This window comes from Ptychodera flava, chromosome 1 (assembly GCF_041260155.1).
Source record: "Ptychodera flava strain L36383 chromosome 1, AS_Pfla_20210202, whole genome shotgun sequence".
Classification (NCBI taxonomy): Eukaryota; Metazoa; Hemichordata; class Enteropneusta; family Ptychoderidae; genus Ptychodera; species Ptychodera flava.
The window spans coordinates 50,253,598-50,307,148 of record NC_091928.1 but is presented as its reverse complement, the minus strand read 5'-3'; the positions used below and the strand labels follow the sequence as shown (position 1 = coordinate 50,307,148).

The window sequence follows — 53,551 nt, the reverse complement described above, 5'->3', positions numbered from 1 at the left end:
AAATCACCCGCTGCTGTTATAAGAAGTAGTCGTTTCAATGCTGAAACTCTGTGAAAGTCGGGCCGGGTTGAAATTCGGGTCCCGTTGGAAATCGCAACGGAATGTGCATTCTGTTTCCCAACTTCCTATATTTCTATTGCATACCACAGTGGCCATCACTATGTATCGAACCACAAAAGACTGGTTTGAATTCAGTAAATTTTCGATGGGATTCGAACTCACAACGCAACGTACGGCACCCAGTCACCTAGCGAAGACATAACAGTCGAGAAAGATCTGTCGGCCTTACCATAGCTCCTCGGCCAGTCAACAAACCCTGATTATGAGCTAGGCTAGAATCGTGTGAACCCTGCAAACTTCCGTAATATTCAGGCAAAGAAGATAATCGGAAGCTCCTGGTGTAACAGATAGTTTATGTTTCTCTGATAAGCCAACGACTAGGGCAGAGTTTAACCATCCCGCCCAGTGTTTGCCAACAACCAACGTCACTACGACGTTGCCTATTGTGCGACCATGGGTTGGACCTTGCTCTTTTACAGTGTCATGTTACCTTGACCTGATCACGGTTGGGGTAGACTAACAGTGTGGCCTGATCGATATGGAGGACGCTAAAACGCACGCTTCTCGTGATGATGAGCTGACATTTTTTTGTGAATGGAAGGAAGGTTGGTTTATGACACTGTCTTTCATTCTTTTGCCGTATAACGAGAAGAGGTGATCGCTACAGATAGCGTTGCTTTATCATCCAGTTTCACTTCCTGTAATGTAGCTGTGGAAACGCAGCTGTCTGTTGCCGGGACGGCTGCGTCATCGCCCGCGGAACCGGAAAACCCGGCCCGAGACGTGAGGACCCGAGACGACCGAGGCCCCTTGTGCTGACGATCGGAAAATCGCTCTCACATGTTCATAAAACATGCAGTAAAAGCATTTTAAGCCTATAGTTCTTTGAACTAGTATTGTATCAATACAACATAATATTTTCATAAGATTGTATCAAACAGACAGTGCACTTCAAAAGAGCTTAGTCTTACCAGGAAATATAAGCTAAGCTAATATAAGCTTATTATAGCTGAATTGTAGTCCACTGGCCGATCGCCGGTTATCGTGTTTTGTAGCGTGCGGGCCGGCTACAAAGCCAACATAACAGGAAAAGCCGCCGCACGGCCAGTGAGCTACAATTATTGCAGCTAACCTGCATTTATGCATAGAACTCTGGGCTAACTAGTCTCTGGTGTTATTGCATAGAACTAGGTGGTGGCGAGTTTGAATTCCACGCAAGTAGTAAATTTCAGCTGGCTCTTGTTCTAAGATCGTCCTGGTTCACATGACATTCCTTCAACATTTTGCTGTGAACAGTATTCCGCTTTGCTCTGACGACAGACTTGCTATCACAACAGGGTGCGGCACAGCATATGTCAAAATTGGACTTACAAATGTTGACGTAGGGGGACAGGTTGTCTGAAACTCTCTCAGGTCGACTCGGGTCGGGCCTGGTTTTTCGGTTAGCCCGCCAAGACAGCTGCGTGTCCTTGGCGCGGTTGATCTTTTGATGACCCATATAGACGCAGCTGATCCCGCTTGGGTCGGGACTTTGAACGGCAAAATAAACCAGAGTGCGCGTAATTCAGTAAGATGACCTATATACTGCTGAACTTTGATCATTGCTCATTCCTAACTCCTTTTGTGAATAAAACCTCGATACTCAAGATTTTCACTCGGGAGCTAAAAGTGACTTCCATTGATATGTTAATGAAACGTCACGCTTTTAAAATCAGCCAAAGATGAGGGTGTAAAGAGAAAATTATTGCTTTTTTATCAAGTATATGAGTAATCATAAATTTATTAACGCTACAACTATGTAAACTTGGCAAGGCAAGTGATAATCATTCAAGATTCGTGTGCAGAAGGGTATTTTTGTAAGTGTACAATAATGACAGAAGTATTTAATTTTTGCCAACAGTTTACATTCTTGCTATGACTGATAGCGCCTTATGGCCCTTTGCCCAAGTTTTGTCGTTGTAATTACCAATTTTGCCTACCAGACCAGACGGCCCGCAGCTGTCCTTGGCGGGGTTGACGTATTGATGACCCACATAGACGCAGTCGACCCCGATACAGAAAGCTGCATTTCCACAGCTACCTTTAATGTACATGGCCTATTTAAATTTGTACACAATATATTCATACATCTTGTACACCATCTAACAAGTTGACTAGTTCGCTACCTCGTTGGCATCACAAGCTGCGCTATACATAAATGAGCGCATTTAAAACATCAAGTGGGGCATGTCTACCGCCACGTGCATGTACGGCTAGTTTTCAAACGGGTTCGAACTCACAACATACGGCATCCAGTCGGCCAGCGGAGAGGCAACAGGCAGAATCGCTCGGCCAAATCCCCTCTCTCAGAAAAGAATTGTTCAATAACCGGGCTATTAGCATATTATCTGAATGTACTCCCTTTTATCACACTATCGACCACAGAGCGACCCTAGAGTTAGCTGGAACTACAAAATAGTGGAGCCTATGGAATTTATAGCTCACACCCGGTTATGTATACGTACCAAAGAGAGTCTGTATGTCTTTATGTATCAATATGTAAGTGTGTATATATGTTTGCGGCTGTCCGTCCACATCAAAAATTCAAAAACCGCAGCATCTACCACTCTTATATTTGGAATACAGTTGCACCTATTGGTGGAAATGTGAATTTGTTCAAATGAACATAGCAGTGCGAAAAATATGCAAATGAGGTGAAAAAAGGGAAAATCTTGCAAATTCCTAAAGCTCCGAAACCACATGCCTGATTTGGTTGAAACGTAGTATGCAGGGTCGTGAAGGCGACTTTATTAAATTTCTTCAATTTTGGTGAAATTTTCACTGTGGTATTCTAGGGCGAATTTTCACCGTTTTCGGTAAAATCATCGTTTTCTCTGAAACTGCTTTTTCCATTGCATTGTAACTTGGTACGAATGATCCTAGGGTTGACCTCTATTATATGTCTTCAAATGGAGGTGACATTTTCATAGTTGTATTTTGCGGCAATTTTTTTCCATTTTTGGTCAAAAAACATTTTCTCTAAAAATTTATATTATATTGCTTAATTGTAGGGTTGACTTCTGTCGGACGTGTAAAAAGTTTGATGAAATTCCATATTTGTACTTTTAAGGCAATTTGTCAATTTTTGGGTCAAAAAGTCATTTTCTCTGAAATTGCTTGTCCGATTACTTTAAAACTTGGAATGCATGTACCTTGAGGAAACCTTACTTAAGTATCTTCAAATTGTGGTGACATTTCCAAATTTGTACTTTTGAGGAAACTTTTCCCATTTTTGGTCAAAAGATCATTGTCTCTGAAATTGCTCGTCCGATCGCTTTTAAACTTGCTCAATTTTTCCTTTGTCGTTCTTGGTAAAAATATCTTTACGAGAGCCACTTCCAATGCTGGTTTGAAATGACAATAAAGGTTCAAATTCGTGGTAGTACAATAACTTATTTAGATTGTGTTAATATTGTCACGTAGCGTGGTTGTGATGTGGTTATCGTCGGGTAAGTACACTGTAAACGTCGGGCAGTAGACACGGCGACGGGTTCACAAATATATACTCTAAGTCGTAGCACTTTATTCAGCTGAGTAACATAAAGTTACACGGTAAAACTTCTATGTCTCACACTAGTCTAATAACAGGCATCAGTCACAGTCAACGTCGTCTCGAGCGTCGCAACAGGTTCTCTTCGGCTTCTACAGGTTCTCAACAGCTTCTGAACGGCTTCTACCTTAACACACTAAAATGCAGAGTTTATATTGGGTGAATATCTGGCTTTGTCATGACTTTGGTATGCGTCTATCATTATCTAAAGAATTAACTAAAGACAGTCGGCATACGTGCAAAGGACAGGAAGGTTGCTGTCACCAGTACATCTGTCAACATAATGCAGGAGGTCCAACTCAAGTGTCCGGTCGCTGTTAATGACTTAAGCTGGTGTTAAAACAATACGTTCACTAAAGACGGATGAACGCTTACATCAAAGGTCACGAAAATAAACAAGGGAATCGTTCTCACGATGCACCACGTGCAGAAGGGGTTACTATAGGTAACTGTCGGTCATTCATTGTCAGTCATACAAACTAAATTCAAGTCATAAAATATCATATAGTATTAACTATCGAGTGGCTACGTCACAATATGAACAAAAGCAATAAATATTATGAAATATGTCCTTATTTTGGCGATGTAATTCCTATGAGATTTTAGAGTATATAATGTGTTGATGTGGTAAGCATTTCACATGGTAAACTGTATTTGATGTTGAAATGCTGTAAAAAAAGTAATTAGAAACCAAAGTTGAAGGCGATTTTAGCGGGGTCTGTCTCCAAAATACAATTTTATCAATGTTTAAGAGTATCAAGGCTGTAAATAGTTCACATATATTACACTTCCAGCCATCCGGCCCATGCATCTCTTTATGTAAGTATGGTCAATACCAAGAGGTGGACAATATGATATCCTTGGGGATGGTCTTGAACATTTTCGAAAAAATATTCCAAGCAAATGTCAATGAAAAAAATCAGCGAGAGAAGGCTTGACGAAAAATGGTGGGACATTAGGAAACAAAATGATGTACAATGGATCATTAACAAATTATTCTACCTAATCAATCTTTCAGACCCCGCCCGGATATCAAATGGTCTATCCCAATGTCTTTGTGCACACAGATAACAGTGCAATGTATCTAAGTTGAAAATGCCATGTCAGCTCAGACCAGGATTTGAATGGAAGTTGATCTCAATGTCATCACCCTTATGTAATATTGGTTTTCTAAGTTGTTCCACAAGTGGATGCTCCAGTTGTTCTGGAAGAAAACAATATGTACTTTTGCCTGTAGAGTTTCTGAGTTATCGGTTATATGTTTGAATCTCTCCATGTATCTGGTGTATGGGCAAAATGTAAATAAACATTGGTTGCATGTTATGCATTTTAGTCAATGTCATCTGTTGTTCATGAAAAATCAAGGAAAGTTAGCTGTGTGCCGTAAAAGGTAACGTATTTCTCAACAAATAAACTGCCTTGCAGGAGGATTATCTTATAAATCATCACATTAAGTAGAACAAGTCATCGACAATGACACAGTCCCCACTTGTACTTTAAATACAAGTCCTCAGAGAGGAAAGAGTCCTCTTCATTAATTAGGTCTGTGATTAAAAATACTACGATACAGATGGGGCTTAAAGCCGCATTTTCAATCCGAGGTTCTCGCATTAGTGGAGTTCTCCTCCCAGTCAAACACTTTGCCAGTACGCTGTTTGATTTCTATGACATTAATTACACAAACTGATCCCAACTTTTTGTCACCTTTTGCTAATCCTGCAAACAGAGTTTATACAAGCGTTTGATTGACAGTGGGTTCAAATCGCCAACGGTCATTGATTCCCACCACAAACGCTCCAATTTCCTAAAAAAATTGTCTTCCAGTCACTTTAGACTTTGAATATAATCAAAGAGTTCGATTGGCAGTAACTTCGCGCTGACCGCTTGGCAGTCTGTCTGCGTCTTCGCGGCCGGGGAAAACTAAAAAGTGGCATTTTCTGGAGCGTGTGCCCGCGTTTTGCCTGTTTGGTGTCCAATTACACGAAGAAACGCCGCCATAGCTTCGCGTCCTTTTAAAGGGAGGTGCGCCTTTAATGGCCAAAAATGAGTTCATGAAGGTGAAAACATAATACCAATGTAAGCCGCAATACTAATTACAAAAGGTCATTAAAATGAATCAATTAGTACTTAATCGACATGATGCTGCCAAACATTTTTGCATCCTATCCTAACACTGACAGATTAGTATAGTTAATCGCACGAGTAGGAGTTCTGTTACAGTTATAATCACCACCCTTATGGTCAGTACCTTGTAAACATCACGAGGCCGAAGGCCGAGTGCGATTAACGACTTATACCACGAAAAACAGGCCAATCTTCTCTAAAAGTTGAAAATTACTACCAATAAATTGTCGACTTTTCATTTGAACACCCACAACGGAATGGAGCGATCCATTGTACATCGAAAGGTTCACAGAGGTCATTATGCACCTGGCATGCGAGTTTGGGAGAATGACCTATCCCAGACAAGTAGGACAAGGGCTCTGGTCAACTGCAAATCTGCATTTGAATAATGGCTACAGAGTGGTATAATGCACCTGTGTAGAAGGAAACTGTTTAAGTCTGATTGGTTAAATAAAATGGCTTGCCTTACTCTGTCATATTGGCTATATTGGATATTTATACAATCATAAAACGAATTCTGTAAAGTTATAAAATTAAATTCATTGATCAAAATATTTTGTTGTGTGTGTGGCAATATGACAGAATTTCTTTCCTCTATTCCTCAAACGTATTAAATAAAAAGGCTGTACTTATTTCCATGCTATTTGTGACATATGTTTTGTGTGTGATAATTTCAGGTGAAAGTGGCAACATCTTTATACCATCAGGGATTCGATGAGCAGCTTATCAAAGAACAAACAGGTCACAGATCAGATGACAGTTTACGCGCCTCAAATGTTTGTCGATCTCGAATACATCTACAATTTTCAATTAGTGTTAAATCATAGGAAGCTGTAAGTAAACCAGTTTCTTAAGTTGCTACGAAACAACATAACAAAACAGACAGGATTGGTCCAACCCAAGAAGACGCCGAATAAAAAAATAGACAGATCTTCATCAACAAATCCTGTTGCTTATATTGAGCATGGTTCAAAGAAAATTAAAATTGAATTATAAAATGTGATGTTATAACATATCAGTTGAAAAGTTGTATTTATTGTGTTATTGAATGGTGTGAATGTTTTAGGCATCTTGACTGGACCTATTGTTCTCATGCAAATTAGTAATCGTTCATACTTGTTTTCATATTTAAATGAGTAATCACTACACTTTTATTGATATGATAATGATTTTCTTTCATTAAAGTGTGGTGATTACTTATTTACATATGAATAAAAGTGTGACTGATTACTAATTTGCATGAGAACAATAGGTGGCAGGCGTGATTTCAGGGATAAATGGATGGCAAGACCAATAGGTCACATGACCTGGAGTGGTATAATCACCGGTACCAGATTTCATAAAGTTTGATGCAGTACTTTGGACATTCACCCTGAAAACAAAAATCCATTATGTAAATGCAAACTAGCAATTAATTTATTTATATAAATGATACCACTAAGTGTCATTGATTTGTATTTACAACACTATGAGATCAAAAAATGTACCAAGTTTCATGAAATTTAACGCAGTATGTGGATATATCACACAATTAGGAAAGTTAATTACAAATGCAATTACAAATAAATTAACTTGACACTGATAAATGTCTTTTTCACTGCTAAAGCAATGTGAGCTCAACATCTGTACCACGTTTCATTAAATTTGATGCAGTATTTATTGACATATCAGACTAATTACGAAAATTCAATAATTGACATGATACTGCTACATGCCATTAAACATATTGATGTGCATATATATGACATAGGTCAATGTCCTTGTGCCAACTCTGAATGATACTGGTGGAAATATGTCTGAGTTATAGCTCGATCTGTACATGGAAAAATTGTAACAAAATTGCCACCAGGCAGCAATTATATTTCATTAGATTGTGAAACCCATTGACATGCATATTTATGACATAGGTCAATGTCTTTGTACCAACTTTGAATAAAATCCGATGATACATGTCTGAGTTATGAGTAAGGAGATGAAAAAATTGTAACAAAATGACCGCACGGCGGCCATATTGGATCATATCGTGAAACACATTGACATGCATATGTATAATAAACGTCAATGTCCTTTTACCAACTTTGAATAAAATCGGTTGAGATGTGTCTGAGTTATGGCTCCGTACATGGAAAAATCATAACAAAATGACCGCACGGCGGCTATATTGGATCCTATCACAAAACAAATCAATGTAGATATGCATGACATAGGTCAATGTCCTTGTACCAACTTTGAATAAAATCGGTTGAAACATGTCTGATTTATGGCTCTGTACATGAAAAAATTGTAACAAAATGGCTAGCATGCAGCCATATTGGATCACATCGTGAAACAAATTGACGTGCATATGTATGATTTAGGTCAATGTCCTTGTACCAACTTTGAATAAAATCGGTTGAGATGTCTCTGAGTTATGGCTCCGTACATGAAAAATCGTAACAAAATGGCCGCACAGCAGCCATATTGGATCGTATCACAAAACAAATCAACGTGCATATGTATGACTTACGAAGTAATCTTTGTACCAAGTTTGAATGAAATCACTCCAGGCATCTTTGAGATATCTGCATGAACGGACGGACGCACGCACAGACACACGAACGTGACCAAAACTATAAGTCTCTCCGGACGGTGTCCATGGGGACTAAAAAGGACAAGAAACTAATAAAAATGATGTAATATTTGCACCGTGTGTGCCTGTATATAATTATTTTATCATTACATCCAGTTTGTTATATCTTTATCACTCTCTATGGGCCAAGGTATAGGGCCAATGTCATCACTTTGCCAGTCTGTGTATGTCAATCTGTCTCTATGTCCATCCACCTGTCAGACATTCTGTAGACAATGTTTGTGGAGCTCAAAACTGAATAATTTCCACAAAAAATCCTGCTAGCTTCGAAATGTGGAATGCTTAGATGGTTATCTATAATGCAATGAAGTCGTGTAGATGTTGATAAAAGAATGGAAAAAATATAGTTCATAATCTGCAAAAGCTCTATTGATCAGAGAGTCATTTGTTATTTGGTACGTATGTTAGGAGGGATAATGTATGCGATATATTTTGTTGAAAAGCATTAAATTGGTATATATGCACGTTTTTGCATTTTTTCCCAATTTTGGTCAAAATTCTCGTTTCCAGGAATCACATGTCAGATATCAGATATCAAATAAGGATTATAAGTCCTTAAGGATCATCTGATTACCATATATCAAAATATTGATGACATTTGGATACGTAAATATGAGCAAATTGGAGGACAGCAGTTTGGTGCAGCTGACACACTGTTTTACAAAAAATAGCAATGAAATATCTATATGTTGTCTTTAAAAGAAGTTTTGGGTATAGATCTGGTAATTGAAGCAACGTTTTCCCTGTTTTATTTTCATTTAAATAAAATGCCTAATATGATATTCTTGAAGTCCCTGATCCAGCTGCAAAAAATTGAGAATTGCTGCACATTTTACCTGTGTGTTTTTGGAAGGTACATACTCAACTGTAAATAAAGCTACTATTTGTTCACATGAAGTCAACGTTACTAAACAATGCTGATGAGCAACAAAAGTGTAAACTTTGTGAAAATCTCAATAGACATTGGTCAGATTGTCTTGGCAAGGCAGCTAACATACCATAATGTACAACAAGTGTTGCTATGCGTGAATTTTAAAAGAAGTTATGTGTAAAGGTCTTGTAAACAGCCAGCCTTATCACCAGATCCAGAATAAAATAAGTACATACACAAAAGCGTCATCTGTATAGACAGCAAACACTCTGCTTAATTCAGCAAGGCCAGGTTATTAATCACCAACTCCTACATCTGTGGATGTAAACATGACAATTTTGTATGATAAAAATGCTTGTACATTTTGTTTGAAAGGATCTTGTTTCTTCCCAATATTATATTGTATATTTATGGAATTGTTTGTTGTGTAAGCCAAGTTATGGCTTCCATACAAATCGCTTGTTTGATGATTTTAATTTCGGTTAGAAGGACTTTAAAAGAGATGTACATATCTGATGCCACAGGCTTCTCGATATATATATATATATATATATATATATATATATATATATATATATATATAATATATATATATATATATATATATATATATATATATATATATATATATATATATATATATATATATATATATATATGTTTGTGTTTGGAAGTTCCCCATATTTCTATGATACTACAATGCTTGTTTAACTGCAGTTTGGGACATACCATTATGATGTAGGTGTGGTTGCATCATTAACAGTTGAAGCTCTAAAGAATGCCTATTATTACATGTTGCTTGGACTTCGATTTTGAAACCATGACCTTAAGGAGACCAATAGTCTATATTAATTTTATGCAATTAAAAATAATAAAGCACACTTGTAGTTTGGTATGGCAAATTTTATCATTCATTATGATCTGCCAGGTTGCATGGTATTGTGTTAGTGTGTGTGACCAACGATTCCAACAGTTGCCGACAATTTCGAACTTCAAAGGACGGTGCATCAAAATTCCAAAATTAAACGAGACTTACCTGGAAGGTGAAGTTTGATTGGAATTCTATGTAGTCATCACAGCACGTAGAGATCACATGAGATTGCACTGCACCTGCGTAGCTTCAGTCTTTAACTGTCGATGGTGCACATCTTCATCAGCAAGTAGGGGCTAAAAGATCATATAAAACTTACCCTACACGCTTTAGGGTGGGAGTGGGTGGGCATGTGATCTCTACGTGCTGTGATGACTACATAGAATTCCAATCAAACTTCACCTTCCAGGTAAGTCTCGTTTAATTTTGGAATTCTATTACGTCATCGCACTTGAGATCACATGAGACTTTAAAGCAAGATGTGCACAAGAGACAACAAAACACCAGAAACAGTGAAACTTAATCTGTATTAAATAAACTTGTATTTAACATTTAGATCACTAGGAAGTATTTAATACTCCCTCTGCAAACTGATTGTCTCTTACAATAGTTTTATCATAATATTTTGCAAATGTAGAATGTGATGACCAGCCAGCGGTGGTCAGTATTTGCTCAATAGGAACACACTTGTCCTTAGCCTGAGATACTGCTGCAGCCCTCACACTGTGAGGTTTGAATATAGAAGTGTCAACTCCTGACTGCATCATCACTGTACGTATCCACCTACTAATAGTACTTTTTGTAACAGGTAAATGTGGTTTAACAAAACTAATGAAAAGTTGCGTATGTCCTCCTCTGAGTTGCTCAGTACGCTTCAAGTATTCTCGCATTGTAGTACACACACACAATTTTCTATCAGGCTTATAAGCTTTCAGTCGTACAACTGGATTAGAAAAACCTGGTCTACTCTGTTTAATCAAAACAGAAATAACAAAGGTGTAGTCAGCCTTGCCTGCTGACATGTGGTTCAAATCCAACAAATGAAGTGACTGTTCTCTAGCTGCAGTCACTAAAGAAATTAACATACACAGTTTCAATGTCAATGTCTTTAAGGTCAGGGTCTGTACTGGTGATACTGATTTCAGATAATCCAATACAAGCGATACATCCCAGATAGTATTGTATCTTGGCATTGTTGGTCTAATATTATAAACACCTCTCATAAATCTTACAACCAGGGGGTGCGCTCCTATAGTTGAATGTTTATCACTTATACATAGAGCCGATAACGCTGATCTAGCGGTATTCAAGGAACTGTATCCAAGTCCCTCAGTGTACAGTTCAGTCAAGAAATCAAGTACATCTGCTATAATTGGTTGAAATGGATCTTTCTGGATTTGACGACAAAATTGAAACCATTTTCTGGTATAGGTACAATATTGTTTCTTTGTACCGTGTCTCCATGATGCCATGATGACATTGGTTGCTGCTGTAGAAATGTTGAACATTTTAAGGGATCTCCTGATACCCGACATGCCATCAAGGTCAATTTCCTCCTCAGCGGGTGAAGTTTTGCCGTATTCGGAATCCTCAGTAGCCTGTCTGTGCGTGGAAGGATCACTGGATTTGCAGTTATGAGCTGAAGTAGTTGACTGAACCATGGTTGTGTCGGCCATATTGGTGCCACAATGATACCTTCTGCTCTGTCCATTATTACTTTCTGCACGCACCTCCCCAGAAGACTGAAAGGAGGAAATGCATAGAAATAAGTGCATTGCCAACTTATCGTAAAAGCATCTATGTATTTAGCATCAGGTTCTGGATGCCAAGCAACATAATCTTTCAACTGAGTATTTACCCTGGTTGCAAACATGTCGATATTAGGACATCCCCACAACTGCACTATTCTTTCAAATATACCAGGATTTAGCTGCCATTCTGTTTGATCATCAAACTGTCTAGATTTTCGATCAGCTATTGTATTGAGTGCGCCTGGTAGATGTGCAGCAGTAAGCCAGATGTTCCTATCTCTACACCAAAGCCATATTGCCCTGGCAATATCGTTACAGTCTGCCGACTTCACTCCTCCCATGTGATTAACATAACAGACTGCCGTGGTATTGTCAATAAAAATTTTAACATGTGCATGTGTTACACCTGTACAGAACGATTTCAAAGCAAAGAATGCAGCAAGCAACTCCAGGTAATTAATATGGTAATTAGATTCATGCTCCTTCCATCTGCCTCCACACATGTTTTCACCTAAACATGCTCCCCAGCCTTGTTTTGAAGCATCGCATGATATTATAATACTAGGGTTATTTCGTGAGATTTTGCGGGATTCATTTGGCAAGTTTTCAACCCACCAACGCAGATCTTGTTTCATTGATGGGGAAATATACATGTATGCATCAAAGTCGCCTTTATGAATTTTTAAGGCCTCAATTTTCCCCATCTCTAATGACCTATAAAACAAAGGTCCATATTCTACTGCCGGTAAACTCGATATCATAAGTCCAATTACCATAGCTACTGTGCGAATTCTATCTTGATCTTTACGAAGAAGCTTACTACATTCTTCAATGATCCGATTTATTTTTTGTGGCGTAAGCCGAACAGTCATGGACACAGAATTGATTATAAATCCCAGAAATATCAATTCGTGAGTTGGGATTACTACCGATTTCTCATCATGAACGATGAAACCAAGAGACGTTACTAACTTTGTAGTCTCATTTATGTTATTTCTACATTCAGTGTCTGTGTCCCCTTTTAGGAACGAATCATCAATATAGCCAAGATTAACATGACCTTGCTGCCTTAGTGTAGCATACACAGGTTTTAGCAATTTTGTGAATATACGAGGGGCACTAGCTAGCCCATTTGGTAAGCAGGTGTACTGGAAAAGTCGGTCTTGCCATTCAAACTTGAGATATTTTTGATGTTCCTTTGCAATAGGAACAGAGTAATATGCATCACGTAAATCAATGGAGGCCATGTAACAGCCCGGTGTAACCAACTTAATAGCAGACTCAAAGGTGTCCATTTTGAAATGATGATATTGTATGTGTTCATTAAGACCCTTCAAATTTAGGATCATACGATAATTACCATCCTTTTTGGGAAGAACAAAGATTGGTGAAATATATTGACCATCCTCAAATTCGGATGGTACAATTACTTTCTTCCTCAATAGATTCTCAATTTCGTTATTTATTATAGCCTTCTCTGATTCACTAAAGGCTACAGAATGGAAACAACGACGTTGTTTTGGAGGGACACCATTTATAAATTCTAAATGGGCATGTGACACTATGTCCAAAATAGATTTATCTGAAGTAATATTACTCCATTGTTGACTGAACTTTTCCAGTCTACCTGCTTGAAAAACGGCGGTTGTAGTAAAGTGATCACTTACTTTACTCAAGGTGCCTACTTCGTCTGCTGCTTTGGATTGGGTTTCTGGTATCTTTGGTAGTTTTTTGAAGAGTCATGCATATACTGACGCTGGTAGCTACCAGTACCACGTCCTCTTCCTCTGAATCGAAAACCTCTACTACGCAACCTTCCACGGCCACCACCTCGCTGCTGCCAGGTACTGATATAGTTTCCCGCCTTGTTCACTTCTTGAATATCCTTTACACGTTTAGTAACATCATCACCAAACAGCTGGTCCGTGAAAGGCACTGTTGTTGAGAACAGGTGTGAATAGTCCTGCTTCAAATCATGTTTCATGCAATCACGCCTACGTAGATTCAGCAGACGGTTGGTATAACCGAATAAAGCCAAAGCATCAGTGCCTAAATCCAGTAATTTCTGTATATCAGGTTGTGAACCAGATTCTGTGTTCGCCTTAGCAAGTTCCTGCACCAGCTTCACCAATGCAGTTGACCCTTTCACGAGGGACGTTTGAATTACCTGAAATTTCGTGTCCATAGTTCTCGTTTCTGGACGAATAATATCCCAAACCAACTGATTCACCCTGACTGTCGTCAGTGACTCACAGTTCTCTGGCCGGTCGAATTTCTTCGATAGGTCAGTGAATTTCTCTTCAGGGATACCATCTCTGAATAATCCATTAATAATCTCTGCTAACTGAGAGTCGACAGGCTTGTCACATTTTTCCCGGAGGATAAATTTGCCTGCAAAGTCTTTGAAGACACTAGGGACATCCTCTATAGTCTTTGGAACAGTGTTATCCCCACACTCATCCGACAATTTCGGTGTCTTTGTCTGTGGCTCAATATTTTCCTCAACTACGTCGGGAATTTGAGTATTATCCTCATAATACGCCTCCTGCATCGTGTCCACTCTCTCGCAGAGAGCTGTGATTCTGTCATTCTGTTTCCCTTGGCTTTCCTGAATCGTTTTCAGTAACTCAAATATGGTTGTGTTGTCCACACTATCTGGTTTTGGAATCCCAGCGGAACTCATACTCGTGGATGCCAGGGCTTCGCCACTGGCTTGAGTTCGTTTGCGTTTTTCACGCTTGCACACAGGTGACTTGTCTTTGTCACTACAAGTGTTTACGTCCTTGTCAAGCTTGGATGCCATGCTGACTAAGGTCAAACGAAACCTTTGGCAACTACGTTACCAACAAATTGAAAATATTGTACAGTCAACCTGTACGGAGAGCGACCAAACCTCGTCCGGTCGCCAGCTATAAACGCAGTACACTGAAGCTACGCAGGTGCAGTGCAATCTCATGTGATCTCAAGTGCGATGACGTAATAGAATTTGAATATCACAAGCAAAGGTCCCTAGAAGCTATTGAATATCGTGTATACACTCATCATGGCTTGACACCTGTAACCAAATGTAAGCAAAGTGTCATTGACGCTCTTCTTGTAAAATTTAACCCTCAAAAATGTTTTCTGAAAGTGAACTCCTGATCTCCGCCGAACCCTTCCCCCTCCCCTTCACCATTCAGTATGTAGATATGTTTGTAATTACCCTTCATTCGACCTTGTGGACGACTAACAAGCCTTTTTTATCCGAGGTGGGACAGCAAGTTAGTTCAAACAGCCACGTTACTTGGCGCTCACTAGCTGCCCTCAAAATTGTCGAATCTCTGTTGAAGCATTGCTGGCCGTGCATGTGAGAGCATTTGTCGATAGTTTCTGCATCATAACACTTAGAATGTACATCAATTTCAGAGGCCAAATAAATGATCTCTCGCATGTGAATATATGAATTGAAATGACTTTATGGTATAGTTACAATGATGTTTTGAAAAAAAAGTCGGCGCAGCCGAAAATATCTGCGTTTTCGGATGACACCCCAGGTCGATCATTCTTGTTCGGCCGCCGGCGTTGCACAAGGCAGGACGCGGCCTTTGATGATGAACATGAAAGCAGGAGGCAGTGGACCCTGTTCATATTCAAGTAAGAGCAGTGGACCAAAAGATATGTTAATACACCTAACCTATAGTACTGACCTCGTGATTGGCTAAAAGTCCGCCACGTGACATTCCAAGAAAAGTGCGTTACATGGCTCAACTTGCTATTGCCCTCGACTGTTGCCCATTACGCGCTAGCCATTTGAATACAAGTCCAAACACGCACATGCATTTGAGAAAACAACAAAGTTTACGTGAAAATCTGTGTTCGTATTTACCTCTCTAACAGATAAGGGACAGAAGAGTGCAGCCAAGGATTACCTTGATTACCTATCTAAGAGACGAACGTATCCTTTTCAGCCTTGCTTCTGTCAATGCTTTATGACTCACCCTTCAATCATTCTGTTGAAGCTATCCTCAGTGGTTCTGCTTTCCTATTTCGACCACATACTAAAAATTTACTGTAGCACTGAATCATCTGCACAAACATATTAAAGTATTTTACAACGACAATCATATTATATCATATTGATGGCGATTGATCTGATCGGTCCAGACGTGAAAAGAACCAAAACGATTGAACTAATTAGGGGTAATTGGATCTTAATATTTTTCAAATTTCTGACAAGTGTTAGCAGCCCTATAGCTGAATGTTGCAATATTGCAAATAATTCATAGAAGCAAGTGTGTAACTTAGAAGAAAAGCAGATGAGCTTACATTTGCAGGTTAAAACGACCTCACTTCATCGTCAAATTATCCAAAATTAGTTCCAATCCAGTTAATCGTAGTAAATTTGAGACACGGTGAGCACAGCGAGCTCTCGGCAATATTAGAAATTCTTGTATATACCTTCATTATATATTTGCAATAAAGCACACCCAGCGAAGGTATACCGCGAGATTTTGTCCAGTTCACTGCATATATGCATTTGCCATCGCTCGTACATATGTATCGTGGGCTGGTCAAAATCTCGCGGGATACCGTCGCTAGGTGTGCTAAATTGCTTATTTGTATAGCAATTAACAACCTCAGCATTATATTATTGCCTGAATACATGGGTTTATGTGCCCGAGAGCAGGTGACAATTTGCCCGACGCCCGGAAATCAAAAGAGCAGAGCGCGCATGGATATTTTACATCTAGCGATCAGCGCCTACTTTGAAAACGTCGAAGGGCTTCACTACACCGGGTAATAATAATATTAATATCAATATTTATTTCTTATAGAGCGCATTACATTTTAAAAATCTCAATGCGCTTTACACAACACTAAAAAAGAGGTAAATTATAAATAAAAATTAAGAGAAAACACCAATAAAATGCAAAGAGGTAAAATTTTAAAAAGTGTTTAGGAATAAAATGATCTAAAAAGATAAGTTTTTAACTGACTTCTAAAATTGTTAAAAGAATTAGCAAGCCTTATCTCAAATGGTAAAGCATTCCTCAAATGGGGAGCACATACAGAAAAGGCTCTATTGCCATAAAAAGCCGTGTTGCAAACAGGCTGATGCAAAATGATCGCACCACTAGACTGGGACCTAAGTGTACGACCAGTATGACGCACTGTAAGCATTTCTGCTAGATAGTCGGGGGCTTGGCCTGTTAGAATTTTGTAAGTGAAACAAAGAATTTTAAAATCAATTCGTTTCTGGACTGGAAGCCAATGTAAATTTTGTAGTAACCATGGAAACCGGTCAGTACATCGTTCACCGGCCCTCTAACTTCCCGGATGTTCCTATTAAAATCAATACGCCCATTTGCACTCACATCGAGGCATGTAATAAAAGATATACTACCACGTTTTGAGCAGATCACTAAATGTATATGCACTCGCTATTGCGCGTGCAAATCGTGAACTGCTCAAACTTTCTAAGTATACCGTCCCTCCGTCTGGTTAAGTGCTTAAATACCAGCATACATGTCATTGTGTTATTCATTTATCAAATAGTTTTGTACCGGATGTTGAACAAATAGCAAATGCTCGCTTTTATAACATTTTACGCGAACAAAATATGCCAAATGATATAAAAACCATTGTGTGCTACAACTCACAATAGGTGCATTTGCCGAATTATACGACATTGTCACTTTTAATCAACTTGACGAGTGTAGTCTGCAGGCAGAATAGATTCCCTATACCGGACACATGGTACGATAATTAAGCAATGGTCCAAGATATCCCTAGAGTAGTTGACAATTTTTATTCATTCCTCGGGCTTGGTAATGTACTTATCTTTAACGGAAGTGATCATTGGATCAGTTTGGATGTCTCATTACTAACTCCTTAACTCTAACAAGTAAATCTGAAAGGTGCTAAGCTGTCTTGTGGAGAGGGAGGATGCGGATCATGTACAGTGATGCTGTCAAGAATTCATCCTGTCACCAAGGAAATAAGGTATTATATCGAATGTTTATGGACATTTCCAACTACTCCAGTCACCCTCTATGTCTCTAAACCTCATGTAAACTTTTTAAACAATAAAATAGCAACAATATAAAATACTGACCGGCTGAACCTTTTTGGCACTATAAATGTTTACATTCTCTTTGTAGTCATGACTGCATGTACGCATGTCTGGTGCCGATATGCTCAATCCATGGCATGGCAGTAACGACTATAGAAGGACTTGGCAGTGTAAGAGACAGACTTCATCCAATACAGGTGAGAATTAATCAAAAATATTAGTATTACTTCAATAACAGAAAGAATGTTGCTTAAGCTTTTGGTTGTGTTCAGAACAAACGTATTTGCCAGTGTAGCGTTATAGTAGGATGCGCCTAGGGGGCAGATAGTCGGACTCTCAACTTTTACGATTCTTTTCTTATCAAATACTTGTGGGGGTTCAGATACAGTAATTTACTACTGCCAGTGAACTGTATCCGTCGTTAAACGAACAAAATTAAATCTTAGTAAATAATATTCGAACTATTTCAGTTATTTAAGCAAATATATCTACTACTTTCCAGGAAAGTCTGATCCGTTACCATGGTACCCAGTGTGGTTTTTGCACACCAGGAATGGTGATGACAATGTACACCTTACTTCGTAACAACCCAGCACCGACGAAAGAAGAAATCGAGATGTCATGGGAGGGAATGATATGTCGTTGTACTGGATACGCACCAATTCTGAATGGATTCTACACTTTCAGTCATGTATGACGTCATAGACCTTTCGCCAAACAAACATGCATGCATCATTTCGATGCGTGGTGGATAGAATAGTTAGATAAATAGATTTACAGCATGTTAATGGAATGTTATTTATAACAATTAACTCTGTATTTTGGTGTATTGTGCCAGTAACTTCCCATATTGAAAGTATGATGATTACGCAGGGATCATTTTTTGGTACATTGTCGTGAAAGTAATAACAGTTTACAATCACATACATTAATTACATGTGTGAGCCTATATCTTTATGATCAACTAATTAATAAACAAATACAAAATGTAAAGCCCCCACAATTCTTCCTTATCTACCTATCCATCTACGTATCTACTTAAACTATTAATGTCCGTCTGTCTGTCTGTCTATCTGTCTATCCATCCATCTCTCTTTCTATCTATCTTTCTGTCGATCTATCTGTCTATCTATCTATCTACTTGTCTATCTATCTAACCTCATAAACAGGAAAGCAGGTGTTGCAATAATTCGGCAGGTCAAAGTTGCTGTAGAGGAAAGACTTGTACTGATGACAGATCTCGGGACACTAAACACAGTGTCACCGGAAAAGAAGAGCACAAGTCGGCAAGCATGACCGAGACGCAGGATCTCATATTTCCACCGGAACTTCTCGTGAGTAGAGTCGCTGTGACATTTTCATTCCTGTGTCCACAATTCCATGACTTGGCATAAATTCTTCTGCTACGGTGTGTTATTCGTATACCTACAAAATGGTTGTATTTTGACACATAATATCCTCAAGTTTAAGGTGTAGACCTGATACGGAAGTAGATAGCGTGGTCATGATAGACCCATTTACATCGTAAGTGTCGGCATAGAAATATTTCAGTAAATATCGTCATTCATCATAGGTGATTGTAATCGATGCAATTATTTCAACATGTACTTATCAGGTCGATGGATCGTATAATGCGCATTTCTGGAAGTTTTCTATGAATGGCATTACGTGGTTTCGACCAACCAGTTTGGAAAAGTTACTGCTTCTCCGACATGAATACCCAGATGCAGTCATTGTTGCTGGTTACAATGACATAGGTTAGTAATAATGTTAAGGTTCTTGACCAGTTTTTTTTTATATCCGTGGGAGCTCTTGAAAAGTTCTCATCTTGTCCCATCTTCGAATATCATTAAAATAAATAGATCATTCCTGTACTTTAATTTTCAGTACAGTAACAATCTTCTGAAATCATAGACACTGTTGTACGAGCAAAAGTTGCACGTTCAAAGCTTCTAATTTGCTGTTAAATGTGTTGTTCCCTGTACATTTTAGGTCTAGATGTACTTCTGAACAACTCTGAGCACTGCAATATGATTTGTATCTCTCACGTGCAAGAAATGAATACTGTATCAAGAACAAGTGATGGTTTGACGATCGGTGCCGCTGTCACATTCAGCAGGATTATGAAATATCTACAAGAAATGTGTCAAATTGTCCCTCGTAAGTACATCATTAAAGATCGTGCAGAATTGTGTTTACTTTTTCCTGTCAGTATTTTTTATTGATTAAAAGCATACATATACTTCAAAGCACACCTGCTAGTTTACTGTACATGCACTGCTCTCAACGCTATTGTCTCCCATGTAAATTGCAACGTTTGAAAGCATAAAGCTTGAAAGTAACCAAATGGCGTTGCTAAAGTGTGGGTATATTGATAAAAGCAATATTTAAGTATTTCGACCAATTCATCGAAAGCTTGCATGTTAATAAGGACAACAATAACAACCATTTTTCATCGTTTGTATTTTGGCTGCAGAAGAAGACAGAAGGTTGTTTAAAGCAGTCTTTGAAGTATTGAGGACTGTAGGCGGAATTCACACAAGGAATACTGCTGTAAGTAAGAGACAAACTGTGCAAAACCCAGGAAAAAATAGGAGTGCTGAAACGGACAAAAACACAGACGGAATGAATCATATATAGACTTAAAGGAAGTCGTACGAACGAAGTAGTTATGATCTGATTTGGTGTTACAAAACAGTAAGAATAATTACCGATTCAAAACTATCCTTTGCCTGAAAATTAATTCCTTTTCACTCGTGCAAGCATGACAGCTTTTTGCCATACAAATTTCTGCGAGAGCGTTTGCCAGCTTAATGAGTTAGTGGGTGTGTGTGTGTGTCAATATGTACTGACTGATAACAATGAATTTTAAATTTGACGCCTAAACCAAGCATGGCCAGTGATAGGACAGAAACGCCGTTCCACTTATCACGAACACCCAAACACCCCACAAAGTGTAACATTTTGTTTATCGGGTCCTAAAGCTATTTCTAAGTTTTCTAGACAAAGCATAAAGAAAATTTTCACTGGCGCTTTACACAGTGTTGCATGACTATGCTTTCTTAAAGAAGCAGGTCTTTGATGTCTTTGAATATGACTAGAAAGTCTATTCCATAAGGAAGCAGCAGCATTCATCTGTGCAGTCATAGCTCTCGTTTTTCTCGAACGAATATGGATTGCAAAGGGAAACTCAGAGTCATGCAACGGAAAAAAAGAGTTTTTACGTCGCAACGTATGAGAGCTATGGCTGCTGCTACGGCGACATATGAGAAAGAACGATCATCATAATTTGAGTCTTGTTGGTTGAGTTTTAAGAGAAACTTCGTTACTTGAACAGAGAGATCTGAATTCTGGTTTATGAAATCGAAAACTTTAGTGTATACACAGTTCCTCATAACAAGATTGGTTATTAATAGCATAATACTGTCAGTAAAATTGTCTCGGGTTTATTGGAGGAGAAAGGAAAAATTTGAGACATGATTCTTGAAGTTGGCCGGCAATGTTAGCCGTAAGTTGCGTACAGCCTCCGTGTGTTCCCGGCGTTACACGGGCTAGCCGGCATGTGAGCATTTTTTCTGTTTGTATGTGATTTAATATAGTGAATAAGTCAGCATATCAAAATTAGACTACAGTATATCAAAATTGGACCACATGTATATCTCACATGGATATACTAGGCTTACATTAGATAAAAGATAAAAACAGTTAACCGCCAGCTATTACAAAGCAGGGATCGAGGTACGGGCCCGGGTACGGGCTGAGCGAATCCTTGTCCCCAGGAACGCTAGCGCTTACAAACAGGCGAAGTTGGTCAGTTTTTGTTTTATTGTTATGTCCCATAGCCGAAATGTTCTGTGTCTGTGAATGCCGGACCCTTGTCCATAACAACGGAGAAAACATCGGTTTTGTAGTCATTCAGGTCACTTGAACTGGACCATTGATACATATATGTCATACCGTTGTACCGATCGACACGATCGCAAGCACTCGGAGCTTACGGTACGGACATAAGCGAGTGTGTTCATGTATGGCCGTGGTTTGAGGGACTGTGGGGCTTAAAATACTCGAAATTATCGTGTGTCGCAGCGCATTTCTTTTCATTTTCGACCAAAATTGGTGACTTTGGTATTTTACAACATAAAATGCACTTTTAATAGTTTGCTAGTATCCGTTTCAACTCACATCGTTTGGTGTCGACGTTCTCAACTACCGAAAATCCAGTCGTTGTGGACTGGCCAGGTGGGAGTGCAGAGAAATACTTAGAAGAGCCAAGTGTAGAATTTGGGACGCAGAGGAGATAATTTGTTTGTGTTCCTGCTGGCCTTATCCGAAGCAGTCTTTGTAGTTTTATCGCCCTCGTTCACGCTGAATATTCATAGACGTGGGAACTATACGATTCTCGGGGCCTTGACCGTATAGTGCCCACGTCAAATTTGTATGGCCAAAAGCTGGAATGGTCATCAAGCCGGTGGAGATTGGCGATCGTTTTGTTTCTTTTATAGCGATTGTCAAGCTACAAGCCCACTACCTTTGTGCAGGCGTTCCATGCTTTGCGACCGTGACATGTTTTCTTTGGTTTTTGACAAAAATTGCAGTGAAATAACAGAAGGGTAAATTAAAGATTCAAACTCATGAGAGAAAATGCCAAGAGAGTTTGACCGGTTGACCTCGCTGTTAATTTTATGCAGGAAATTACAATAACAATGCTTGGTCGAATGACGTATTGCCTTTAGGGCGGGATCGCCAGTGGTATAGGGAGAGGAGTACCTTCAAGATAGTGATAAGTGGTGCGGATTACCGTCGCCTAGGTGTCTGGCGTATACGCGTGCCAAAAGACACCTATGGTTGATTTTCGGTTGACCAGTCTGATGGCAGAGTTGCAAATACCTGGACTGAACTATTCTGTATTTTGTAGGTGTCGTTGGCACTTTGACAATAAAAGTAAAGATGCACACATATTGAGTTTATTGTCTTGTTTATGAGCGGCCAGTATTTCCAACGGCATAATTGTGTGCATTTGCCCTAGAATAAATGATTTCGAATAAAACATCGCGAATGTAACCACATTCCTTAAGCTCGACGTACACTTAATTGCCCCAAAGAGCCATGGAATCGCCCGACTTCGATATGAGCCTACAGAAATTTCAAAATGCCAGATGACTTTATTTTTATAAACATAGACAGTATAGCGAGAACTGTCTATGGTAGAAGAGAAGAGAAGAGTTCAATGGCTCAATGGCACTGCAGAGTAAATTAAAGTTCTATCGCCCAATGGTCATGAAATCATTCAGGATCACCATTTTGCCTTGACTTTTGACAATGAACGGACATAGAAGAATAGAACTTTGCTTTTAATACTCCTTTATTTCCCCGCATGATCGACTTCACTATTACGTACATTTGGTCACAGGTCACCCAGAAAAAAATGAGTGGGTTCAATGATACTGTGGCCGGAAATTTTTTCAGAGCGAGAAATTTTCGCAAACTTCGCGAGGGCAAAAGAAAGCGAAAACTAATCCTTGCGATATATGTAAAAAAAACATTGCGTGATTTACATCATGAAATGTAACACACTCAGTGCCATGATCACTGAACTTTTATAGTAAGCCTGTCACCTTGAAGGTAATACTGTAGATAACACGAGGGCTTCAAACGCACAATGGTACAAACAACACCACAAGTGTGGCCGTCCCCGTCTCGGGGCTGTTCTCGGAGCGGGACCGTTTTCTCTGGTTTTCCGTCAATGTTTTCCACCACGGACAAATGGTAACAACACTGAACAAAACCTGAATTATATGCTTGTCAAACCAGTTTGTGTCAGTGCCGCCGGTCACGCGCACCACCCAAAAGTTTGACCGTCACTTAATATCGAACAGTATTCAAAGAAACGGTCCTACTAATTACTGCCGTCCCTGCCCGTCATTCTTCTAGCACTGCCCGTCACGAAATTGGCCTTTTCAATACAGTAATAGGTCGATATCTTAATATTCCACAACATTTGTTTGTGATATAAACTTATAAAATCATAGTCCAGGGCCCCCAAACCGCCGATCGATTTACGACCAGATAGTTATGCCGCTGACGCTGATATTCACCGTTGGTTGCCTGTGTGTGCGTACATGGATAGTCTGCATAGCCCTTGAATGTGGTCTCGGTTTTGATCAAACTTACAATTAAGGAGTATATATCAAAACAGATAAATGATTTATGTTTTCACATGGATTCACAAAAAGTTTCGCCCCGGTGTTCATTTTGGCCCTGGAATTCCATCTACCCACCCTTTGCAGAGTAGTAAGCTTATTGGGCAAGTAAACATGGATGCGCCGGTGCGATTCAACGATCAACCTGTATATCGGATCGAAAGTCAACAATTTTACGGCTCGGACTATGATTTTACAAGTGTATATAGAAAGTATAAGGCGGGGGCATTATATATTGACTGATTACTGTAGCTATGATAGGCTACATTCAGGACGGGCAGCGACGGACAGTAATTAGTAGGCAAAACAGGTGGTTTTCACCGTGGGCAGAACTCGGTGCAATGATACTGAACATTAATAGTAAGCCCGTCACCTTGAAGGTAATACTGTAGGTGAAACAGGACTTCAAACGCACAATGATACAAACAACACCACAAGTGAAACGTACACATAGAAATACACGCGTTCCTACGTTGTGCCCACCCGGGCCACGCGATTAAAATATGACTGATACTGCTGGATAGTGTTAATTGGGTCGGTAAACAGTCAATTAATAGTTTAATTGACTACCTAGGTGATTGGCAGGTCGTGTCCAACGACGCATATGCAAAGCAGGCAAAAAGACAAAAGCCCCCAAAGTTATTGACAGCTGGCCAGGGGTCACCATGAATACGTAATGAAGCTTCACTACGCAGAAACTGCGTAGTCAAGCCCTTCTTAACCGGTCAAACTCTCTTGGCATTTTCCGGCATGAGTATATTATTACATTATTTCGCCTCCCAAATGTCCTGTTCTTACTGTCCCCTCAAAATTCGATGTCGGCATCACCTTATAGCAGACGAAATCATCGGTAGATGGATAGATAGATTGATAGATTGATCGATTGATTTTTCAGAATTCATGAATATAGATAGACATAATGTATGTTTGTACACACTCGTATTTTTCAGACTCTTGGCGGACATATCGTGTCAGCCTCAAGATTGTCTGACGTCATACCATTGGTCATTGCTGCTCGATGTAATGTGGGTATTGGCTCACAGATAGGTAAGCAATCCCTGCTATAATCATCGTAACCCAATGCCGTCATCTTCTATTTATTCGAATCCGTGCAAAGGCAGCAAACAGCAACCATACGAGTCTGTGATTGATTATTACTGCTAGCATTGGTATTCCAAAACAGAACGCGAAGCACATTGTATCTTAAGACTGAATTCACTTTAAAGACCGATATTTGGAGCCTCAAACTTTTGTAGTACTCTTTTGGTATACCACTTTCCAGGTGCTCATCCTGAAGCCCGTGGAGCAACTTTACTTTTCATTGTCTTATGATTATGATATTTTTCTCCATAGAGGTACGGCGGTCATTTGGAAATGTATCTGACTTTCTTGAGGAATGATCTTCTCTAGTACCAACGTGTTCACCGTGAGCCCGGATTTTTTTCTTGAATTGGAAAATAAGTGGTTCAAGTTTCTTTCCAGAAGTTTACAGTTGAGGAAAGGTTTAACATAAATTTGGAGGCGCGTACTTCCTTAATAGAGTATACTCCTCGAAAGTGAATGAGTTGAACTTTGGCTAAAAATTTCCTGGATGAAACTTTAAACCATTCTCTTGCCAAATCGTCAATAAAATTCGGGGTCACCATGTAAACTTTGGAACTAGCAATTGAATCAAATTACCCAATATTGTGCGATATTTAAAATTCAAATTGGCTGCCATTCCTGTGTTAATTCTATGAGGAAATAATTTAATTTTGGATTTTCGAAAAAATAAGCTGGTGAAAGTTTCTCTTTTTACAAGAGCTTTAAAATGAGCCTCAACAAGCGGTAGATCAGAAAAGAATTGTAGAAATTTGACGGTCCGATTGTTTTTCCCCGAGACGCGTTCTACCTTGAAACAAACATATTAGAAAAAATTGCATATTGCAGGAGAAAAGCAAGAAAGACTGCTAACTTTTCTAAACTCGGGAGAAACCCGTTTAAAAGACGATGAAGTACTTGTGCATATCACATTGCCAAAACCTGCTGAGGTAAGAAATAAATCCTATAGCTAATATCTCGTGTCTTCTATTTAAGTTGACCGATGTCAACTACTGGTGGAGTAACTTTCAGAAAAAAATGACTATCCCTTTGGAATACTGAAATCACAGTAAAGGGTGGGGCCCATTTCATTTATCGGTAGGAAAAGGGATACTCTTTCAGAAAACATTGCCAAAGTAAGGATTATACCTACCAGGTGCTCCAATTCACAAAAGAGTAAATTTCGAATCTCTTATCTTCCAAGGTTTTTAAGATCGGCGATTTGAAAAACAGATGATTGTCCTGTCCTCAGCCCTAAGATAACTGTAGTTTGTAACACTTACATCGTTTGCAGGAACAGTATATCCATGGATACCAGACGAAAATCCCCCATCGTCGTGACACTAACGATGTTTTTAATGCTGGAATGACGGTCACTTTCAACAATGGGTCAGACGTCGTTCAAGATTTTACTCTGTGTATTGGTGGTATTAAGGAAACTCCTGTCGTCTGTGGTAGTGTGTCTAGCATCTGTAAAGGAAGGTGCGTTAAATATGTTTTAGGTACTCGCCTCTTAATCGAGGTACTGTGACATTTGCTGAAACTTTCAGTAAGAAAACCGCAAACCGTTCTCTTTTGTAATCAGGATAAAAAATAAGGGGTCGCTGTGCAAAATTTGGTATAATGAAATGAATTGCTAAAACTTTTCTGACACTCGACATTAAAAATGGCAGCAATATCTTGATTAATTCTGTGAGAAACTGTACCTTAAATGTACATATCACAGTGTACACCTTACGTCAGCAGCTATTTATTTTTTATAGTATTCATTTAGCATTTAAAAGTACGGGCGTAGAATGCATAAAATGAGTGAGAACGCACAACATACGGCATCCAGTCACCTAGCGGAGAAGCAACAGACAGAAACGCTCGGCGAAATCCCCGATCTCAAAAAAGTGGTTCAATAACGCTAAGAAAAAAATTCTTCTGACTTCGACACCTGTATCGCCCCTATTTGTAACAATCAACCCTATTTGTAACACTCACTAACCCTATTTGTAACAGCTAAACCCTTATTTGTAACACTAACCAACTTTGTAACAAATCTCAACCCTCTTTGAAATACTAACCCAATTTGTAACAGGACAACCCTATTTGTACCAATAACCTAATTTTAAGGAAAAAACTGACAATATGTGTTGAAATTTTGATGAAATTAGCATATTTTGAACTTAGGGGGGGGGCATTTTTCCTGTTTTTTCCTTGTCGAAACTCTTTTTTTTCGGAAATTGCTCGTCAGATTGTTCTTAATTTCGGTGTGCAGGTTTCCTGGAATAAAACTCATGAGAGATAGTCAGGTTGTGCGGATATATGGCAAATTTAATTGTTGGTGCAATTTTCACTAATTTCGGTCGAAAACGTCAAAAATCTGCTTTTCTGACAAAAATCGTTCTGACTCAATTTGTAACAAAAGTTAACCCCATATGTAATAATAACAAATAACAAATCGGGTTAGTGTTACAAATAGGGTTAAGTTTTACAAAAAAGGGTGATACAACTGCTCCACATGCTATAGAGTTCATGAAGCACTCATGCTCGTTCACTCACTATCACACATCGCGAACAAACTTTGTCGAAACAATGAATACATCGTCTAAACTGGGCGAAAGATAGCCCCGGGGAAAATTCTGTCCGAAGGAATGTTTTACATTATTTCTTATGCGTGTTTATTTCCGACATATGGTACAAGAGTGAAGTTCCCGTGAGTGTTGAATCATTGAACTGTCATTTTGTTTCAGACTATGGACAGGTGACCTTATCGAAGATGTTTTCTCTGAAATCGATAAAATAATGAAAACCTCTTCTTATGGTTTGACCTTGATGAAAAGCTTTCTCTGCAAATTTTACCACACTGTTAATGGAGAAAGGAATATTGACAAACGAACGATTATACCACAGAGATCTCTATACTATGAGCACCCTGAAACGAAAGCTGTTTGGATGTCAATGGTAATTATTTGCAATATTGTTATATAAATGATCATTATTTACCATCATTTAGTAGTTTAAGTGAATGGCTGAATATATGTCAGCATTGAAGCTGGGATACGTTTATTATATTTACAGCGTTCGCATTTCGATCGTGGATAGATTGATTATACTTACAGCTACGTCATCACGTCTTAACTGTCTATAACAATCAAAGCGTACAAACTCGAAAAATTATAATTAAATGTTTATACATTATCTTATCAGTATTACGTTGCCTTTCTTTTTCACTGCGATCACAATATGGATGATATTGATGCATCAAACCGAAGAGCTTCGTCACCTCAACATTTCCCCAAACATTCAAAGAATTTTATCTGTATAATGTGCACATCCTAGAATATGGCACCTTAATAGTCTTTCTGATTATATCACAAGTTCATATTACATTTGACAACGTTTACATTCAAAACCTATCACTTAAGAATCAACCGCTCCATACTTATTCAAATAGGAAAGGCCATCCGGAGGAGTCGGTGATCCCCTAAAGCACGTTTCATCGAAGCAACTAGCAACTGGTGAAGCTACTTTCATTGATGATATCCCTTCAAGATCAGGTAATCTAGAGTGCTTCTCTCGATTTCCTTTTTTTGTGTAATATACATTATGTTTTCGACGTCAGTTCGTATCAAGCTGAATTTCGGATTTCGGTGAACGCCTACTACATTACATATTCGAATCTGAAACATTTGTAAGAGTCTTACCCTATCCATGCAAATAAGGACCATCACATGTATATATATATATATATATATATATATATATATATATATAATATATATATATATATATATATATATATATATATATATATATATATATATATTTCATATTTTTTTGCATGAATAGGATTGATAGATATAGACATGTATGTGTGTGTTATATTCGTTTGTACGTTTCCTTCACAGATGAGCTTGCCGTGTCCCTAGTAACAAGCCAAACAGCCCACGCAATGATCAGGTAATGTGTTTCCACTCTGCTGTTCTGTGGGGTTTTCGTTAGGAAAGATAGAATAGGCCAGCTGATAATTGTAAAATCATTATGAAATGTGTTTATTCACATGTTAAAGAGTTTTCTACTTCGTAACAAAATGGTCTACGAAATCACATGTGTTAAAGCTTTGGAGGTTTAAGTTTCCGAGAATTTCATATAACAAAGATGTATATATGTTTATATTTAAAGATGTCTTCCTCGATCGTCAAAACATTCTGTCTTCAGTTTTCTTATTTATCAGGGTTTTCTCTCCTGCATTCATAGATCTATCGACGCAACCGAAACATTGGTGCTTGACGGTGTCGTGTGTTTTCTGGATGCTACTGATATTCCTGGCAGAAATGTGTTATCAAATGACGGCGAAGAAATCTTCGCCTCAAATAAGGTAATGATCGCACAGCATACAGGAAAAGGTCATTTGTCGGTGGAGAAAGTAAGCATAAAGCATGGTCAAGGGGGAAATGTGATGAGTTTCAGATTTTTCTTCCCGTATCACAACCCTATAGATTTTTGAATGACACTATTATCAGTTTGAACGAATATGAAGATCAGCCTGAAAGATGAAGACAAAGATAACGATCGATTTCAACAAACATTGTTTCCTCTTCTCTACACAAACATAAGGTACACTGTGTTGGGCAGGTCATTGGTGCCGTTGTTGCCGAGACTAAAGAGTTGGCGACCCGAGCTACAAAACTGGTCAAGGTAGAATATGAAGACCTTAAAGCCATTTTGACTATCGAGGTATGGTAAAGTATCAACTTAATATGTTCATGTCATACCCTAACAGCGATTATATGTAGTTGGTATGCATACATCATGGCATCCTAATACCAATATATTTAATGTAAATATGTAGCTTTATCTATGTATTTTATATGTTCGAATAAGGAAGCAATAGAGAAGGATTCCTTCTTTACGCCATTGCACGATATCGAAGATGGCCCAAGCGTTGAGGAAGGTTTTGCGTCATCTGAAAAGGTCATCGAGGGAGAAGTGAGACTTGGTGGACAGGAGCATTTCTACATGGAAACACATCGTTGTATCGTCATTCCTGACTTAGGAGATCAAAGTCTCCACGTGATCGCTTCAACGCAAAACCAGTCTGGCGATTCAGTATGTAAAATTATCCGTCAAATCCATTAGTATTCTTTATTACTCAAAGACACATTTCTTCGTGTGAATGTTCTGTATCCTCTATTTAACGTGGATCATCTTCAATATCTATGGTCAAACCCTATCTTATATTGCAGCAACAAATCATATCCTACATTAATAATCACGATAAGGGGTTCTCATGTAGCGAACACATCCAGAAGTTGTGCTCAAGACGCTTTACAATTATTATTACCCCTGGTCATTGCACCTTATTTGATACCACCCCACTCCCCGAGGAGCAAACAGCAGCTCATATGTGCAGCTAATCAGCGCAGCAGAGCTTAACGCACACACATTACAACCACTGTCCTACCAGGTACCGTCACTCCTTGGTTGGAAGAAACAATGAAGAATAAAGTGCTTTGCTCAAGGACACAACACCATGGCCATACTGGGGCTCGCACTCACCATCTTGTGATGGTGCGTCCACTGATCTAGCCACTGGCCAATGATGCCTCCTCTACATTCTTATTTCTTCCAATCGCCATACAAACAAACAATTATATACAACAATCAAAACGGAAGTTTGTATGTGTCTAATTCTTTTATATTTATGGAAAGCCAACGACCTTGAATTTTGTTCATCCCAACATTCGTATTGCAGTCCTTTTCTGATATGTTGCCTTCTGTTTTCTTTTGCTAAAGAAAATTATATCAAATGCACTCGGCTATCCAGCCAATAAAATCAAGTTTCAAACTGTACGTATCGGTGGAGGATTTGGAGGGAAGGAGAAGAGAGCTGCTCTTACATCTGCCATCTGCGCAGTCGCAGCACACAAGTAAGGATCTTTTCATATTGTTCGAGTGCTGTAGCTATTTTTCTCGACAATTCTTCTTCTACGAGTATTGCAAGGTAGGCAAATCACATGAGTTTAAACGAGTTGTTGGATGAATGGACAAAACGATCAACTAGGGATTAAGATAAGGGAAACAGGGACAGAAAATGCTTTGAAATTGTCAAAACCTTGCCTGATGGAGCTTGCTATGTCTTCTATGAACACTCTTCTTCAGAGATAATTTCTCTAGTGTTACTAAAATTTACACCATGTGATCAATGACTCATCTTTTTCACTCAAATTGTCCTTACTCTTTCAAATCAGAACACGGAAGCCGGTTAGGTGTGTGTTGGACCGTGAGGTTGACATGAGAATATCTGGAGGGAGACATCCTGTCTTTTGCAAGTACAAGGTTGGGTTTTCTTCGAATGGTCGCCTTGTTGCGCTCGACATCAACATGTTCTTCAATGCTGGACATTCTACGGACCTATCACATCATGCAAGTGTTAACTCATGGTACCCACATATTTGAAACTGATTTTTACTTTTTCAGGAAAGCATGATCAACAATACAAAATTTTCAATTGTCGCTGAGAGAGAATATATCTAACTAACACACTGTAACTTTATCCAACTCCAGGTTGTCACTGAGAGCATGATTGAAACGACAAGCGTTTACAGTATTCCCTGCGTCAAGATCAAAGGTTATGCTTGCAAAACAAACTTGCCTTCAAATACAGCCATGAGAGGATTTGGCAAGCCACAGGGGATGATGATATTCGAAAATGTACTCAGCAAGGTTGCTGCCTGCTGTGGACTACCGGAATTACAGGCATGTAAAGGCTTTTGTGCTCAAACCAAGTATAACTCTTCAGTACTCTTAATCGAAGGTGATAGCATTGTCTGAAAAAATTACCTACAAACATGTTTATGTCCCTGCATAATAAGATCTCTCATTTAAGCTGTAAAAATGATTACAAAAGACAAACACGTATTAAACTGCTCGGGGACTAGCAAGGGTTAGATTGTGGATAGTTGATAGATTACATACGGCATAGAATGAGCCCCGAGGAAAACTGCTGTACTTTGAAACTAAAGAACGTGATGATGAATCTTGAGTCCTATGAACATTTGTTGTTTTACAGTAACATGTCGTGTAATACCTTAACAGGAAAATGTTTTTCCTAAAACTGAGGTTATCTCTTTTAAGATACGAGAAATCAACCTTTTATCCGAGGGTGGGAACACAATCTGTGGACAAAAGCTTGAAGTTAACAAGATCAAGGAATGTTGGGAAAAATGTAAAACATACAGTAATTTCAATTCAAGACTTCAGGGCGTTTGCGACTTTAACAGGTGAGCCAACACTTTTGTATATATGAGTATGCACGTTTCAATCTTTCAATCTTTGTATTTTGTATGCGTGAGGGGCCCTAGGGAAGATTAGCATTTATGATAACCAGGTTTCCTGTTTTGGATTTTAACCCTTTTTGAATAAAGTTAAACAAAAAAAGATCGAAATGTCAAATTATGTATCTCTCCATGCACGGTATATTAGTGATTAATTAAGAGCAACCATCAGGACTTGATCCCCAGACCTACAAAACTTAGTGTAGTAGCTAAGAAATCTAAACACATTAAGTATATCCTAATATTCACCAAACCATGATTAAGGAATCCAATTTGATCAACGGTTTCACAACCATACTATACATAGCTTAGATGCAATACGCAGCGTCGAAAAAAAATCGATCACTCAACCATAAGAATCACACTTGGAGACAGAATGAACATGATACAAATAAATGGCTCGAATGAGCAGGACAGGAGACAAAAACCCTGTAAACGCAAAGTAAAAGGGTCTTTGTTTGGTCGTCGAGCTATATACCCATTCCAAAACTCAAAGGCTAGTTCTTTCCAAAATTAAAAATGATTAATGCAAGTAGCTCTCCATGTTGACTGATGAATGCTGATTAGTCACGACAAATAGAATAGTTTGCACAAAAGCAATTATCTTTGTATATACCCCCCCCCCCTCAACTCTAACACAAACTACTTTTCTCATATACCAAACACTAGACGTTTACACAAAATAAAGCCAGCTTTAACTTTTGCGGCTCTCATTTCGGTAAGTGCATAAATATGGATCGTCTCTCAACGTAGTATTTTCTGTCGTGGCTTTCACACAGAATAACCACAAGGAGAAAGAAGGGTATTTCAATCGTTCCAACAAAATTTGGTATGGGAATTCCGGGTACTCCGTTGGAGCAGGTGAGCAATAATATATCTTCTAATATAGTTTCAAGGCCAAGTGGAGAATAATTGCCTTTTGAATATGATTGAATCTGTAGCATATCTCACTGACAACATTCAGAGAACTTTTTCTGAGATGGAGCAATATTGCCTTCACATTGCCTGCTTTCTCTGTAATGCCATTAACTCCCTTTATCCATATTAATATAGTATGCCAAGCGATTAACTTTGAGTATTTCTGTACATGGTGTAGGCGGGTGCCTTGGTCAACGTATACACCGATGGCTCGGTTCTACTCAGTCATTGTGGTATTGAAATGGGTCAAGGTTTATACACCAAGATGATACAGATCGCCAGCACTGTCTTGGACATCCCGGTAGATCGTATTCACATCTCGGATACATGTACTGCATCGGTGCCCAACGCATCATCTTCTGGAGGAAGTATTGGAACCGATTTGAATGGCATGGCCATCAAAGTAAGTTGTCGGGACATCGTTAACTTCGAATAATGACTGGTTATTGTTGTTGGTGATGTATTCAAGGTAGTCTTTGTACATGAAATGGACTATGCGAACCTGAGTTCAACGACGTATTGATGTGATGCACAATCGGCTGGCGTATGGATGATGCACATATGAAAAATAACAAACCTAGCCTAAGAATATGCCCAAGGAATGGAATTAGAAATGCTTGCTTGACAAATTAACTAACATCGCATTAGCTTAGACACTTGACTGTGAGATATTTCGTGCGTAAGTGGCAGGTATATTCGTCTTTACCTAAGGCAAAGTACGCTTATGCCCATTTCACTGCGGCAACTTTACACCTGGTGACAATGGTGCCATGTAATATGCACTGCATGTCCACTACACATGCACTGGACTGAGATATGAAGGGTCCGTGTATTTCATGTTTATATTACCAGGAAGTGCCTGTGAAAGTTTGAAATATATTCATACATAGTATTTTCTGTTTAGATGTTAATATTATGTATCCAGGGTGTCTCATTAGCTGCTAATTCATCCATTCTTCTTACAAGCAAGCACACATGTACATTTCTTAATGTGAAACATGAGTTTTCTGTGATTAAATGTAGAATCTGAAATCTTAATCAAAGGGATTAGGCACGTTTAACAGGTCCATCTACATACTCGTCCCCTATAGTATCTAACACCAGTAAAAGAATAACAAGTTACATTCTTTCGTATATTGTTAGCGCAATGTGATTATGGCAAAATTTTGCATTCTCTAACACAGTATACTAAAGGAATATTTGATCCGAGGTGTCTATTTCTAAAACATCGGAAACATTGGATAGACATTTGAATGATATTAATGTTGAGATACAGCGATCAATATTGAACTGTATTCAAAGCAATACTAGAAAATTGAAGCGTCTCACAAGCTTCACAAATGAAGCAATGCCTCCTAGCTGTAGTTATCATATGTCCTATTGTAACTGTCCTGTGCTTTTCAACCCTTGTGACCCAATTGCCTTGTGTGGTAGTTTTGTAGTCTGTCTCCACCACAGAAAACAATGTTATCAGGCAAGACCATCTATAGTTTGAGGGTGATAATGAAGCATGTTGCATCCATAGACACGGCTCGGTGATTTGACCTTAGGGGGAAATAGCACTTGATGTTGCGATATTAAAATATTCGCAGTGCCAAAATACTTAAATCTCCATTATCTGAATGTTTTCGCTAGGCTTTCAAACCCAAGCACCCGGATGGTTTGAAAGTATTCTTCATACAGCATTGATTTCATGCAATGTTTCACTTCCAAGGCGTTAACGTACATATCTCTATGGCTTATCCCAAATGCTTTAGAATGCTTGTGAGAAAATCAGAAGTAGGTTGCAACCGTACAAGGAAAAGGACACCAGTGGTACATGGGAAGACTGGGTAAGTTTGTTTGTAATAGTTTGTTTGTTTGCTTGTCTGTGCAGTTTTTTTCTGAATAAGAAGAACAGCTATATACTCTCCGTGGGTTCGATTGCGGTATCTTTACAAACCTGATTTCCTCGTTATGGTTGCGGTAAAACATAAATACCACACAGGAAAACCTACCAAAGAAAGAGTGTGTTCAAACCCATGCATATTCCCAAAAAAACCATACCCTGCTCTTCATTCTTGTATTTTACGTTGCATGTAAACCAGCGTGGATGTATGAATAACTTTGAAAATTAAATTTCTCTCATTTAAGGTCAACGCAGCATATAACAACTTTGTGAGTCTGTCAGCCATTGGATATTATGGGTAAGAAGTTTTTGGCCATTTTAATTACCTCAGGGCAATATGAGGAAAGATTGGCACGTCAAACTTACTTTGCCAACTTCAGATTTGCACAATGACTTCACTGAAGACTGTGCCATAGCAAGGAAAAAAACTAAAGTTAGGAAGTGCCTCGACGACAGCTGTTGGGTCACGATAATTCCTTTGCTTGTCTGCTCTGTATTAACTTTGGTGGATTCATTTTGAAGCCTGTTGATTAAGTTAAGCTAACACAGTTGGGTTTCAATAGATATCAGAAAAGTTAATTGTATAAAAAAACATTAACTAAGGGTATAGTATACCAATAACATTAAATAAGGGTAAAATGGCAATTATGACTTTCTAATGTTGGCACTTTAAGAGAATATTTTAGCCTTATCCTCAACTTTGCCAGATGACTCCTGATCTTTTAAGTCTTCGCCATGTTAACGAATGCTTCAACGTTTTCTTGGGGAAAGTGTGAGCAAAAGTGCAGTCTTACCAACAAGTTTGTTGTATGTTGTTCACACTTTAATTTTCGTTATATTTTAAAAAGGTGGCAGTCGTCGGAACTGCGCGTATGCGACTTTCTTGTTCACAATCAATATATCTCATGCTTGATATTTATATGCATCATGTAAACATAGCTGCAACATTTAAATTTTACTATATTCCTTGTTAACAAACATGTTCGAACTTTCATTAATCGCCAACGTACCTTAAATACAGTGTTTACATTGGTCGTAGGCGTCCCTAACAAACTAGTATTTTTTTGTTTTTTGATATGATTGAAAATATGCAAATTAGCTCAAAACAGCCGTTTTGGTAACCGCTTGTCAGACAGTTTTGATATTTCATATCCAAGCCTACAGGGATGACCTTATTTAAATTTTTTCAAATTGTGATGATATATGCAAATTTGTAATTTTTATCATTTTTGGTCAAATATCATAAAACTATGATATATCCATATTCTGATGTCATCTATAATTTGTATTTTGGGGCAATTTTAGCATTTTTGGTTAAATTTGTTTCCTAATAGCCTTGATATTTAGTACGTAGGTTTCTATGGATTAACCAAATTGTGTTCAAATCTGCAATTTTGTATTTGAGGGGCATTTTTGCCTTTTTTGTTACTTCAAATTACTTATCTGATAGCTTTGTTATTTGGTGTACAGTTCCTAGTGTTTATCTTAATGTGACATAGATTGAAATGTTGATGGAATCTTCAATTTTTGTATATTTGCTGCTATTTTAGCCATTTTTGGTCTGGCCATCCTGAAATGAAATTAGCAAAGATAGTCCCCTTCTTCATCAACACATATGTCCAAATAGTTATTCTCTACATAACACAGCAAAGCTCTCTCGGCTCTTAGTTTGCTTGTTTCTTCAAACAATCTTTGATATTTGGTATACAAGTCCCTTCGGATGACCTTAGTGAGATAATTTCATATAGTAAGGAAATACTTAATTTGTGTTTTGGGTCAATTTATCGGTTCTTATATGTATATAGGGGTCTGTAAGTATGAGCCATACTGAAACAATTCTTTCATAAGGATACACTGTATTGCTAAAGGACCTCTGCACTCTCTATATCTGGCTTTATACTATGCACGTCCTCTATACAATCCAGGTCTATAGTAGCTCCAGGGACATTGACCGTATGTTTACCTCAAGCACAACTATGAGCCTTGTAAGAGTCCTATAGTAAAAATACCGTCAAGGACAGTGTGCTCACATTCGGTTTGAATTGGTCCATTCGAGAAATATTTACTGTGAATTGCTATGAAGCATTGGCATTAGACGAACTAGACACATAGTCTAAATCGAGGTGTTGCCAATATTGTCAGGTGCAATTAAAAGCTAAGCGGTAACATGAGTCGATCATAAAAAATCAACTCTGCAAAAGTTGAAACATTGTTTAGCAGGAGGTCAGACGTAGTCTAAACAAAACCTCCACATATGTCTAAGCACTGTCCAAGTCTTATCACTTGCTTTCAGGTGTAGTTGTTTTGACTACATCTGACCTGCTGCAAGACAATGTTTCAACTTTGGCAGAGTTGATTTCTCTGTGGTCGACTGGAATTACTGCTCAGCTGATAATTGGTTGGCAACACCTCAATTTAGACTATGTGTCTAGTTCGTCTAATGCCAATGCTTAAAAGCAATTCACAGTAAACCCGGAAAACAAGAATGACAAAAGTAAATAAGGTCTCCAACTTAGGTACATGAGGTCATCTTTAGGAACATGCATATCAACTTCTATAGCAATGGGACAAGCAGATTCTAAATACATAAGCAAATGTCAACAGCAAAAAATAGATAGAGGAGGTTTGATAAGAAGAAAAGGTGGGAGTGGGTAAAAATATGTAGAAGGGATCTGGTAAAAAAGTAATGCTACCTCATCAATCTTCTAGACCCTACCCCCTCCTGAATATCAAATGTTCCATCCCTTGGTATTACATAACGCCAGATGACATGAAATATATATTACAACCTTGGGGATTTTTTGATTAATGCCATGAGTGTTATCATTCTAATGTAAACAGCACTTAAGTTAGTTACAGATGGTGAAATGCCTTCCACTGTGGATGGTGATTATGACATCTTGAATTATCCTGAATCCAAAATTCTCATCAGTTCTTGTATGTCTTACATAGAAAAGTTGCAAAAATTGGTCCGCAATGATAAAAGTCACTTAAGCTTTGTTTTCTGGATCAAATTTTCCTACAAATTGATACCAAATATGACAAAATTATGTTCACAGCCTTCAAAACTGTCTCACAAGATATCCTGGGTTGGTGTAGGTCATTTAAGGTCACAAACTGAGAAAATTACCTAAAATATACAAATTTGGGGGTTTCCCAACACTTTGAGCAGAAAAGGTATCTAATAACATCCCTCGGGACTTTATACCAAATTACAAAGCTATCAAACAAGTAATTTTGATATCAAGTTTTCTTGACCAAAAATGACAATATTGTCTTAAAAATACAAATTTGTATATTTCAGGACAATTTCCACATATCTACCTATTGTCATCTCTGTATGTCTGTGTACCAAATGCAAAAGCTGTCTGTCCAGGGGTTTAAAAAGAAAATACTGTTTAAGATTTTTTGACCAAAAATGACAAAATTGCTCCAAAATAGTAAATTTCAACAAATTAGAAGCGTAACACCTTCGCAAAGATCCAATCCAAATTTGAGAGCAATTGGGCTGGCGGTTTCAGAGAAGAAGAATTTTTACTGAAAATGAGAAAAATCACCAAAAAATTCAATAAAAATACAAAATTAAGGATATCTTCACAATATTCATAAAACTGTATAAGGTTCACCTAAGGTACTTGCACACAAATTTTCAAAGCAATCAAAAGAGTGGTTCTTGAGATATTAATTCTTGACCATTTTCACATTTTGGAAGCTCATTTGCATAATTTTGGCAATGCAGACTTCATTTGAACAAAATCCCATCTATAGCCCAGGATGCATCCACACACCAAATACCAAGCTGAAATGTGCAGCGGTTTGCGTGTTTTTGATGTTGACGGACATACTGTACGTACATACATACATACATACATACATACAGACGCCATCAACTTCAGCTTATACGATAAACTCACATTGGTATAACCAAATGTGAGCTAAAAAATGAAAGAGTTTGACGTAAGTATTTGGCTAAAATGTAGTTTTGAACCCATATTTGACTAAAATTGTAGAGTTTCTTCTTTTGAAGTTAGTGTACACCTATACGAAATTCGGAGATTCATGCCCAAAAACAGTTACATCTCCCTTTGATTGATTGTGAAAGTCGGCAAATTTTTTCTAAGATTCGCCATACGATGCAATAAACACATTTAATGTAACAGAACCTCTTACCTTTTGTTAGCAACGCCGAGTCGCATCTTGATCCAATAACCAAAAAGGGTAACCCATACAAATACTTCACATATGGCGTCGCCTGCTCTGAGGTCGAAGTTGATTGTTTGACCGGAGAACACCAGGTGATACGTACAGACATTGTCAAGGGCATAGTGGTCTGTCAACCCAGCTATCGACACGGGACAGGTAAACGACAGTACCAATAGTTTTCCAGTTCTCCAGTAGTGAATGCAATTGTTAGAAAAAATATGTCGTATGGGTCACCACCAGCAGTTATCAATTTAGAAAATTGACAAGTCTTCGTTAACATTTTGCAGTGGCAAAAATGTCTTGCTTGCCGTATCATATACCATGCAATTCATCAACCTTATGTTAGCTAAACTCTACGGCTTATCACAAATGGGCAAACCGGAAGTCAAAACTTCATGGATTTGTTGTATACATTTGCGGCTGCAATTGTTCATGAATGCCAGATGGCATTATGCTCTTTTTGAAACAAAAGCACCATACGTTAAACAATTTAAGCAGTTGTTAAAGACAGATATTTCAAGTCGCGATCTTCAGGCTCTACAGATGGATATTGCAGTTTAAGTACTATCTGATACCGTAAAGAGTTCATTCACAGTTGAACGAACTTTCGTTCTTGACATCGTCTCTAGATTCATGGAGCTTTCATGCAAGGCTATGGTCTGTTCATGAGAGAAGAACTCATTTGGTCTGACAAAGGCGAATTGCTGACCTGTGGTCCTGGCATGTACGACATACCGCGCGTACAACACATTCCAAGAGAGTTCAACATTCATTTCTTGGAAAATTCCGAAAATCCAAAGGCGGTCTTCTCATCCAAGGTAATTTCACGCACGTAGCATCTCTTTTTGTCCATTCAATGAAGTCACTGAAGGAGATCCTTAATTAATAGCTAAAGATCTCAATGGGTCAAACCCGGAATTCGCATACATAGCAAGAAAACTACAGGCAGATTTTCGTGCATGCCTGTAATAGGGTATGATCAGTGCCTGCAACAGTCCTAAGAAATAACCTCTGTTACAGGACCTGTACAAAAACCACATGCTCAAACGAGAATAGAAGTGTGTATTTCTGTACGCGTTTGTACTTGTTTGTTTGTACCGCCATCACGTGATCTCTTGGGCTACTTGGTCTATGGAACAAAGTGCGTCTTTTCGTTTCCGGAGTAGGACCATTGCAGAAAAATTACTCTTATCGGGACCGATGACATAATTTCTAGGTTATGATCCATGCTTACGACATGATACGACATTAAGCTAACTTACAAATCAGTATATACATATCAGAATAAGTGGAGGAGAAATGTACACAATTTTAAAAATGTAACATACGATACAATAACATAATATAATTCACTTTGACTGAATTGAACAAATGAGACAATCTCACAAAAACTTTGTGTCGAAAGCGATAAATCTATTTTACCTTAGAATGTAAATCCATAGTTTATAGTGTACTCTTAAATTCTATAAAACTTACTACTGTGTCTTTTCACAGGGCATCGGGGAGCCACCACTCTTCCTAGCTTCATCGGTGTACTTTGCAACGAAGGAAGCCATCCGTTCAGCTCGGAAAGACTCCGGACTTGCAGAGGATGATTTTAAATTAGACTGTCCTGCAACATCTAAGAAAGTTAGAGTGGCATGTGGAAACCAATTTAACTTGTCCATTGATGCTTCGGAGCTTGATCAATGCTAAGTATTGTAAGGATTGACCCCTGTCGACTCTACATGCGCCAATGCGCCACATATTGCATTCCGTGCCAAATGTTGACCTGAAGCAGTGGGGACAAAACGGTCTATATGTTATCAATGTAGTGCTTCTAAGAATTTTTTTTTCATTCGATTCCAATATGAAACACTTCAAAAATATCTTCTAGATGATCTAGACGCTAAAGATATTCATTGCAGTAGGTATCGTGCTTTTGTCGGGGTTTTACAAAATTAAATCTAAGTAAAAGTTAAGTTGCCCACGCGACAATAGTGGAAAAATGAAAGATTAAATGCAAGGTATTAAATTGAATAACAGAATGCGTCATTAGAAAAACTCATCACTAAAAGGGAACCTATGTTATTTAACGTTAATGAAAACACTATAGCATGAACTGATGTGTGTTGAATAGTGTCATATTATGCCATTATTTTTGTCAGTGCAAGTGTTATATACTTAAAATTCATATTCACTTTATAAGGGTTTGCCATAAATGTCTTCAGAAATATGTGAAGATAAAAGGGAAACTATTAGTTTTGATTTAGATGACATGCTGAAGTTTACAGCTTTCATCTTTGGAAAATGTATAAACGACAGGCCTTTTCATTGAAGTTGACGTAGGGAAGCCTACTGTGAATCAAAGTAAAATTTAAATTGGCAAAGTTGGAATAGTTGATGTTTTTAAAGGATGGAACATTAAATGCAACATTGGTTTGAATAAGAATGTCATTAGCAAAATTCACTCGAAAAATGGATTTATTTCGTAAAGTTCTACGAAAATGCTTTCGACATACGGTAAATAATATTTAGTCCCCACGGACGTAGTCCGCGGGGACAAGTGGGTTTGGTCATGTCATGTCAATACCGTCTTCAAATATGACTTGTTCTATCCAATAGTTGAACCATATCTGTACTACAACTCATTCTCGGCCATTGAGCCCCATCTGCATTGCAATTAATGAAGAGGACCCTTCCTCTTTGACATAGTCAAAGTACCCATAAACAAGTTGGGACTGTGTCATCGACGATGACATGATGCAGTTGGTTCTTGGTCTATATAGTTATGATACTTACTTTATTTTTTAAATAAAATATTAACAATGTCAGCTCATGAATGACTGTTGAATGGTGATCAAATTATGTCATGATTTGCCAAACGTAGGAACACCTTGGAACACAGTGTTTGTTTCACACGCTGTGATCCATTAGGAGGTGAGTTTAATGTTATAGTAAAGATTTAATGCTGACTGTATCATTTTGCAAGTGATGTTTTGCATTATTGTAATAGAGAAGATGGAACTAGTATTTCTTCTTGATGTGTGATATCGAATTCTGCCTTTATTTGTTTTTGTGTTCTATGATTTAAATGTATATTCGCGTCATAGAAATTCTCCCTGTAGAAATCTGTAAAGAGAAAAACCAAGGAAAATGATTTAAGTGAAGTGCATTCTAAGTGCTAATTTTAGTAAGACTTTTGTCCATGCCATGTGTCAATAAGAATGCATAAGACAGATGGTATAAAAGCAAAAGTAGCAAATGCATACAGGTGTTCATTAAAGTTTGCTTTTATTATACGATGCAAATGCTTCATGCTTAATATTATGCTCATAATGTTGAAAGTATTTCAGTTGATCAAGCTTTGATACATGACCTACTTATACAAGATAATTAAACACAGAATCGAGCTAATCATGATAAGTCACTTTCAAACTTGAAGCATGACTTAATTAACATATAAGCTATACACAGAAAAATTTAGATTACATTCAGCTGTTTCATATTTTATCTATGGAAATATGGAATGTCATTAAATATGTAAATCATTTAATATCACCCCCACTTATCAAACTTTCAGAAGTAGTACATTTTAATATGCTAAACCTGCACTACAGGTCTGGTACAATCAGTGGCATCAGTGCGTTCACATTGATATGCAGACAAATTACAATCTTCTATAATTTTCAAAGCTCAGAATATGATGATTCTCTCTACAACGATGAAATGTTGCCATTTGCATGTTAATGGTGTAAAATTGGGCTAAAAAGCACATTATTTGTTCCAAATTCAATGAAAATGATATATAGATTCTTAACATATCTAATTCATCAACATCATACAGACTTGTATTATCTTTAGAGGTTATCAAAAGTTACAAGTTCAGGTACATAATTTCATCATCTTGTAATGTCGTATGTAAATGAAAAACGGCAAATAAACAATCAGTTGGTCATTTTAAATAATAAAAATGCTTCCCATGCAAATAAATCTCTACAAAAACACATACTGATATTGTTATACGCAATACACTTAATGCAGAGTGACAGCTGCTGTATATTAAGCAACAACATGATTCTGTTGCCTACAAATTCTTTTACTGATCTATTTTACTTGTTTATTTGTTTGATTGTTTGTTTGATTATTTAATTTTGCAGATGTAAATTATGTTCTTGGGAAAAATCAGTATAACATGTTCACTTCTTTGTCATCAGTTCGCTATATATGAAACGTTTGTCGTTATGATTTAAATTTGTCACCAAAGTCAGAACACAAATTAATTATAGAAGTATTTGCATGTAAACACCAACAATTAATTTGCATACACATAGACAACAAGGTTGCCCTGTACAATTATGGATCTCCCTTTTACATTTATTTTATGTACAACCATATAGGTAACTATCGTGTAACACATGCAAAGAACTACAGTGCATAATCAACTGACTCTCTATCGTTTGAACTGCAACCATGTTTAGAATGAAGAGTCGCAGACAAAATTACAGTTTAATAACCATTTTATTGATTGAATTTGGTGTTTTCACTGACTGACATTAGTTTGCTTCACGTACGTACAACGTACACGCTTTTGATAACTCTCTTTGATTTATCGTGTCTCGTAGTTATACTTTTATTAGCCTATGCTGTCAATCCCATTTCAAAGTTTTGATCAAGTATTTTGACAAGCAAACCACATATAATCGGTCATTGAACGGAAAGAAACCACAAAATATTGAGAAAAAATTAATGCCCGGTAAACCGGTTTATTTCTGAGTGTTTTTAATATATATGAAATGTGTCGCGCGGTCGACGGTTTATCAAGTAAGTTTGTTAACAATCCGGGTTAATTATCATGGCGGTCTCGCTACCTCCATGTTTGCACCAAGCTTGCGAAGGAAATGACATCAACAGTTTACATTGGCTTAACGGTCGTAAGTCACTTGAAAATCAACAAAATACACTTCAATGTCACAAAATCTTCCACCTTTATTCATCATGCATGTTTTAGGGCTAAGAAACCACCATCCATATCAGGTGCGGCCAATCGAGCTATTCATCGAAACAACTATTCCGGGAGCAATTTTAGGGCAGGGGAAATTCTAATTTTGCTTGGGCAGGGGACACATTGTTAGCTGGCAGGGAGCAGATTTTAGTTTTTTGTCGTGCAGGGTAGGTATCGGTTGATTGGCCTGGGGAGCAGTATTTGGAAAAAAACGAAGATAGGAGAAAGTTACTTGTAAAACGGCGACAAGGGAAGCAGAGCCTATTTACAAAATTAAATATGGGTATGGTGTTTCCAGGAAAGGATGTTATCATCACAATTCAGGGGAGCTTCATGTCTGCAGGGGAATGATAAAATTTTAAGGGGAACTTTTTTTCCAGGGCAGGGGAGATCGACAAGTGATTTTCGCCAAAGTGCAAGGGAGCATCAACAATTCACAACGGGGAGGGAAAACAGGCAAAAATCTATGGGGAGTTGTTAAAAATGAAGTTTGAGGGTGGAAGGGTAAGTCCATCACTCGGAATGGGAGCAATAGCGTTACATACTACAATTGTCTTCTATGTCTAAGGCACGGAAAAGCTTTCAAAACGTCTCTAGTTGAGTGCACAAGCAGTAAAGGGCACAGTAGAAAACGGGGTCGCAGACCTGATTAAATATTCATGAAAGCTGCTGACCTCTTCCGAGAAAGTTTGCATAAATTACTGGAAATTACTGAAAACAGTGGGGCATAAGCATCGTTGTGGGGTGACCATGATGAAATGGACCCATTAACATCCATAGTCAGAATAGGAAACATTTAATTAACGTCATTGTGATTCACTTAAAAAATCATATCACGGCCTGAAAAGCACAATATCATAACATATCTTACCTACTCCTGAAGTGAAAGACTTTTAACTCCCAACAACAGCGCAGAAACTGTATGGCTTCTGTTCTGATCCATACAAAATCTAGGTGCAAATGAATGTTCAATGGCGGACACTTTGAGAGAAAAATTACCGTACAATGAGGTATCTAATGACATGCGCACATGCGACATGTGATGTCCTCTTCATTAATTAATTAAGAGGACTCTATCCTCTCTGAGGACTTGTAATTAAAGTACCCATTAACAAGTGGGGGCTGTGTCATCAACGATGACTTGTTCAATCAAGAATGAAAACCAACGGGTAACAATGCAAAATTTAGTATGCGAGAGACAATTTGCCGAATATTTACCAAAACTTGAAATTCAAAATGGTACCATTCCTGAGGCAACTCTGTACAGAAAAATAATGCTGTCGATTTTCAGAAATATAGGCCGATGAAACCTTCATTCCGTGAACTTCAAAATGAGTCATCACGATTGGTAGTCCAAAATGTATTGCAAAAGTTAGTTATTAAATGGTGAATGATAGATCGTATTCACATCTCGGATACATGCACAGCATCAGTGCCCAACGCAACATTCACCGGGGCAAGCACAGGAACCGATTTTAATGGCATGACCCTAAAAGTAAGAACATTTGACGATCTAATTTTAATATATTTTATTGTAAATCAATATTACTTTTTTCACAACTTTACCGGACACAAGCTGGTTCTCCCTATCGCACTCACATTTTTCTGTACCTTGTCGATTGAAATCAAGACTCTGCGCATGATTGTGCACATCGCTCCAACTTTATGGCAGAAGTTTCAATTGAAACGTACAAGTTAGGTTATTTGGCAGCCTCTTTATCCCACCTAACTGACGTAAAATGTCAGGAATTTATTTAAACAATAAGTCGTTTAAGCAGTGGACGTGTTCTCGCAACACAGGACAAACTGCGTAAAACGGGAGTAGGCACTAATTACGTTAAACACTGCATAAAACATATGAAGTTGCAATCTTTGCTCAGCTCTGCACTTTTTCTAGTTCCATACAAAGTTTGACTTGTATTACTAAGCTAGAACCCTGTTTCTACGGGCATGTATTAAAGTCTCGCGAGATCTCGCAATCAGCGGAACATCGTCTATTGGTCGAAATGTACAATGTGACTGACCACAAATACACAGTAATGGTTTGTTTACATGCCAATGAATATGAACAATATCGTAAACATCGTAACTTTTACACCTACAGCGTAAATTGTGGTTGTAAAAAGAGATCATAATCAATCAAAAATTAAAGTGGAGCACTTGTGGGCCAAGTTTAGACACTTTTTACCAAAAAAACTGGTCTCCAAAATTTTTACAGCGCGTAACAGTGCATTGCGCTCAGTGACAAGTTCTGTGGCCCGTTGTCTTTCGCAAGGGAAATGTTCGTAAATTCTGACGGTTTTCTTTAGTTCGTTTATAATATAATAGAAATAACAGATTGCGCCCAGACCATTAAAGTTTATTTGTGGGCGTTAGCGAGAGGAAAGCCAAAAAATAACGGTGTCGGCAAGCCTCGCCGTTAATTTTTGGCTTTCTTCTCGCCCTTGCCCATAAATAAACGTTAATGGTCAAGATGTCGCCCGGTATTTCTATAATATTGCCATTTAAATAACTAGTCATGAGGGCGCAGTTATTTGACAGGGTGCCTCTTAACAAGATAAGGAAAATTCCTGACCTTTATCATCAGCAGATCAGATTTTAAGTGTTCGAGAGCAATTTGCTGTTTTTGCTGAAGTCTTTTGATCACGTATACTGGTGAACGCAAACTGTACCCAATCAATACTGTAGTATAGCAACAGTTCCTATTTCAGTGTAGGAGCACATGTAGTTGATGGTGCACATCTCTTGCTGCTGTTTATAGGTCCAAGGAGCTTTCATGCAAGGCTATGGTCTGTTCATGAGAGAATAACTCCTTTGGTCTGACAAAGGCGAATTGCTGATCTGTGGTCCTGGCATGTACGACATACCGCGCGTACAACACATTCCAAGAGAGTTCAACATTCATCTCTCGGAAAATTCCAAAAATCCAAAGGCGGTGTTCTCATCCAAGGTAATTTTGTAAATTCTGCTTGTTTGCCTGTTCCTTGTTTTGTGTGTATATTGTTAACTTGTTTGTTTTGTTTTGTTTTGTTTTTTTATTTCATCGGATTTAATGATGTTTATACATAATTTGCTAAAACAGTCACCAAACTTCAAAAAACGTGTTTTAGGTTAACAAACAGAATGTATAATGTCAGAAAATGATGAAGAAATATAACTGTGCCAACGTAAGCTACTATCGTGAATAATAGATTTTTACATTCGGTAAAAAAAAATTGAACAGGAGCTGTGTAACATCTACTACTTCCAGGCGGTTCAGGCGCAACGGATTTCGCCGGTACCTCTGTGCTTACACTTTTGAATAGTTTCAAGGGATCCATTTGACGATTGTCGGAATGCAGGTCTTGCGTTCCGTATATGTAATCGCGGTAGGCGTCACATAAGCATTCCATACCTGGGCTACAAATGGCAGACATTGCAAGAACATGTCTCACTAATCGGCACATTTGACGTCCCAAAATGTCTAACAATAAAGTTATTACGAAAATACCGCAAAGGATGCACTTGGTCACTAGCGTCGCACATCACCCGACGCTATATGCGCTGTCCTCATGCATTCTTTGTATTTGTATAATAACCTCCTATTACATATGTATACAGTCATGAAGCAAGTATTTTCAAGATCTCGAAAGCTTAAAATGAAATGAAACTTGAACACAAACTAATTTCCTTGGAACAGTTAAAGTCCTAGATTCGTTAATCGACATATCCCGCCTTTCAACATGTATTTCCAGATGATCTATTTACTTGCTGTGTAATGTTACTGCATGATGTAATATACATTAAATACATGCGTACTTGGAATGGTCTATTTCACAGGGAATCGGGGAACCACCACTACTACTAGCAGCATCTATGTACTTTGCCACCAAGGAAGCCATCCGTTCAGCTCGGAAAGACTCCGGACTTGCAGAGGATGATTTTCAGTTGGACTGTCCTGCAACAGCCAAGAGAATTAGAATGGCTTGTAGAGACCAATTTAACTTGTCCGACTGATGGCCGCAGAACATGTGGACTGCTAAGAATTATACGAATTTTAATATCTCTGGGAGGAGATTTTTTCGCTAAGGGATTCAAAAATCAAAATAATGCAAGATTCTCCATGCCGAAACCTTTGTTTACCTGTTCTTCTTTATACAAATGACTAGCTCGACAATATATGTCGTATCAATGGCAAAACATATAAATAGGTTAATATTGGGTTTGCTGGGATTCAAGTCAAAGGCATGGCTAAAACACCTTCCCGGGCAAATCTCTCTCTCTCTCTCTCTCTCTCTCTCTCTCTCTCTCTCTCTCTCTCTCTCTCTCTCTCTCTCTCTCAGCAAAACCTTGTCAGTCTCGTTTGAATTTTTAAATTTCTTTTGTTATATAGAGATGGATTCACCTTTGAAATTGTATTAGCTGTAACTTCCCATTTTTTCAAGTATTTTCCTGGGGATAGAAAAATGACTGCTCGTTTTCACTGTTCAACTTGTCAACACAACACATGTTTTGCGTAATTTCGATTGTTATCGGTGGCAACTGAATGTTTGCCCAGACTAGAATTCAATCGTCAATGATGAAAATGCAAAGTGTACACCATACGTTCAGTAGACAAGGTAGACATTTGTACCACTTGCACCAGCCAAGTTAATTATCTTAATCATCAAAAGATTCTTGTCGTTCTACGTTACGACTCCCCTGTCTATACGTCATCAAATTTGATATGTCGCAACTTCTTGGCTTGGTCGTCTCTTTTGGTTCGTCATTGTGAACTGACACCATGGCAAAGGTTATTTCGCCCGCGTTCGAGCCTGACGTGAACATTTCCTTAAAAGTTAGTCTGATGGTCTTATGAAGTGATCGTACCCGGCAAAGTATGCGTCCTTGTTACGTGAACTTTGTATGCCAAACCCCGACTGCATGCACGCACACTACCCACAATAAATATAACACCAGACAGCGTATCAGAACGTTAGGGTAATCTTACGGCGTCTTCGAGAAATATAAAATCAAACATTAGCAGACACTTTATTTTGTTGTTGTTGTTGTTGTTATTGTTATTGTTGTTGTTGTTGTTAATGTTGTTAATGTTGTTGCTGTTGCCTCTCCCACTCTCCTTTCGACGTAGTATGTCTCTGTGGTTTTAACATGATATATCTGAATCAATATTCATGCTCAGGTTCGACGTAGTATGCTGGAATGCGAGCAGAAAGTATGAAAAAAGTATTATTTATTTATTTATTTATTTATTTATTTATATTATTTATTTTATTTATTTATATATTTTTTTGTTTATTTATTTGTTTGTTTGTTTGTTTATTTATTCATACATTCAAATTTATACTAGTTAGCCCCCAAGTCATGAAGACTGATTTCCGGGGAGGAATAGTGAAAGTGAAAAAGTAAATAACGATGACATAAAAAGCTAAATAGATACACAAAGACAAAATTGAATAAATGAAATAACATAAGAAAACTGAAATACAGCATAATCCTACAAACTGAAAAAAATGCAAATATACAATTACGAATATAAATTACTATTAAGGCAAAGATAAAAGGGCAAAATATAATATAGTGTATGACGTCACGGTTCTGAAAGAAATGAAATTATGCTTTCAAAGTAGCATAACGCCTAAAAATGGGACATAATAGAACCGGCCTCTTAAAAATTACAAGGTAAATTATTGAAATATTTTATCGGAAGATATAAAAAGAATCAAGGGCTTCGATTTTTTTTAATGGGCGAAAAAGTCAAATTGTTCGCATATCTTGAGGTGATGATGATCTGTTTAATTTCAGTGAAGAAGGCCACAGGCCCTTAAAAACATCAAAGTCAAAATACAATACTTAGCATACTTTGTTGTAAAAACTTGTTCATACACTCAAGAGTTTCTCTTTTTTGTGAAAAGCAAAGTAAATAAATCTATCAAATTTATCAAGTATTCCTGTTTTGATTTTATTAGAACGTAAAACTTATATCTAACAGGTGGATCAAAAAATATTTTTTTGGAATGAATCTTTGTCTCAGCCCCGTATATACTGGACATTGTAAACACAAATTATACTCATCTTCCACCTCGTTAGAATTACATACATTGCAAGTTCTCTCAGAAGTCGGTGGTTTTGTTCTGTCCCATTACATTGTTCAAATTTATCTGGTTTACAAGCCATCAATAATTGCATAATTTTATTGACAACTGGACTTCTGTTTTTGAAAATACGCATGAAAGCATATTTGCATTTGCAAAACCTTGGTTGATCCAGACAACGGCAAAGCCAAGCATATCTTTAGGAATATTGCTGGGTTGGTTTGTGACCTTTCAATGATATATCCCAACCAGCATTTCCATACGCGCATGTCCTCATAGATTTGTTTGTACCGTCATGACGTCATTTAGAACACACCATTTCCCTTTTATTCGGGAGTAGAACCATAATGATTGCTTACACATCCAAGTCATATTACCAATCATGGCGAGAAGGATCATCAAACAAAACACGACTACGAACGAAGCAACTTCATCAGAAACACAGAAGATAGAGACAATCAACCGTAAACTATATCTCGTTCCATTGGCTATGCTATAGCCATGATATAGTGATGCCGCAATCAGTGCAATGACGTCTTGTTGCCTGCATGAACTTTGGCATGGATAGAAATTGCATTATGGCATGTCAGCCTTCTGGTTTACGCCACGTATCTCCATAGCTTAGAATGTTTTCTGGATTCAACAATGAAAACTGCGAGGGCAATGGCAAACACTACAGTTGACCGCCATCTACATTAACAGAATATACACATAGGTCGTCTTCCTTTGAGAACTCACGAGGTTAGGCTGCGTTCACAAAGACAGTGAGCGGGAAGGAGGGATTCAGGGGATACGAAAATATGTTGGTAGTAGAGGGGGGACTTGAAAATTTTGCTCTGCCTAAAGAAGGGACTAGAAAATTTGTTGGTTCCCTTTTTTCCAATTGCAAGGTTTAGTGGGTAATTCAATGAAAATTTAATAAAATTTTAATGTCATCCAATTGTTCTAATGTTAGTAATAATTAAACAAGATCTAGAAACATTTTGTCGCATTTCATGACTTTTCTCCCGAAAATATAAAAAAAATTATGATTTTTTCATAAAAAACAAATAAGTAGGCCTAGTATCAGGGCAGAAGGTGCAACTGTTGATAATTTTTTTTTCAATATTACTATGAAATATATCAAATACAGTTCCTGTCTCCCTATAACATGCCGAAGCACACTATATTCAGTTTGTCGACAAAAGCCTGCATTTATAAATCTTCGGTGATAATTGAATTAGAATCTAGACTGAAATTCATTTGTCAATGACGCAAATTTAAATGCGCGGTATATATTCACAGGCTGTCTTGACAAGCTGAATACTGGACAGTTCAACATGCTGTAGAGAAAACAAGAACACAGTTGTATAGACTGAACAAAAATATGGTAAAATTCAACAGCTCATGCCCTGCTACTGCCTAGGGACAGTGCCACTTTCACTGCATACTGGCAGTGACAGTGATAGCTCTGTCTCTGATGTAGTTGAAGAAGAGTTATAGTCATGTGACGCTCATGACAGTGAAACGTGTATACAAGATCAAGCCAGAGAACAAGAGACTTGAAAAGTTATCAGATATGAGAATGGTCATATATTAAAGAAAAAAAGACGGAGTCACCATGCTTGATTTTCATAATTTTAACTTTCTCATCAGAAAATAACACAAAAGTAAAACTTTGTACAGTAAAGACTACTTCAAATGAAAAATGTGGACTAAATGGAATTATTTTAATTTTACCAAACTTGCCATTACTCCGAAATTTTTCGAGGTGAAAATGTTTACTTGATGGAATATTTTACCTTCCAGTGTTGTCAATTTTGTAAAAACTTGTATAAGTAGCATCTAATATAGCCAGGAATTCACAGTGTTTGCTTACTCACTCATGATTGTTATTTTCTTTGCTCTTCAGCAGGTAGTAGTATCATAGTTTATTCGCTAATGTATGTTTAAAAGTAAATTTACACCAGAAATCTCATTGGCTCGTGCTCTAAACCACGAAGAATACAATTCAAACATTTGCAATATAAAAACAGGATCAACAAACACCGATAAGATGCAACACTCAATAAAAAAGTTACGAACATCTTGCCAAAGGGTCCATCCCATTCAGTTGACGGACTGCTGAAAGGTAAAAACTCTTCCTATGACGTTCTGATTTTGCTGCAACAGAGCGGTAACGTTTCCCTGACTGCAAAAGCGAAAACTGACTAAAAACAGGATGGGAAGAATTGGATAGAATAGAATTTGTTTTCTTCTGCATCCTAGATCTGTAAAGGTCATCTAAATAGGCAGATTTACACCAATTGAATTGCCATTGACCTGGCAAGAGTAGGGTTAACTCAAGCCACGTTTGACCGATAAATCTAAAAAGGCCACTGATCCATTTAAAAATGAATCAATTTAAGAACTTCCCTCAGGAATATGGCTCTACAAACTGCTAATAACAGGTAGTGTTGAACATCTGCGAGCAAAACTTCCCAAACTTGTTTATTTTTCTTTGCGTGCGTCCCTAATAAAAATGCGGCTATATGATAATGGGGGACTTGAAAAATGTTGATCGTATAGACGGGGAGACTTGAAAGTTTTTTAGGGGTATTGAGGGGGGATCAGAAAACAATCGGATTTCAATTGCAATTCCTCCACACCCCCCACCCACCCACCCTCCCCCCCCCCCAAACATACACCGTTATTTGTGAACGCAACCTTAAACGCCAATGTCCACTACAAAAGGGGATTATGGTAAGACTATGAAATGTGAACAAACCAAGCTATGAGTAAGACGCATTCGATTTGCTTTGAGTTTTCCATCAATTCGATGTGCTAACGAGGTTAATTTCCGTCCAATCTCATATATGACACCTGCGAATGTATAGTGACTGACTTTATGTCGAAAAAAATGTTGAAAAATACTTATTTAATCATATGATTTACTGATGCTTGTATGTACTTC

At 38.0% G+C, this 53,551-nt stretch overlaps 2 protein-coding genes, 1 long non-coding RNA gene and 1 pseudogene across 3 annotated transcripts; 3 read left to right on the top strand and 1 right to left on the bottom strand.

The window, feature by feature from the left end:
• Window positions 1–10,652: 10,652 nt before the first annotated feature.
• Window positions 10,653–14,882, bottom strand: LOC139140423 (uncharacterized). The gene is made up of 2 exons (XM_070709696.1): window positions 13,563–14,882; window positions 10,653–11,886 (listed from the first exon to the last, which is right to left on the bottom strand). The coding sequence occupies exon 1, from the start codon at window positions 14,696–14,698 to the stop codon at window positions 13,577–13,579; it is 1,122 nt and encodes a 373-aa protein (XP_070565797.1). The 5' UTR covers window positions 14,699–14,882; the 3' UTR covers window positions 10,653–11,886; window positions 13,563–13,576.
• A 13,090-nt stretch (window positions 14,883–27,972) lies between these two features.
• Window positions 27,973–29,177, top strand: LOC139140482 (uncharacterized). Its single transcript, XR_011553997.1, has 3 exons — window positions 27,973–28,176; window positions 28,670–28,772; window positions 29,124–29,177. It is a non-coding gene; the product is annotated as an uncharacterized lncRNA (long non-coding RNA).
• Window positions 29,178–30,075: 898 nt separating this feature from the next.
• LOC139145432 (xanthine dehydrogenase/oxidase-like) lies at window positions 30,076–32,049 on the top strand. Its single transcript, XM_070716615.1, has 4 exons — window positions 30,076–30,324; window positions 31,012–31,145; window positions 31,467–31,641; window positions 31,783–32,049. The coding sequence occupies exons 1-4, from the start codon at window positions 30,076–30,078 to the stop codon at window positions 32,047–32,049; spliced, it is 825 nt and encodes a 274-aa protein (XP_070572716.1).
• A 1,428-nt stretch (window positions 32,050–33,477) lies between these two features.
• Window positions 33,478–41,939, top strand: LOC139145425 (xanthine dehydrogenase/oxidase-like; annotated as a pseudogene).
• Window positions 41,940–53,551: the final 11,612 nt, after the last annotated feature.

Excerpts from the sequence above, each read along its gene's own strand:
- LOC139140423 (XM_070709696.1), bottom strand. The coding sequence starts at position 14,698 with ATGGCATCCAAGCTTGACAAGGACGTAAACACTTGTAGTGACAAAGAC.
- LOC139145432 (XM_070716615.1), top strand. The coding sequence starts at position 30,076 with ATGTATTTTATATGTTCGAATAAGGAAGCAATAGAGAAGGATTCCTTC. Across the intron at positions 30,325-31,011 it reads AAAACCAGTCTGGCGATTCA|AAAATTATATCAAATGCACT; the intron begins GTATGTAAAATT and ends CTTTTGCTAAAG. Across the intron at positions 31,146-31,466 it reads TGCGCAGTCGCAGCACACAA|AACACGGAAGCCGGTTAGGT; the intron begins GTAAGGATCTTT and ends CTTTCAAATCAG.